General features: G+C 46.4%; 1 protein-coding gene across 1 annotated transcript; it reads left to right on the top strand.

Annotated features, from left to right (window-relative positions):
* Positions 1 to 44,197: 44,197 nt before the first annotated feature.
* LOC145406745 (uncharacterized) lies at positions 44,198 to 70,829 on the top strand. The gene is made up of 2 exons (XM_080277843.1): positions 44,198 to 44,268; positions 70,505 to 70,829. Exons 1-2 carry the CDS (start codon positions 44,198 to 44,200, stop codon positions 70,827 to 70,829), a joined length of 396 nt encoding a protein of 131 aa, XP_080133969.1.
* Positions 70,830 to 72,089: the final 1,260 nt, after the last annotated feature.

Raw genomic sequence — 72,089 nt, 5'->3', positions numbered from 1 at the left:
AAGCTATATCAGATTACCATGAGGCAGGTGCACTTGTAAACATTTACCCTATCCTTACCTAAAGACCCTAACCTAACACTTCACAGCCCATACTGGTCATAATAAAATTGTTAGCTAATGAAAGTCCCTAAAAAAAAAAAAAAAAAAAAAAAAAAAAAAAAAAAGGAAATTAAGTTTAGGACACCGGAATTCAATATGCATACTCCAGAGAATGGAGGTTAAAATGTGAAATTTCAGTAGTGTCCTAAACTGTAATATACTGGAAAAAATACCAAATCTGCCCACATCTAACTTAGAACGAGGGTTTGTAGAAGAAAAGCAGTTCACATGCCATACCTAATGAAAATATATGAGTAGCCTACATTTTAGAGCAAGTATGTGTCATCATAGGGAGGCTTTCACAGTCTCATGAGATAAAATTATGCTGCACATCTACAATTCATAAGAGGCCTCAATAGCGAGTCACTTAAAACTCGATAACCAAGCACAAATCATGCATGACAGAGTTCCCTGGGATCCTTGCCATAATAAAATACCGCTATATGCTTGTATGTATTACCAACACTTGCCTTAACTAATGTTTTGAGGGGCAGATAACGCTGATGAGAGGCTCAAAGCTTCCTTACGACCGTGCTGAATGGGCTTTAGGACTGCTCGGTACCAGTCGTAAATTTTGATGGAGTTCCGACCAGAGATAGTCCCGCTGACGTCACAACATGGCGCCCAAACTGTTTTGAACATCGCAGACGGCAGCCATTGTGAACACAGGTGATGACTTAGTCCCGCGCTGGCGAGCAACGACCGGGACTAAAGTTTTGAGCATCCGCACCCTGTGTAATTTCTCAGTAGATTTTTGGGTTCTAATATCGTTTCAACCCCCAACGGAATTCATTATTTTTCTGTTCTCCAATGGAGAGTTCTCCCAATGACGGATTCTGAGTACCAGCCTATTTCTCCCATCTTTCCTGTCACTTCTTATTACTTTTCTTTCCTTTACAGGTGGCTTTACATTGAGTGACAAGCCAAATGGTTTCCTGTACGCCAAGAAACCATTTATAACGCTGGGTGGTAACCATATAACCAAGCCATACGTGCTCCCTACGTGTCAACAAGTGGGTTGGTGGAGGGTTGGTGCTCCTCCCTGTAAAACGAAGTGTCAAATGGCCACCCTTTGCGGGGTTATGGTGTCTGGCAATAGATAGATAGATAGATAGTTACTGTACTTCATATTAATACAGCAGCCTCATATAGGTTAAGTTGGATTGGTTTGGTTAGGGTAGGTTATAAAAATGATGTTATGGGCTTAAACGATAATTTTACTGATTTTTTAAAACGGTAACAGTATCAAGTTTTGTGTGTTAGCCAGGTCAGGGCTGCAGTTTTCATATTTGAGGGAAGCTGCCAAGTTTCTGCCTCTAGTCGAATAATATTCGTGTGTGACAATCTTGGCATGAGAAAAACATTAAATCAGTGCTTTTATTATTATTATTACTGTTATCATTATTATTATTCCTATAGTTTCAGCCAAAAACAATTTTGAGATTTTGATCCATTTTTTTGGTATTTTAGAGAGTTATAAGACACTTGTGGCATTTTCATCACAAATTTTGAAGCTTAGGTTATCTTCAGGAGTAAAATAATAATAATCTGCGACAAAAATGGCATAGAAGAAAAGTGTTAAAATTGTACCAAAAAGATGGATCAAAATCCCATACAGTAAATCTGTTTGTGGCTGAAACTAATTTTTTTTTATTTTTTTATGGGGTACTTCTTAAAGTATATCACATGCCATTCGAGTGTATACAGTAGTGATTCATGCAGCAGCTGCAGTAGTTGCTAACATATTGAAAGTCACAGTACTTTGCTTTTTACAGCACTACTTTTCCCGTATATTTGAGGCTGAGTAAGTTTATAACATGTAAGAAGAGTGAATATACAATATTACATGGCAGGAGTTACACATTTCAGAGTTTGGTCAGTGTTGGTAAATGGTTAGTTAGATTTGCATTTTCACTAGCTATTTATTTTTAACAAGAACACCACAGGAAGGAGAAACAAACAAACAATAAAATCCATACACCAGATTACAGGTGTCCTTCATTCATATAAAATCTGTAACAGGTGAACTTTAACAGGCACAGGTTGAAGCTTGGCAAGAAACCACTCTTGGGAAGCGAGTTTCAAAGAGATGCAGCTCAGAGGGAGTAAAGGAATTCTGATAGGCTGAAGTTCTGCAATATGGCTGTGTGACAGTCCAGTCATGAGCACTACCAGATGGCCATGTAGTGTGGTGGAAGGCAGAAATTGGTAAAAAAAAAGTATAAAGTTTTCATCAGTACCAACGAATATGTGCAGTCATTTAAGTTCTCAGATGTGTGCTGTCACTGAAGGACTGTATTGAAGTATGTAATTTGTTTTTGCACAAAAATAAATTAAGCTGATTTAGTTCAGATAAAGTTAGGTAATGAAGTCAGTTGATTGGTTAGGATGCTGGCCTAAATATTTACCTGTTTCAATCAAGCACTCAGATTTGAGCGTTGATGTGTTGGCTTTAAGGCATAATTAGTTAGTAAAACAATTCAGATTATTTCATGAGATTAAAAAAAAAAAAAAAAATTCAACCCTTAACAGAATTATGAGTTTTTAATCCATTTTTTCGGTATTTTAGACAATTCTAAGACACTTCTATGACATTTTTGTTGCAAATTATTATTTTTTATCGAAGATAACCTAACATAACCCAACCTAACCTAACCTTCAGGAGTAAAATAAGAATAATTTGTGACAAAAATGTCATTGAAGAAAAGTGTCTTAGAATTTTCTAAAATACTGAAAAAATTGATCAAAACTCGTATCTCTGTTAGGGATTGAAATGATAATTGAACCAAAAAAAAAAAAAAAAAAAAAAAAATCTGATGTATCTTTTTATCCCAAGAGCATTTCTTAGCTGCAGGCCAATGGAAATGGCCTGTACCATGCTGTATAATATAAAAAAATAGTTAATTAGATGGAAATGACAGTTATTGTAATGTAGTACTGTACCATAGATGTGTGTAGGAAAGGCAAGGAATATTGGTTAGGGTGGAAGGGTTATACAGAAGCATGAAAGGAGCCCTGCCTTGCACCTCTAATGAATGAGGGTGAGGTGTGGAAGATTCTGGTGTTCCTGTTTGCTGATGATACAGTATTGTTGAGTGAAGATGAATGGGAGTTGCAAGGTTTGGTGAATGAATTTGGGACTATGTGTAAGAAAGAAGAGGAATCTGAAAGTTAATGTAAACAAGAGTAAAATTATGGTGTTTGAGAGGAATGAAGTCAGAATGCAGAGTGAGTTTGGATGGTGAGGATATGGAGAATGTGAGTACATTCAAGTATGTGGGTAATGTGATAAGTAAGGAGGGAAGTTTTGGGGATGAAGTGCTTGAAAGGGTACGGCAGGGAAGGAAGGCTGTTGGTTCACTGAAAGGAGAAATAGTGAGGTGAAGATGGAAGTTAAGAAGTCACTGCATGATAGTATTGTGATCCCTACCCTGACATATGGAAGCGAGGCATGGACCTTGCTAGAGGGGAACAAGTCGAGTGAGATCAGTGGAAATGAGTTCCCTGAGAGTAGCATGTGGAGTGACATGGAGGGACAGGTTGACGAATGAAGAAGTGAAAGAACGCTGTGGGGTGGATGTGGATGTGACAGAAATTTAGGAGAAACACACTGAGGTGGTTGGACATGTGGAGAGAATGGAGAATGAAAGGCTAAGAAGGTGTATGTAGGTGAAGTGGTGGGAGGGAGAGGGAGGGATAGAATGAGGATGAGGCGGAGGGATGGAGTTGAGAGATATATGAGGGAGGGGGGAGTGAGATGGGGGGAAGGCAATCTAATGATGGGTGACAGAGTGACTTGGAGGCATTTTGTCTGTGGCCTCCCTTTGCGGGATTAGTGCGTCGGGCTATCAATAGATAGACAGATGAAAGGAGCAGTTAAGCAGTGATTGTGACAAACAGGAAATAATGAGATCAGTATTTGGTGAAGGAGACATACATCAGGCATATGACCAGTTTAGGAGAAAGCTAGGAAAACAGAACAGTAAGCTGTGTGAAAATGTATAAAACAGAACTGGATGAAAGCACAGGCATACCCCGGTTTAACACTCTAATTGGCTAGGTAAAACCTCATTGTTAGGCGGAGTATAGTATATCGGGGTACGTTTAACATGTATTTCAATGTGGACCATTTACCAGTCTTGGGTTTCCCCCCAAACCAAGCCCAAAACCCACAAAAATGAGCCCAAAAACAAGTTTTAAGCCAATCTAAATGGCCTAACAGCCGTTAAGGAAGCTAACCAAAGCCTAATACCTGTAAATAACTCACTAAAACCAATAAATAAAATCTGAAAATCGTCAAATATTAGTCTGGAAAAAATCAAGCTTAGTAAACCGTACCCCAAAATGATAATGTTCACCCCACCTGTGGCTAAATAGCATTACTCTAAGTCTAAGAACAGTTTATAAATCAACCTAAACACTCAATAGTCTAAGAACAGTTTATAAATCAACCTAAACACTCAATTTTAGTCTAAGATATTATCAAAATCAGAAAAAAAAAATCAAAACCCATCGTTAAACTGGGGTTTGGCCATCGTTAGGCAGGGTATAGTGGTATTTCTACCCCCATTGTTAAGCTGAGGTATCACATCTAGGGATATCATATATCGAGGTATTACTGTACTTTAGAGGTGGAATTATTTTGGGGAAAAGAGGTAAGACTTACCAAGCAGACTGGGACAGAAAGAGAAATACTGTACCAAGTAACTTAAGAATTCATTGCATACTGCTTGAAAGATAATACAGTAATACAGAATGTGAATACCAGAAGAGTATAATTACTGAGCTGATCTGGAAATTTACTAGTAATAACTGAGACAGGGAAGGTGAATATAGTATGGGAAAAAACTATAGTCAGATATACAGCAACTGAACGAACAACTGTGACAGTACACACCTTTGATATCCTGTGTTTTCCAGTGTGGTCTGCAGTCATGGCTGGATGATGGGTGTGGAAAGAAATTGCAGAAAAAGAATGCAGGAATGTTACTGCATCCCTCTTGTTTTGGTGCTGCAATGAATGTCACCATTCAGCCAACTTTTTAAAGAAGTAAAGCAGTCTCCATGCTAAAAATAATTCTGTAATAACTCTGTATTTACATCTTGCAATATAAATTTAGGAACATAGGATGTTCTGATACATGATTAGAGGTACGCATAATCTGGATGTAGCTCTGCTGTATACTTCCTGACTGGTGGGCTGGAAGGAAACATCCCATGGAAGTCTGTGAAGTACAGTCAATCCTCGTAAATCGCGTGTTCATAAAGCACGGTTTTGTAAATCACAGTTAAGTGGCCGTCAGACTGCCAGCCACCTTAAATCACTGTTAAGTCACGAAAATAGCGGACCTAGGCAACCAAGCGGGCCTTTTCCGAGGAGAACCATAAATTGCGGCATTCAAACTGAAAATCGCAACCCAACAACCAATCACTGCGCGCCCCTGGTGGCAAGTGTGCATACTAATGCTGCCATGTTTTTGTTGTTCTTGTCCCGTCAGTCCGCACACTACAGACCATCGCCGTGGAGTACGAGAGCTACCTGCCTTTTTTGTTCAACTTCCCCTTGCCTCCTACCTGCCATGGCCCCTTCTGACCGCCCGATGATGCACTCTAAGCAGTATGGCGTCAAGAAGCTGCCGCCGTTGTCGTAGTGTCAACGTTTGGAGCTCATTCGTCTTGTTGAGAAGGGCCTTCCATGAAGGAGCTCAGTGATTTGCTTGTTTACGTAGACTTGGCCAAGGAGATTGTCAAATCCATTGAACGTGATGAGGAAAGGTGTAGTGAGAGTATTGGTTACCTAGAAAAAGCTGTGCATTTTTACAAAGACTTGCATAATCGAAGAGTTAATGAGAGACATCAGGAACTCATCACCCACTACAGTATTTTGCTCGGGTAAGGGCAGAAGCTGAGCCTGAACCACAGCCTGGCCCTTCACACACTGAGGACATGGATGATGTAGCATCAGTCATCTCAGGCAGACTTTGAGGGCTTCCTGAGGGAGGCAGAGGAACTGGAAATGGGAGAACAGCAAGAGGGAGCACCCCCACCTCATGCTGAGAGGTTCTAAGTTCTTCCCAACACCAGCCCACTCCATTCATTTAAGCAGTTTTGTTCTAGGATTAAGGTGAGATCCCTTAACATTGCTTATTTCTGTTTAATAAATGCCCTGAATATTCCTAAATTTGTATGTTTGTGTTTGATGGTGCTTAGATAGGTGTAGGTAGGGTGCTGTGGGGGCAGGTTGGCCAAACTCCAGACCCATATTAATTTTTCACATAAGAGTTATTATTCATAAATCACGGAATTCGTAAATCATGGTAGTGGTCCAGACCCAAATTGCCGCAATTTACGAGGATTGACTGTATATGTGCAATAATATATTGACTTTGCTCATATAAATTTGTTTTATCTGTCTGTTGCCAGATGCTTTAATCCTGTAAGGGGTGGCCACAAGCAAGTCGCCTCCATGTTGCTGTCACGTCATTTTACTCCCCTCCCCTCAGCTCACAGCCCCTACTCTCATATACCTCTCCACTCCATCCTTCCATCTCATCCTTGGCCTCCCCCTTTCTCTCCTGCCCTCCACCTCACTCACACATTCCTCATTAGTCCTGTCACGCTCCATCCTCTCCACATGGCCAAACACCTCAGTGTATTTCTCCTGATGCTTTCTGTCACATCCACACCACAACGCTCCTTCACTTCCTCATTTAAAAGTCTGTTTTTCTATGTAACTCCACGTGCACTGCTAAAATAACTTGTTTTCACTGCACTCACTCTTGACTTTCGCAATCCGTAGAGAGGTGGCCTGCAGTCCTGATGGACCCAGGTTTGAATCCTGACTGGGGCAGGGGACAGTTTAAGGATTTGAATTTCCTAAAAAGCAGACTTTCCTGATCTACCAGATGACCAGCCGACATGTCAGAAAAATACCCCCGCTACCGGTAATACCTGTACACCAGTCCTGTATGAGACAGCCCTAGGATGTATTCAATATGGACGGTGAGTGTTAGCACCGAAGTGGTGACATGTGGAGGTGTAGGAGGACTACTGGGCCTTGGGATAGGCTACTGCCCCCGAGATATAGGCCCTGAAGCCTTTGCCCAGAGTCGAACATTTAAAAAAAAAAAACTTCCAACAAGATCCAAGCTTCACTTCCATATGTTAGAGTTGATATCACAATACAGTACTACAGGTATCATAAAATGACTTGTTTTACTTCCATGCTCATTCCTTATTATATATCACCGCTTTCAAAGAACCAGCAACCTTTCTTCCTTGTTGTACCCTTTTAAGCACTTCATGGTAGTTGGTGGCAACCATCATCCACTCACTAGATGTAGTGCTGCCTACTTCTTCCTTAGCCTTTATCATTCCTTATCTGTGCCTGCCATCCTCACTTCCTATTTCTCTCATCTTTGCTGTCACTTCTTATTGCTTTTCTTTCCTTTACAGGTGGCTTTACATTGAGTGACAAGCCAATTGGTTTCCTGTAAGCCAAGAAACCATTTTACAGCGCTGGGTGGTAACCACATAACCAAACCATACGTGCTCCCCACGTGTCAAGAAGTGGGTTGGTGGAGGGTTAGTGCCCCTCCCCTTAAAACAAATAACTCAAAAGTCAAATGGCCACCCTTTACGGGATTATGGCGTCTGGCAATAGATAGATAGATAGGTATATCTTTCAGACTTCCATCCTTACTTATCACACCACCAAAGTATTTAACCCGTTAACTGCGCATGGCGGTTTTTGGGAGGTGTCCGTGGTGTGCAGACATAGGGGTAAAAATGAAATTTCCCAAAGGCCAAATTTTGTCTTAGGAATTGAGAGAACACATGCCAAAGTATATAGTAACGAAATATTAGCTCAATACAGTATTTACCTTGGTAAAGCCATGGATGAACATCGAAGTGTCTGATTCCCTATTGGAATGTATGGTTTTTGTTTTCTTTTTCGGTTTCAGTTTCGGTTTTGAAGGCTCAAACATGCTTGCATGGGTCGGCCTTGGTCACCATGGCACTATATTCAGAATTCAGCTGCGCAGCCAGGGATGTATTGAGCAGTCGCACTCGGAACAGCCCAGGCTGTATAGAGCAGTTAACAGGTTAAATACACTCACAATTTCCATTTCCTCATCACCCAAACTCACTGTACATTCAGTGTCTTCATTTCCCTCGAAGACCATAACATTACTTTTCCCTACATTCACCTTTAGATTCTGTTTCTTATGCACTCCCAGACCCATTCACCAAGCCTTGCAATTTCCCTTCGTCTTCACTTAACAATACAGTTTCGTCTGCAAACAACAGTACAGGAAGTTTCCAAATGCTGCCCTCTCATTAGGGCCATGTCATCATCCACTGCCTTACTCTGTTATCTCTTTTATTACCCCATCCATATACAGATTAACAACCATGGAGATGTGACAGATGCCTGTTTCAATCCAACAGCCAGATAGAAAAATTTACTCAGTTCACTATCCACACACACTGCAGCCTTACAGTACCACCCTCATACATACTCTTCACAGCATTCAACAACTTCCCATTTACTCCAAACATTTTTAATATTTTCCACATTCCCTGTCCAGCCACTCGGTCATATGCTTTCTCCACATCCATGAAGGCCACGTACAACTTCTCTCATTTCTCCAGAAACCTTTCCACTGAAGACCTAAGAATGAATATTTGATCTACACAACCTCTTCCCTTCCATAAACCTCTTGTTCTTCTCCAACTAATTCCTCTGTTATTTCCCAAACTCTGTCAGTATCCTACCATATACTTTGCCTATTACACTAAGAAGACTAATGCCCCTATGATTACCATACACTTCTTTTTCCCCTTTTCTTGTGTGCAGGGGAACAATTTTACTTGACTTCCAATTCTCCGGGACTCTACCTTCCTCCCGGGCCAATCTTTACATCTTCCATATCCATTCTACTACTATCTCTCCCCCATGCTTCATCATTTCACCACACACTCCATCAATTCCAGGGGCTTTCCCCATTTTGACTTTCTTCATTGCCTCCAATACTTCCATCCTAGTGATCTCTTCCACCCTTCTCACCTCCCTCCTCCCAGCCATTATTTCATGCAAATAACTGCAAAAGGAAGGTAAATCATAATTCATGCTTAGCCTATACAGTGTAATGTATCTTGCTCGTAAATGCATCCTCTTTATGTGTTCTACTGTCATTTTTTACCAATTTTAGTGCATATATACAGATTTCCTACAAAAAAGTGAGTGTAAAATGAGTTAGCAAAGTGTCTGGTTTATTAAACAGAAGAAACATTCAAATTTCGTATAGTTAGCCCTCATGCAGTGATTTCTTGCCCTGTCCAGCAACTGTCGTGGCATTCAAATGCCTGAACTGGGTATCATCAAGACTGACGATCCAGAATTTTTATAGTAAGGATGATTGATGCCACGGTTGTTTAATTTAGGTTGATATAAATTGGTGATTAAAATCAAAGGAGTTTTTATCAAAGTCAGTGATTTAACCCATAGGTGGATTAGTATGTACAACTGTACAAAAAAGTATCATTACGACGTTGTGCTAAACGTGACAAACGACAATATTAGGAAAAACAGACAGGGGGCTAGGAAACTGTTGGTTCCCCTGCACATTCAACAATGTTGGCTATGCATGGGATACAAGAGGCATTTCCTAAGTTTGAGGTAATAAATGCATCAACATGAGTGTATCAACCCTTCGGAAACAGCAGCCATCGTAGTGTTCGTTACGTATCTATCGGACCCCTGGGTAACAATACTTTTTTGTACAACTGTACATATACTGTACTCAATTTGAAACATAGCACTCAAGGTTTAGTATGTATACTGTATATACCCATGGGTACTAGGGGGGGCACTTGTCCCCTGGGGGGGGGCAGACAACTTGGTGCATCAGAAACGTGATAATGGTGTATTTAACTCCATGATTTTTTTTTTAATTGGGGAAAAAAAAAAAAAAAAAATACTGTAACTATTTTCTATACAGTATCCTTAATTGAACAATTTATGGGTTAAATTATGATCTCATGTTTTTGGTAGATTCAAAAGGAAGGACTGAAAACTAAAAGCAAATGTATAGTGTATATTTATATCATGTTCTCACTATAGCTTGTAATAAAACATACAAAAAGTACACTTTTGCAGAATACTGTTTGTTCGTTTATATTTGTTTCCATTTATAAAGGCTTCAGTATGCTTGCATGCATTGGCCTTTGTCACCTAATGGTGGCTGTCCATGCTGCTCAGTCTCTAGCAGCCTCCCTGTTCAGTCCCTTATCCTTGAGGTCATGTTCAGTGACTTCAACCCAAGTCTTTTTTGGTCTACCCCTTGCAACCCTACCCCTAATGTTAACACTTCTCACTTTATGCACCCAATTTCATCCCCTATCCCCTCCATATGCCCAAACTACCTCAATCTACCCCTCCTCATCACAACATCAATACACTCCAGTCCCATCCTACCTCTTAACTCTTCCATTAGCCCTCCCAGGCCTCACACTTAGGGACGCACTGCACATTCACCTATTCATTGTCATTGCTGTAGGTTTGAGCCTGCAAATATCCTCTTCCTTTACTGCCCAGGTCTCACTACCATACAGCATTACACTCCTAATACATGCTGCATACAAAAATCTTTTAGCACGGATGGAGAGCTCTCTCAGTGTCAGGAGAGGCAACTGTTCCCTGAACTTTTTCCGACCTCTCCACACTTTAGCCACAGAGCTAGCTCCAGCCCCACCTCCTGCACTCGTTTCCCAGATAAAAAAAGTCTTGCACACACTCGGGGAAACTCATCAGCAAGATCAGTCCTTTTGAGTCTTACAATCTCCACATGCTGTCCCAGACACACTGCACACATGAAGTCAGCATTATCTTGCAGTCTACCTCTAATAGCTACATCTCTTGTGCACCCACTTATCACAAACACTGCACAGGATGGAATTACTTCCCATGCCCTAGTGGCTAAACACACATGGCCACTGTCCTTCTTTGACAGTACCACCATCAGCCCTAGATATCATCACCTTTGTTTTATCTGCATTTTCAAGTACCATGATAAACAACAAGGGGCTCAAGACTGATCCCAATGCACACCAGCATTCACAGAAAATTCATCATTCAAATCTCCACTCTTACCTGGGTGCGAGCATCCACATACATAGCCATAACCACCCTGACCAACCACTCCTCAATCTTAAACTTTCTCATTGCCCACTTCACCACCTCCCTAGGGACTCTGTCAAAGGCCTTCTTCAAGTCAGCAAAAAGTACACATCCCTTTCCTATGTATATATTTTCCTGAAGCTGTCGAACAATGAGTATGGCATCACTTGTCCTTTACGTGGCATAAACCCAAATATCTCATCATTGTTTGCCCATTCTCTAATCATACCTTCTAGGACTCTCTCCATTACCTTTATTATCTGGTCCAGCTTTATGCCACTATAATTTCCTCTTTCCAGGGCATCACCCTTCCTCTTGTACATATTTACAATCACACTCTTTAGTCAATCATGTGGGACATCACACTCATATATAATCATATTTATCAAGTCAGTAACTAACCCCACTCGATATCCCTTGAGGCTTTCAGTATTTCAGCAGTCATCCTAGATGCACCTGCTGCCTTCCCCACCTGCATCTTGCCTGTTGCCCTGCTCACAGTAGCAGCATCAATCAAAGACTAAGGGTCAAACACTGGATTTGCTGGCTCCAGACCTTCTCTGTTCCAGTCAAACTCTTCATTCAACAACCAGTTGTAATGCTTTCTCCAGGCATCTTTTCTCCTCACTGTTCACCACTATCTTTCCTTCATCATTCTCCACACACTGCTCACTTATGATATCTCTGTTTTCCTACTTCATCTGATTTGCCACAAATATCATATTCTTATATTCTTCCTTTCAACACTATTTAGGTTGTCCAGTAATATTCTTCTATTCCTCCTTTCAACACTGTTTAGGTTGTCCAGTAAAAGTCCCTGAGACTCAGATTTTGCCCAGTTAACCTCTTTTCTAGCTGTATGCATGGCAGCTAAGTATTCCTCTTTGTTACTATGTCTTTCCCATTCCCAGAAAAGCCTTCTTTTCCCCTTAACTGCAGTATCTACACCCTCATCCCACCACCAAGTTACTTTATGTCTTGGGGGGAGTTCTTTGTCCATCCACACACTGAAATTCTGAACCAGTAACTCTCAGGAGATTGTTCTTGAGAACTTTGTATTGTTCATTAACACTTCTGTCAACAGCTCCCTGTTCAGCCACCACTCTTTTCATCTCATAATAGAAGGCATCCATTACTGCATGGTTTTCAACTTCAGTATTTTCCTCCTAGGTGCATATGTCCTCTTTTTCATCACTTACTCTTTAAGTAGCAAGTCACACATCAATAACGTGGGTTGCTGCTCAAACTCCTCGCTCGCTATAGCTTTAACATCCCTCACTAACCTCCTATCAGCCCTCCTGACCAGGAAATAGTCTGTCTGGGTGCTGTTTCCCCCAGACTCGTGTGTAATCAACTTCCTAAAGTGTGTGTTGCATAGAGTCATGTTCATTGCCTCCCCAGAGTCAAGTATCCTTTCCCCTTTCTCATATGCGGTAACAAAAATAATATTGTTAACTTGAATAAAGAAAAATGTTAAAAGTTAGACAGTATTTTGTACACAACAAAATGGCTTACTTAGCTAGCTTTAATGCTACCAACAACAAACAAATCCAAACATACTGTACTCTCATTACGGCTTATGTGGTTAATGGAGGCAAATTCCATTATTGTATTGTTTAATTTTGTTGTTTGCACAACAAATTTGCAAAGCCTTGTAACTGGAAATAATACAGTATTAAAAATGCACATGAATTAACTGAACACAATAAAACATAAAATCCACTTGAGGTTGTCTTGCAGTGTTACAATACAGAGTTGCTGTTGTACTGAAGCTGTTAACTGCATTCTTATTATTATAATCAGCAGTTGTATATACATTCATACACTTGAAAAACAAGTTCTGCAGCATTTTTTGTACCAGGGCAATTCCATAGTTTTTAATGTACAAGTCCATAGGAAGAGAAGACTTGTTCTACTCCTAAGGATAAGGGTCACTGCTTTAGATGAATTAATTTTGATTTCAATTTGATTTAAATAAAATTAATTTTATTTTTTAATTTAAAAAATCAACAACCATGATTGATGCTCAGGAAGTTTTGACGGCTGAATGTTGCCATTGGACCACCTGAACTCATGGTTTTTATAGCACGGCCCAAAGAGACAATATTTGGCTTTTTCCAGTACCAAGCTCAGCATGGTTGCATTGGGGCTGCCTTCGTTCGTGAAAGTTTCTTCAATTCTGTTCATGTTAGTTTTGTACGTTTCTTCTTGTTCATAGTTTTCTATAGTTTGGCTGCTACATTGTGATCGCTCCTTGTTCTTGCAATCATGTTCCTTCTTCTCTCTCGAAGTTTCTCTGTACTCTCTGAGAACTTGTTGTTTTATGGTTTCCTGCCTCCTATTTCTAGAGTTTTTTCATTTACTATTCTCGTGAATTTTCGTTCATGTGTTCTGTATCCGTATTTTATATCATCCATAAACTGCAAGTATTTAGTTTATATGGTTATGTCCACATCCCACACTGCCACAGGCATCAACAGCAATAGTTCAGTATAGGAAGGATATTACTATCTATCTATCTATCTATCTATCTATCTATAGCCCGACGCCCTAATCCCGCAAAGGGTGGCCGCAGACAAAACGCCTCCAAGTCACTCTGTCACCCACCATTTGACTCCCCTCCCCCCAACTCACCCCCCCCTCCCTCATATACCTCTCAACTCCATCCCTCCACCTCATCCTCGGTCTACCCCTCCCTCTCCCTCCCTCCACCTCACCGACATACACCCTCTTAGTCAGTCTTTCATTCTCCATTCTCTCCATATGTCCAAACCACCTCAGTGTATTTCTCCTAATCTTTTCAACCACATCCACATCTACCCCACAACGTTCCTTCACTTCTTCATTCGACAATCTGTCCCTCCACGTCACTCCACATGCTCCTCTCAAGTAACTCATTTCCACTGCTCTCACTCTTGACTTGTTCCCTTCTTGCAAGGTCCACGCCTCGCTTCCATACGTCAGTGACTTCTTAACTTCCATACTCACCAGTGAATAATTCTTTGTAGAGTCAGCCGTTCAGTGTACAATAGATCAACTCAGGCATCATAATAACACAAGCTGCTCGTGTTCACTGTATTTATTTACCAGGTAATTACACTTAAAGCTTGCCAACTACACTTCACAGATTTCTTAAGTACCAGAGCTACACAAACTTCTGAAGTCCACAAGTAAAACTAAACTGACTCCTCTTATCTCTCCCCCATCTATTTATAACCATGCTTGATTCTCAGTGTTCTGGTTCGTGCTCCTAGCAACGACAGTTCTCTATTCCAGAGCTTTCTTACATTATGTAGCACTCTAAATGCTTTAGCATACAAACTGAAATTCTGTCTGTCTATCTATCTATCTATCTATTGCCAGATGCCTGAATCCTGTAAGGAGTGGCCACAGACAAACTACTGTACTTCCATGTCTCACTGTCCCCTGCCATTTCACTGCCCCGCTTCCAGCTCACACCCCCCTCTCTCATATCTCTCCACTCCATCCCTCCATCTCATCCTTGACCTCCCTCTTCCTCTCTCCCCCCTCCACCTCACTCACATACACTTTTCTTGTTAGTCTCTTTCTCTCCATCCTCTCCACGTGGCCAAACCACCTCGACATATTCCTCCTAATGCTCTCTGTCACATCTGCATCCACACCACAATGCTCCATTACTTTTTCATTTATCAGTCTGCCTCTCCATGTGACTCCACATGCTCCTTTAAAATAACTCATTTCTACTGCTCTCACTCTTGATTTATGTGCTTCCAACAAGGTCAAAGCTTCACTTTCATATGTTAGAGCTGGTATCACAATACTATCATGCAGCAACTTTTTTTTTACTTCCATGTTCACTTTCCAGTTTCTTATCTATCTATTTATTGCCAGACGCCTTAATCCCATGCGGGGTGGCCACAAACAAATTGCCTCCATTTCGCCCTGTCCCCCGCCATTTCACTGCCCTGGTCCCAACTCACCCCCACCCCTCTCTCATATGCCTCTCCACTCCAACCCTTCATCTCATCCTTGACCTCCCCCTTCCTCTCTCCCCCTCCACTTCACTCACATACACTCTCCTTGTCAGTCTCTAACTCTCCATCGTCTTCACATGGCCAAACCACCTCAATGTGTTTCTCCTAACACATCCTATTACATCTACATCCACACCACAATGCTCCTTTACATCCTCATTTGTTAGTCTGTCTCTCCATATGACTCCACAGGCTTCTCTCAAATAACTCATTTCCACTGCTCTTACTCTTGACTTGTGTCCCTTCAACAACGTCCAAGCTTCACATCCATACATTAGAGTTGGTATCACAATACTGTCATATAGTAACTTTTTCGCCTCCATCATCACTTCACTGTTTCTCATCACTGCTTTCAAGGAACCAGCAACCTTTCTTCCTTGTTGTACCCTTTCAAGCATTTCACCCTCCACACTTCCATCCTTACTCATCACAGTACACAAGTACTTAAATGTACTCACATTTTCATTTCCTTATCATCCAGCCTCACTGTATATTCACTGGCTTCACTTCTCTCGAAGACCATAACTTTACTCTCCCCTACATTCACCTTTAAATTCCGTTTCTTACACACACTCCCAAACCAATCCACCAAGCCTTGCAGCTCCCCTTCATCTTCACTTAACAACACAGTATCATCTGCAAACAACAGTACAGGGAGTTTCCAAACGCTGCCCTCCCTCACTAGGGCCACTCCAACATCCACTGCCCTGCCTTGTATCTCTTTTATAACCTCATCCAAGTACAGATTGAACAACCCTGGAGACATGACACATCCCTGTTTCAACCCAACCTTGAAATAGAACAAATCACTCAGTTCACCATCCACACACTCTGCAGCCTTAGCACCCTCATACATACTCTTCACAGCATTCAACAACTTCCCATCTACTCCATATATTCTTAATACTTTCCTCAGTCCTTGTCTATCCACCCTGTCATATGCTTTTTTCAAATCCATGAAGGCTGCATACAACATCTTTCCCCTCTCTAGAAACTTTTCCACTAAAGATCTAAGAATGAATATCTGATCTACACAACCTCTTCCCTTCCTAAAGCCTCCCTGTTCTTCTCCAACTAATTCTTCTGTTATTTCCCTAACTCTGTCAGTACAATTTTCTCTAACTGTCAGCACCAAACTATATGCACAGTACACACTACACTTCTTTTTCCAAAATTTAAAAACAAATCATGGATTCAGATAACACAGCCTCGGAGTCCCCAGGGGGGGGACCATAATTGCCCCCACCATCCTCCCCTCTCCCGGTGACGACTCGAGGTGCCTAGAACCACTGTCTGACTCACTTCTTCTTCATTTCTGCACAATTTGCAGCCTTTACTCTAACTTTCACTCTGTTGAGCACCACCTCTCCTCCTCTAAACCTCACCTTCTTTTCCTAACCGAGACTCAGCTGTCTGAGGCAGCTGACAGCAAACCCTTTTCTGTATCCTCCTACCTTCTCTATACTCATTTCAAAGCCAAAGGTGGCTGTTGTGTTTATATATGCAATGACTTATCTTGCTTTCATGTTCCCAAACTTGATTCTTCTGAATTCTCTACACTCTGGCTTCGGCTTTCCTTTCATTCTTTGACTAAATATATCTGTGCTGTTTACTTATCCCCTAATTCTACTGACTATCAAAAATTCTTCGACTATCATACTTCTACGATGGAACACATTCTATCCATTTCTCCATTCTGTGAAATCTCCATTATAGATTTCAATGTTCACCATCACCTCTGGCTCTACTCTCCTTTCACTGATCCACCTGGTGAACAAGCCTACATCTTTTCTATCCTTAACCCCTTAAACGCGGATCGTCGCGTTTGCGACGCTCGGCGAAAAGGACATAACGGCGGATCGTCGCGTTTGCGAGTCTAGTAAATTTTGAATAACCGCGGGCAAGCAGGCTCCAGCTGGTATTGTCTATCAGTACCGCCACCCTTTAGCTACTTTTAGCACACTTGACCTTTGTACCACTGACCTCGGTTGTTGCCAAGTATCATTTTTTTTTACCCACCCAACCACCACTGCCCAGTCCCCCCTCGTTGTGTGATATGGCAGCACGCGGACAGCTCAGACGTGTCAATCTGTGCCTTCCTCTCGCAAGCACTTTATGCTAATTGGAAACGCTTGTTTCCCCAGTTGTCACACTAGCATTTTTTCCTGCGGTTTGCCCTTGTTTAGCGTCAGCTTACCGCAATCTTTGAAGGTGACACCATGTCTCACTCAAGCTCTTCCGAGTCTGTGCCTTCCAGCCCTCCAAAAAAGGGCTTTGTGACCTCTACCCCGTCCAAACCCTTACTAGGAACTGCTAAGGGCCTTAGTGACTCGGCTATAGGCATTGAATTGTTGAAAGCGTCAATGGATTATGGTAGTGACGTCGGAGTGTTATCGAGCCTTGCCGAGTCAGACACTCTATCGAGTGCTGAGTCTGAGGTCCCTGAAGTGACAATTCCTGTGCCCAGCACCTTAACAGGCAAGGCTCCAGTGAAAAGGGGAATAGTGTATGGAAAGGGGGCCAAGAGGAAGCGAAGTGGTGACCCCGGTTCCCAGCCATTGTCTTCCTCAGACCGGCCATTGTCCCCTACACCAGGTCACGCCGCCGCCATACCGCCACGCACTCCCAGCCCCATTCTCTCGTCGTCATCTTCTGCTCTGCTTTCTCCAGAGTCTTCAGAGTCTCCTTCACCACCTCGGAAGGGAAGTAAGCAGTCTGGTTTGCGTAGAGGTTTCCGTAGGCCCCGTGTTCGTGCTGGTAGGAGTAGGAAAGTGTCGCCTAGTGTTAGAGTTAGTGGTAAGGTTACTTGCACTAGGCAACCCACCACTCAGGCCACTGCGAGTAACCTCGAACCTTCTCCTTATCTCCCCACCACCACCACCACCACACAGACACGACCTAGCACAGCCTCTGCCACACGGCCTGCCTCACCCACTGCCTCACTGCCTACCACACAGCCTGCCTCATGCCCCGCCACCCCCACCCCCTCCCAGCCTAGGCAGGGCACTCTGGATGCCTTCGTGTGGTCTGAGGGCTCAGATTTTGTGCCAGAGGATCTGCCCTTTGATGCCAGTGGGTGTGGGATACAGGCTGACTTCCCTGTCCCCGAGGATGGTGAATGTCTGGACTACCTGTTTGCCTTCCTGGATAACGAAGTCATGGAGCAGATTTGTACTGAGACGAACAGGTACGAAGGGCAATCTGCTGCAGTTCTTGAAGGTGAAGGTGAAGCTGCAACGCCATCCACGTCGCGGATGGCAGCAAGGGTTCCTGTTACGATCCGGGAACTATTTGTATTCATCGGCTTGATGCTTCTCATGCCACATAACTGGAAGCACAAGCTCGAGGAGTACTGGAATGCTGACGATCTTTGCCCCACACCCATCTTCAACAAGTACATGAGTCGTGATCGTTTCAGGCAACTCATGACGTACCTTCACTTTGCCAACAACGATGAGCCTTCCCAAACTGACCCACTATGGAAAGTGAGGGGAATCCTGAACCTGATCAAGGACAAGTTTATGACGTTCCTTCGGCCCTTCAAGAAAGTTGTGATTGACGAGTCCTTGGCTTTGTTCAGGGGCCGTCTTCGGTTGGTGCAGTATATTCCTAGCAAATGCCACCGCTTTGGAATAAAGTTTTTCGTGCTGTGCGACTGCAAGCTGGGTTCATCCTAGACTTCGTTATCTACACCGCCAGCAATGTGGACTTGGACAAGACTGACCCCCTTGGATTCTCTGGTTCTGTGGTGAAAGTGCTTTTGGAAAAGTACTTTGGCAGGAATCATGTCCTGTATACGGACAATTATTATACAGCTCCCAAACTCGCCAAGTACTTTTCAGAACACGGTGTCGGATCCTGTGGCACTGTCCGGAGCAATAGGGCACACTACCCTGCCTTCCCCGAAGCTGAAGGATCAAAGCGGGGAGAAGTGCACCTGAAAAAATCGGACAAAGTGCTGGCGATCAGGTGGCACGACAAGAGGATTGTCAATGTGCTCACCACAGTTCACAAGGGGGAAATGCAAGCCACAGGGAAGGTCGACAGAAGGACTGGCAATCCTGTGATGAAGCCTGATGCTGTCATTGACTACAACGTCAATATGCAGCTGGTGGACAAGTCTGATATGATGATCGGAGAGATAGACTGCCTGAGGAGGAACCGTCGCTGGTACAGGAAGGTGTTCTTGCACTTGCTTGATATGTGCATGCTGAATGCCTTCATCCTGTATAAGATCAAGAACAGGAAGCCAGCAAACTACTCTCTCCGGCATTTTTCTAAGACTTGAGTGTACCAGCTGCTTCAGCGTTTTGGGCAGGTACTGCCATCAGGTCCCAGGCGCCACTCACACACACCTCCAGACCGCCTACAGTGCCAGGACTACCTTCAGCGACACCGCCTGGAGCCACTGCCTGCCACCGCCAAGAGGGGAAAAGCACTCAGGAGGTGTCATGTGTGCAGCCACACCACCAGGCAAGACAGAACATTTAGGCGCACCTCCTTGCAGTGCAAAGAGTGCAAAATTCCCCTCTGTGCTTACCCGTGTTTCTTTGACTACCACGGCCTGACTAGATATTGAAAATAAGGGTAAGAATCTTGTAAATAATACTGAGAGTGACACTGATACTAGTGTTTAGTTTTCTTGTACGTACTGACAGTGACAGTGTGATGAGTGTAAATTAGTGTATGTAGTTGTAAAAGCACTGACAGTGACAGTGATTTCAGTGTAAATAACTGTACATAGTAATAATATAAGTATTGAGGGTGACAGTCACTCCAGTGTAAGAAGTTGAAAGCATATTTTTCTATACTCTGTTCTGACAGTGACAGTTTGGTGTGTAGAAAATATTATTTTTATAACAAATGACAGTGACTGATGAATAAGGGACTAAACAGACAGCGAGAGTGAAAGTGAGCAATAGAAATGAAGTGCGAGTGGCCAACCGGAGCGAGAATAAAGTGCCTGCCGTAAGGCAGAATAAAATCGCGCCGCGGTGGTCTTTCTCATTCCCGCTTCACAATACTGGCAGTGACGGTGATTTTTATGGCCGTAATAGTGCCAAGCGAGCCTTTGCGAAGTACTATGAAGGAAAATAATGTAGTATACGTGTTTTTAGCTGTGAAAAGGGAAATGTGTGTTCGGTGATGGGAAGACTGCCGCCGCGCTGCATGTTGGCCGAACGCTTCGTTGATTGTAGCCTTATTTTCAGTGCTTATTGTACAAATACGGATTCCAAACTACCTGTACGTTGTTGTATAAAGTGTGCTGTGACAGATTGAGGCTGTGGTAGAGGGGAAACCGGGTTGCTGGAGGTGTGAAAGTGAAGACTTTGTTACCCAACTTTGCAAGTCTCCACAAGTCCTTTGGTAGTCCACAAAGGCTCAACACCTGTCTCAGGAGAAAGCTGAATGTAAGTACTATATGCCATAAAAATTTTAATGTTCTAGGGTTAATCTCTGATTTTTGGCAAATATTTTCCCACAGGTACTCAGACCCCGCTACAACCCCGCCACACGGGGGGGATCGGCTGTACACGGCCGCGTTTAAAGGGTTAATGACCTAGAGCAGCTTGTACAGCACCTTACCTGTATCCCTGACTGCCTTGGAGAGAGCTCCAACATACTTGACCTCTTTCTCACAACTAATCCCTCTGCTTGCACTGTGAATCTTTTCTCTCCGTTGGGCTCCTCCGGTCACAACCTTATTACCTTAACCTGTCCTATCGCTCCGGTACAGCCTGTGGACCCTCCAAAGAAACGTCGTCTGTGGCACTTTGGAGCTGCAGATTGGGAGACCCTCAGGCAGTACTTCATTGATTTTCCCTGGAATGATTATTGCTTCCATGGTCGGGAGCCATCTGAGTGTGCCTTGCACATTTCGGAGGTTATTCTTTCAGGCATGGAAGCATACATTCCTTTTTCATATCCTTTGACTAATGCAAGAAAGCCTTGGTTTAATCACGCCTGTTCTAATGCTGTCCACAACAAGGAGAGGGCCTATAAAAGGTACCGGAACCATCCCACCCCTGAATCACATTTTTTATATGTTTCTGCCCGGAATCGTGCTAAATCTGTTCTTCGCTCTGCTAAAAATAATTTCATCCGTACTAAATGTTCTCAACTCTCCAACTCGAATTCTTCCCGCTCCTTCTGGCACCTTGCCAAAAACCTTTCTAACAACTTTACCTCATCATCCTTCCCTCCGCTTTTCTACTCTGTGTTGTTGAGTGAAGATGAAGGAGAGCTGCAAGGCTTGGTGGATGAGTTTGGGAGAGTGTGTAAGAAACAGAATCTAAAAGGGAATGTAGGGAAGAGTAAAGTGATGGTCTTTGAGAGAGGTGAAGTCAGTGTATGTACAGTGAGGTTGGACGGTGAGGAATTGGAGAATGTGAGTACGTTTAAGTACTTGGGTAATGTGATGAGTAAGGATGGAGGTTTGGAGGGTGAAGTGCATGAAAGGGTACAGCAGGGAAGAAAGGTTGCTGGTTCCTTGAAAGCAGTGATAAGAAGCAGGGAAGTGAGCATGGAAGTGAAAAAGTTACTACATGACAGTATTGTGATACCAACTCTTAACGTATGGAAGTGAAGCTTGGACGTTGCTTGAAGGACACAAGTCAAGAGTGAGAGCAGTGGAAATGAGTTACTTAAGAGGAGCCTGTGGAGTCACATGGAGAGACAGGCTGACAAATGAGAATATAAAGGAGCGTTGTGGTGTGTATGTGGATGTGACAGGAAACGTTAGGAGGAATACACTGAGGTGGTTTGGCCATGTGGAGAGGATGGAGGGTGAAAGACTGACGAAGAGAGTGTATGTGAGTTAGGTGGAAGGGGGAAGAGGGAAGGGGAGGCTGAGGATGAGATGGAGGGATGGGGTGGAGAGGTATACGAGAGAGGGGGGGTGTGAGTTGGGAGCAGGGCAGTGAAATGGCGGGGGACAGGGCAACGTGGAGGCGATTTGTTTGTGGCCACCCCAAATGGGATTGAGGCGTCTGGCAATAAATAGATAGATAGATAAAGCAGATCTCTTCGCTCAGACTTTCTCCTCCAGCTCCACCTTAGACAATTCTGGTGCTGTTCCTCCATCACTTCCCCTCTCTGACTTCCTCATGGCTGATATTAAAGGTTCTTCAGCTGATGTATTCTCTGCCATCACAGGCCTCAATACTAACAAGGCATATGGTCCTGATGGGGTCCCTCCTTTTGTCCTCAAGAACTGTGCTTCTGTGCTTACACCCTGCCTAGGTAAACTCTTTTGCTTGTGCCTATAAACTTGTACCTTTCCTTCTTGCTGGAAATTTGCCATCATTCAGCCAGTCCCAAAGAAGGGTGACTATTCCCAACCCTCTAACTATCATCCAATTGCTTTAACATCCTGTATCTCAAAAGTTTTTGAGTCAAATCTTAATAGAAAAATTTTAAAACATCTTTCCTGTCACAGCCTTCTTTCTGATCATCAGTATGGGTTCCATCAGGGTCGCTCCACTGGCAATCTTCTCACCTACCTTTAAGACTCCTGGTCGTCCTCCTTTCGGGACTTTGGCGAAAGCTTTGCCATTGCACTGGATATCTCAAAGACTTGCGATCAAGTCTGGCATAAATCTTTAATTTCCAAACTGCCTTCTTACGGTTTCTACCTTCTACCTGTGCCTTTATCTCTAGCTTCCTTTCTGGTCGTTCGATAGCCGCTGTTGTAGATGGTCATCATTCTCCACCTAGATCTATCAACAGTGGTGTTCCTCAGGGCTCTGTCCTATCACCAACTCTCTTCCTTTTATTCGTCAATGACCTTCTAAGCTGTACTTCTAACCCTATCCACTCGTAAGCTGATGATTCCACCCATCACCTTTCTGTTCGGTTCCCCCAGTGTCCATCTCAGCAGTTACTTCAACAGACAAGGGATGAGGCTATGGCACACCTAATGTCTGACTGGGGTAAAAATAATCTTGTTGTTTTTAATCTATCAAAGACTCAGTTCTTACACCTATCAACCCGACAAAATGTTCCACAGGTGTACCCACTAATGTTTAATAATATTCAGTTTAATCCTGCATCGTCTTTAAATGTGCTTGGGGTTTCATTTACTCAGGACTTATCTTGGAAAGATCTCATTACATCTCTTGTAAAATCTGCTTCCAAGAGATTAGGTGTCCTAAGCCGACTCCGTTCCTTCTTTACCACTGCACAGTTGTTGACTTTATACACAGGTTTTATCTGCGCCTGTATGGAGTACAACTTTCATGTGTGGAGAGGCTTCCCACATACAGCTCTTCTCAATAGGGTGGAGTCAAAGGCTGTTCGTCTCATCAACTCTCCTCCTCTTACTGGCTCCCTTCAACCTCTGTCTCTTCGCCGCACTGTTGCATCTTTATCTCTTTTCTATCGCTACTTCAATGGTCACTGCTCCTCTGAACTGTCTGCTTGCATTCCTCCACCTCTACGATGTGCGCATAGCACCCGTCTAGCAACAAACTCTCATCCTTTTTCTGCCCAACTCTCTAATGCAAGAGTTAACTGTTATTCCCAGTCCGTCATTTATGCAACAGATCAACTCTGGAACGGTCTCCCTTTGTCTGTATTTCCTGCTTCCTATGATCTCCAGTCTTTCAAACGCAGCGTGTCCAGGCATCTCGAAATGATCGGATCTTGAATTTGGCTCTCTTGTATCTTGTTTTTCTCTTGGAAGGAACAGTTTGCGGGCTCGGGGCCTTTGGTTCCTTCTTTCTAGCATAAAAAAATAAATAAGTATCCTGCCAAATACTTTTCCTGTTACACTAAGAAGACAAATGCCCCTATGATTACCCACACATTTCTTTTTCCCCTTTCCCATTGTACAAGGGAATAATTATATCTAACTTCCAATCCTCCAGGACTCTACCTTCCTCCCAGGCCAATCTGCACATCTTCCACATCCATTCTGCAACTATCTCTCCCCTGTGCTTCAGCATTTCACCACACACACCATCAATTCCTGAGGATTTCCCCATTTTGACTTCCTACATTGCTTCCACAACTTCCATCCTACTGATTTCTTCCACTCTTCTCACATCCCTCCTTCTCCCAGCCATTCCTCAGCCACTTATACTCGCATTACTTCATTCTCTGTGTTCAACAATTCTTTAAAGTGTTCTCTCCATCTGCTCACTTTTTCTCCCTTCTCCACTAGTAAATTACCATTTTTATCTTTTACTCAGCTACTAACTTCACTGCCACCCTGTCTAACTCTCTTTACCTCTTTCCAGAACATTTTCTTACAGTCCCTCCACTTTACACTCAAATTCCTTCCAAATTCCTCATCCACTCTCTTCTTACTCTCTCTTACTAATCTTTTCACCTCTCTCTTTCTTTCTGCATATAACTCTCTGTTCCGTCTCTTAACTTCTTCCATGCTCCAATTTCTCATCCATTCAGTATATACTTTACTCTCTCTTACTAATCTTTTCACCTCTTTCTTTCTACATGTAACACTCTCTTCCATCTCTCAACTTCTTCCATGCCCTTATTTCTCATTCATTCAGGATATGCTTTCTTCTTTTGTGCCACAGCCTGTCTCACCTCTTCATTCCACCATGCTGTTCCTTGTACCCCTTTTTGTCTTCTCTCCCCACACACCACCTCACATGCTGCACGTATTTCTTCTGTGAATATCTTGCACACACCTTCCACATGCCCCATCTGCTCCAATTCATATTTACCCAGTTGTTCCTCCACTTCTCTCTTCTGCCTTTTTCTCATCCTCTTGTAATCTTTCCACTCTCCTTGCATCTACTCCTTCCTCCCCTCCTTCCCTTCTTCTGTTTCTCCATTTTACTTGGACCTTGATTCTGACCACCACTTGGTGGTGGTCAGAAAGTCCACTTCCCCAATCTCTATATGCTCTTGCATCCATTACACATCTTCGCATTCTTTCATCCACACACACACAATCAATCATTGCCTTCCTTTCATTCAGTTCACCACCCATGCTTCTCATCACTCGCCATGTATACCCGTGGGTCATTTTGTGCCTGAAGAGGGTATTGGCTATCACCAACCCCCTCCTGGCACAAATGTCCACTAAAGCACTGCCATTCTCATCTGTCTCAGCAGGCACATCCCACTCACCAACTATTCCATGCACCTTCACATTCCCAACTTTACCATTCATATCATCAATCAGAAACACTCTCTCATTCCTTTCAGACTTTTCCTTGCACACTTCCACATTTGTCCAGAACTCTTCTCTCACTCTGCTTGCACAATCTTGCGTTGACTCACGCACACAATCGCCCACATTTGTAGTCCAACTTTCAATCTTACCCACACAATCCTTGAGCCAACTGATCCATACTCTTATATTCTCCTTCCATTTGTTACTCACAACAATATGCACTCCTTCTTTTGCCCTCTCATTCTCACCTACTCCTGCACATATACCCCATCCATACTCCCATTCTCTCACACTCTCTCCTCTCCATTTAGTTTCACTTAATCCACTTACATCCACTTTCGCACCCTGAAGCACCAAGACAATCTCTCTCTCTATTTCACCTCATCATTTGCACCCCTTACATTCCATGTCGCTATCCTTATCATGTCCTTTGTTCGGTCCTTAGTCATCTTTTGGTCAGTCCTGGTCTGAGGCTTTTTGTTCGTATTTTTAGTTAGCTGTTTTCCGGGGAGGGGCACTAACCCTCCGCCAACCCACTTGCTGTCACCTAGGGAACACATGTCGTTTGGTTATAAGGTTACCACCCAGCGTTGTAAATGCTTTCCTGGTTTACAGGAAATCATTTGGCTTGCCACTCGATGTACAGCACCCTAAAAACAGAGTACAGTACCACTACACTAAGTGGGTGGATGATGGGTGTCCCCACCTACCACTGCCTTCAAGTACCAGCAACCTTTCTTCCTTTGTTGTATTCTTTCAAGCACTTCACCCTCCGAAATTCCATCCTTACCCATCATATTACCCAAGTACTTAAATGCTCTCACATTTTCCATTTCCTCATTATCCAACTTCACTGTACATTCAGTGACTTCATTTCTGTCAAAGACCATAACTTTACTCTCCCTTCATTCACCTTTAGATTCCACTTCTTATACACTCCCAAACTTGTTCACGAAGCCTTGCATTTCCCCTTCTTCTTCACTTAACCTGTACCGCATCGGGGGGGGGGAAAAAAATACCGATATCCTTCTACGCTGGCCGATTTTGGATTTTTTTTTTTCTCTCTGGCTAAATTGGCTTAATACATCAGTAGAAACTCCCTGTCACTATTAAAAGTAATCACTAAAGCCAGATAGTTTGTTGAATCGAGTCAGGTTGGTGCCACTCTACCTCTGAAATCTTCAAGGTTACTGAAACAGCAGAGAAAGTGAGAGCTTGTGAACCGATTTTTGTGTGTGTGTGTGTGTGTGTGTGTGTGTGTGTGTGTGTGTGTGTGTGTGTGGGTAAATGGACTTAATCCATCAATATAAGATCTCTGGCAAAAGTAATCACCAAAGCCAGAAAGTAGGTTGAATTGAGTCAGGTTGGTGCCACCTGACCTCTGAAATCTTCCAGGTTACTGAGAGAGCAGAGCGGCTGTGAACCTGTGAAGACTCACATGCCTTCAGCACTCCTGAGTAAACGTAGCTGAGAAATGTCTGAAGTTAGCAAAATACGTTATTACCTTTCATTTTACTTCGGTTGCTTGCAGTGACTTCTCAGTGCTGCAGGACGTAGTTCTATGTTGCTGGCGTTTCTGAAGGGGCCATAGATCTACGTCGCTAGCGTGGTTCAGGTTAACAATACAGTATCATCTGCAAACAGCAGTACAGGAAGTTACCAAACACAGCCCTCTCTCATTAGTGCTGCTGCAGCATCCACCGCCCTACCATGTATCTCATTCCTAACCCCATTCTTATACAGATTGAACAACCATGGACAAATAACACAGCCCCGGTTCAATCCAACATTCAGATAGAAAAATTCACTTTAACCCGCCCCGTCCCGTCGACGTATGGGTACGTTGCAACGATTTGCATTTGCCAGTCCCGGCGACGTACCAGTACGTTGTGCAATTGCAAGGTCCCTAATTTGCACAATTTTCAATTTTCGTGCGTCATTTTTCGTATGTATACACGGGACACCTTCCTCTATTCCTCTACAAGATGCCAAGCAGGGACAATGCCTTACACCACATAACCTCCCCCCTCCCCCCCTCACGCCATTGTCTTGGCAAAGGACCTGTTACCAGTGACCTGGCTAGTAAAGAAATTCAGGGCCAGAGTGATTCCCCAATCGATGACAATGTGGAGGACAATGTTTACATAGCATTAGAAGAAGAAACAGCCAGAAATAATGATCAGGTAATGTGGCATAAAAAGGTCAGGTATGGTGATTAGTTAAAGAAACAGTGCTTATAATGCCTTTATTACTGCTTGAAAACCAATATACTCTCATACTACATATACATTCGTACCAAGTAAATAAATAAATACCATTTATGAGTGGATAAAATAGTTACCCTCCCATAGAACTCGTTTTCTTTGGTGCCAGCATGTTAGAAAACCCAGTCAGGTAAGGAGGAACTCCTACCTGGATTGGGTACTTTAAACCTCAGGTGAGCGATTTCTCCATGAATTTTCGATGTTTCTCACCAAAAGCGAAGGTTTTAGCCAAAAAAAAAAAAAAATCGAAAATACCTCGGGACTGGGGGATGTCGGAGGTGCGGAAAACCTCGGGACGTGACGGGTTAATTCATTATCCTTATGCACTGCAGCCTTAGCACCCTAACATACTTTTCACAGCACTTAGCAACTTCCCATTTACACCAGATATTCTCATTATTTTCCACATTCCTTGTGTATCCACCTTGTCATATTCACTCTCCACATCTATGAAGGCTGCATACATCTTTCCCTTCTCTAGAGACTTTTCCACAAAAGACCTAAGAATGAATATCTGATCTACTTAACCTCTTCCCTTCCTAAAAAAATCCCTGTTCTTCCCCAACAAATTCCTCTGTTATTTCCCTGTCAATAAGTATCCTACCATATCCTTGTCCTGTTACATTCAGAAGACAAATGCCCTTATGATTACTACACAATTCTTTTCTTCCCTTTCCTTTGTAAAGGGGAATGATTATACCTGACTTCCAATCCTCCAGGACTCTACCTTCCTCCCAGGCCATTCTGCACGTCTTCCTTATCCATTCTACTACTATCTCTCCCCCATGCTTCAGCATTTCACCACACATTCCATCAATTCCAGGGGCTTTCCCCATTTTGACTTCTTTTATTTGTTTCCATTACAGTAAAGCCTTGATATTACAGACTTTAGTAGACCGCAATTCACTTTATCGGAATCAAGGCGCTACCAGACTAAATGCTTATATCTCAGAAAGAGTCCCATAATGCCAGAAGTAGTCCTGACTGCCTGTCCTCTTCAGCTATGTTCACCACAATAAGGTAAATAAAAGACATGTTTATCAGTGTACAATACAATATTAGTTTATATATTGTATCATTTGATTATTGTAATTAATGTATAGTACAGTACAGTACTGCAGTGATTGTGAAAACAGTTTAAAAACCATTGGTGCGATCTGGACTAATGTCTGGTATATTGGAAAAAATCCAGGTTAGCAGGGGGAAGTCCAGATGTCACTTTTATTGGAATTTCGCTTTTTTCGGAATGGCTTGGCCCCCAATTAGTCTGATATAGTGAGGTTTTACCATACTTCCATCTTGCTGATCTCTTCCTCCCTTCTCGCTTCCCTCCTCCCAGCCATTCCATAGCCACGTATACTCGCATTACTTTCATTCTCTGTTTAATAGTTCCTTAACTCGCCGCATCCCGTTGACGTATATATACGTCCACACGTTTTGTCACTGTCAGTCCCGTTGACGTATATATACGCGCATCAATTGCAAGGTCCATAATTTGCACAATTTTCAATTCGCGCATGATTTTTGGTACGTATACATGGGACACCTTCCTCTATAAGATGCCAGGCAGGGACAATGCCATACCCTGCATGACTTCCCCCCACCCCACCTGCACGCCATTGTCTCAGCAATTCACCTGTTACCAGTGACCAGGCCAGTAAAGACATGTCGTGCCACAGTATGAAATTTGGGGCCAGAGTGATTCCCCAATTGATGACAATGTGGAAGACAATTTACATAGCATTAGAGGAAGAAACAGTCAGAAATAATGATCAGGTAATGTTGCCAAAAAAGGTCAGGTATGCTGATGTGTTTGGTGAGTGAAACAGTGCTTATAATGCCTATATTACTGTGTGAAAACCAATATACTCTTGTACTACATATAAATTCGTACCAAATAAATAAATAAATACCGTTTATGAGTGGTATGGAATAGTTACCCTCCCATAAAACTTGTTTTCTTTGGAGCCAGCCTGATAGAAAACTCAGTAAGGTAAGGGGTACTGATACCTGTATCGAGTATTTTAAACCTCAGGTGAGCAATTTCTCTATGAATTTTCGATGTTTCTCACCAAAAATGGAGATTTGAGCCAAAAAAAAATTTTTTCCCAAAATTGGTCGGGATTGGGGGGGATCAGTGGTGGAAAATCGGTTGGGGCGAGGCGGGTTAAAGTGTTCTCTCCATCTGCTCACTTTTTCTCCCATTTCCACTAGTATTTTACCATTTTTATCTCTGACTCCCCAACTAACATCTTATACCCTGTCCAACTCTGCCTCTTTCCAGAATATTTTCGTACATTCCCTTCAGTTTATATTCAAATTCCTTCTAAATTCCTCATCCACTCTTATTACTGTCTCATCTTCTCACCTCTCTCTCCCTCTCTACATATAGGTTATCCCTCTCTTCCGTCTCAACTTCCTTCATACCCCTTTAACTCTCTTTACCTCTATCCAGAATATTTTCTTACATTCTCTCCACTTTATACTCAAATTCCTTCCAGATTCCTTACTCACTGTCTTCTTACTCTCTCATCTTTTCACCTTTCTCTCCCTCCCTACATATAGGTTAACTCTCTCTTCCACCTCACAACTTCCTTCATACCCTTGCTTTCCATCCACTCACTGTATGCTTTCTTCTTTTGCACCACAGCTTGTCTCACCTTCTCATTATACCATACTGTTCCTTGTTCCCTCTTTTGTCTTCTCTTCACCCCGCACACCACCTCACACGCAGCACAGAATTTCTTCTGTGATTATCTTCCACACACCTTCCACCTCCTCCATCTGCTCCAAATCATATTTACCTAACTGCTCCTCTGCTTCTCTCTTATATTCTGCCTTTTTTTTTTTTTTTTTTTTTTGTATGGACTATTACCTCCTGTCTTTCCCTCCTGTTCCTCCATTGAATTTGAACTTGACTTTCACCACCACCGAGTGATGTTCAGAAATTCCACCCCCCCAACCTCTGTATGTTCTTGCATCCATTACATGCCATCTTATTCTATCATCCATACACACATAATCAGTCATTGCCTTCCATTCATATCACCTACTCTTCTCATCACTTGGCACATACACCTGTGGATCATTTTGTGCCCTAAGAGGGTACTGACCATCACCAACCCCCCTCCCCACACAAATGTCCACTAGAGCACTGCCATTCTCTTCCACTTCTGCAAGCACACCCCTCACCAACCACTCCATCCACCTTCACATTCCCCACTTTTCCATTCATATCTTCAATCAAATTAAACTGAAATTATATTACATAATTTAACAGTCACATAAATAAAACATTATAGAGAGAAAGAGAATAAAAATTAATGCATAACTTTACAAAATACCTCCCCTTACAACAGCTGTCTTTCTGGTAACTGACTAGTAACTGAAAATACGAAAATTATTGGGAAGCTTCCAGTATCACGCAGCTAACACTTCTGCTTCTTAACACTATCCCCTTCCTAATCATTTTGTCATCCTGAGAAAACCACACAGTATTTACAAACATACTGTAAGATGGGGCTGTTCAACTCACCTGGGGCAATTAGACTCAATAGGGGGTAATGAGACTCAGGTGGTCCAGACAGTGTAAACAGAGGTATATTTGACATTTTTGTATGGTACTGTATTCTAAAATCACTATTTATATTGTTAATGAAGGGATAGCTTGATGAAGGTAAGTAAACTGTGGTCAGTTTTTCATTCTTGTTTTCATTTTTTTTTTTTACCCATGATGTACAATATTATAGATAAGATTAATTGTATTTTCCTCCACTGTCCCTTGGATTTATGATAACAAGCTACTGTTTATCTGCCTACCGAAGTAAGTTAGCTGCTTTTTTTTTTTTTTATAAAATATCATAATTTTAGCCTAATGGGGCAACTGGACTTGGCCCTCAGGGGCAATTTGACTTGGCACTTTGGGGCAGTTTATATGCTGCAACTTTATCAAGTACTGTCTGGACAGTTGTAGACACTACATTGTGGATTTCAAGTATAATCTCCTAGGTACAGACAGGGACATGGCTTCCTGAGGAGACATAAAATCCTGCTATCCTCTAGGATATGCCAAAATGCTTCGAGGAAGCGGGATGCTGTCTCTGAAGAGGTCGTAGTGGCCTAGTTTAAAAAGCTAGAAGACAGCCTTAGGAGTACCTCCTGCAAATATAATTTAACTGTGACAAAACCAACATCACGGATGATCCTAAGGGAAAGCTCCAGGTATTCTGACATGGTAGAAAACTTGCGGAGCGTATCACGAATACAACGAAGAGTTCAACATCCATCATGGTCTCCATTTACTGCCAGTGGAAAGCACCTTGTGTAAAAGGGTGAGTGCTTGCAGCAGTCATGTATTGAAGAAGGACCAATCGACATACAGTAGAACCTTTCTCATTCGGACTATATGGGGGGAAGGGTTGTCCGAATTAGCAGATTGTCCGGACCATCAGGGTAATCTCCAGTTCATACCAAACTCTATCTACATATGGTATGTTTGTTAATTATTAACATATGTGGCATATGTCAACCCTACGTAACTGCAAAAGGTGAAAGGATACTAAAATAACCAAACTAATCATGTGCGATAGTTTTGTATTGCATAATTTACAGGTAAGGCCATGACAAGAAACTAGCCTACATTTTAAATTGTAGGAAGTGACTAAGGCCCGTGTAGGCAAAAAAAATTAATTAATTAACTAATATTTGGAATAAAAATAAAACTTATGTAGGCCAAAAATACATTGTCATCTTTGGCATATTGATAACACCCATATGGGCAAGAAGCTAATGTTTGATGTACAAGTAAAGCACATTTAAGTACAAAAAATAACCTACAGTAATCATTAAACACGGCAGAATATGCTGACCCATTTTTGTGTAAGCAAACTCCTCCTTTTAACACCTTTATTCAATGCAGAAGCTACACTTGCATTAAGGGGCATGGTAAGGAGGATTAACTTTCAAAATACAGCGTAAAAATATAAATGGTTGGTGAACTAGTTGATGGAACGAATGCTAGCGTGTGTTTAAACAGGCGCCCATGTTGCGACCTAGCGTGATCGAAGACTAAACGAATGACGATCGCTTTCCGCGCTGATACTGAAAATTACTTTAGAATTACTTTCAACATATTTTTGGAGCTTATTATTTTTAAATTTTGTCCGAATTAACAGAAATCTGGATTAAAGGGGTCCGGACCAAAGAGGTTCTACTGTATATACAAACTTCTTCTGACCTGTTCAATCCGAATTGAAGCAGGGGGAGCAGAGAGGCAGATCTCCTGAAGGCACACAACCAAAGGGCAATGCTGGGCAAGAAGGCATCGAAGATTGGAGCAATTTGAATGAAAACTTCGAATGTTTCACTGAAGGTCCACCGAGTCCCATTGCCCCACATCAGGTTTGATAACTTTTTTTTTAAAAATGTGTTCAACAGTTTTTCCATATTAAAATCCATTTTCGCATATGAAGTTGGATTGTTTGCATTTCTTTACCCATACAGTAAAGCTTTTTAACCCTCTGGCACACAAAAAAAGACGCAATTCACATTCTTTGGGTTTGTCTTGGTCAAAACACCAAGACACAAATTGCGTTCTAAAGCAGAAAAATATTTGCCAAAAAATAAGTTTTCGGCTGATTCGCGTCAAATTTTAATGCGTCCTAGCAGGCCAATCTAGCGTCCAAAGTAAGCACTTAGCGCCCTGGTGGTCCTGGCATGGGGCAGAACAAGTCGGTATTCCACAGTCTCTCACCACCAGCCAGGTGGAAGGGTAGCACTCCGTCCCTCATCTCTTTAAACTTCCTCCATTTTCCCCGTCCCACCCGAGGCGGAAGCTATGACTGAAATATCTTTATTGTATAATGCTCGTGAATATATTGTGAAGTGATTGTGTCTGTGGATCATACAGCAGAGTCTTCATACAATACAAGATAGGATATACAGAACCTCATGCAAGATCAATTTCACGCTAAAACGTGACATGTATTTACATGTAAAATAGGGGTTAGGTTCTAGGAGCCCTATACTTTTTGTTGAAAATATTTTTAATGATAGGTTATTACAAATATGTCTGTCGCAAGACATCAAAGACAGTGTGTTTACATTACTATCTCGCCAACTTGACATATCAGTGCATTCTGACCAAACTTAATCAACTAGTTTTGCCTCCTAATACTCCCCATAAAAATTTTAACCACCAAGGATTGCCATGAAGCCTTTTGAAGGTCCTCATTACCATAAAAGCAAAAACTTCTGACCTAATCAATATGTGAATAATGGCCACCCAGAATCATGCATATTTCCCCAAGAATCACTTTCCACGCACTCATTTAAAAAAAAAAAAAAAGTGTGAAACTATTTTTGAAACTCATTAGTCATCAACAATAAGGGAAAAAAACTATACTGAAGTCGTCAGCATGGAGTGATTGCGTACTTCTCACTTCTCAGATACACACAAATGCAGTAATCGTGAATAATAAACAAGTCAGCCAAGCAGTAGAATTTGTATGACAGTACAGTATGCAGTAATTCACAAGAACTGAACTCACATAATGATCTTACCTAACTATTTGCATCAACATGTAGTATCTTCACATGCCGTAAGAGCCGAATTTTCTCTACCAAAAAAGGTCAGTTTGTAACAAAGGTCAGGCACAAAGGTTCCCCCCCCCCCACTCGTTGCACTCAAGGCGAAAACATGAATTTTATTGCTCCTTCATCATTAACTTTTTTTTTCCAACAAAGAAACTATCCACATTGTAAACACTATCTATCTATATACCTAGGCTGCTTCCCCCAAGGAAAGGGAGGTAGCCAAGACAGGACGACACACTCCCCATTTACTCATCCATTCAAACACATTCTTTCGCATCTTAGCCCCAAAGGGGAGAACGGACAGATCCTCACCGCACCACACTGCACAAGGGTCAACTGCGCAATGCAATCAGTGACATCTGCAGCAGGGCCCGACAGCAGAGCTGGTTTACCCCTGCCACATCATAACAGACTTATCCCCTTACCCGCACCGGACCTGAAATAGCTGATCAGACCAAATGCGGGAGAATATCCCCTCAGGGCTGCATCATCACTTATTCATTCACAATTTCTCTCCACCCATATCTGTCACGCACAGCCACTCTTCCTTGCTCAACAGACATCCCTCTTGCATACAGCGCTCTCTTCACACTGTCCATCCATCCTATTCATGGTCTTCCTCTCAGCCTTACACCTCTCACATCAGATCTAGTTATTTTTTTCACCAATCGCTCATTATCCATTCTTTCCATATGCCCAAACCATCGCAACACCCTCTGCTCAACTCTACCAGCCATCTCCCGAACAACTCCAGTTCTCCTTCGCACTTCATCATTCCGCACTCGATCCATACGCGTCACTCCACACTACTCCTCAGACACCTCATCTCCATTACATTCAAACTTTTCCTCTCTGCTACACCCATATTCCATGTTTCAGCCCCATACAATGCAGTCGTTACCACAACACCCTCATACAGCCTTCTCTTTACATCCATTCTAAGCGAACGACATCTAAACACTTTTTTCATTCCTCCCAGCACCTTTCCTACTTCATTTATTCTAAACTTCACTTCTGCATCTATTCTTCCATCCACAGCAACACGTGACCCTAGATATTTAAAACACTCTGCCTCCTCAAGCAACTCGCCATTCAGAACTATATTCATCCTACCATCTACCAACCTCATACACTTCATCACTTGACTCTTATTCTCATTACACTGTACTTTCAATTTCCTCCTTTCACACACCCTTCCAAACTCCTCTGCCAACTGTCTCAATCTCTCCTCTGAATCAGCCACCAGTGCAGTATCATCTGCAAACAGCAGCTGCTTCAGATTCCACTCTCCACCATCAACATTCACCAGACTCAGACCTCCACCTAAAACTCTTGCATTCACCTCCCTTACAACACCATCCATGTAAATATTAAACAACCAAGGCGACATCACACATCCCTGTCACAGCCCCACTCTCACAGGAAACCAATCACTCACAGCATTTCCCACTCTTACACACGCTCTACTATTTACATAAAAACTTTTCACCCCTTTTAGTAACCTGCCATCAAGTCCATACAATCTTAAAACAGTCCACAAAGCCTCCCTATCAATTCTATCATACGCTTTCTCTAAATCCATTAATTCCCAAAACACATCCTTGCCTTTCGCTAAATACTTTTCACACACTTGTCTCACCGCAAACACCTGATCCACGCATCCCCTCCCTCTCCTAAAGCCACACTGCTCATCACCAATCACTCCCTCTGTACCCTCTCTAACTCTCATAATTAACACTCTACCATACACCTTACCTACAACACTCAACAGACTTATACCCCTAAAGCTAGTACATTCATACTTATCACCCTTGCCTTTATACAACGGGACCACACAAGCACTTGCCCAGTCAACTGGCACCATACCTTTCACAAAGCACACATTCAACAATCTTACTAACCAATCAACAATAGTCACTCCACCACCCTTCAGGCATTCCACAGCACACCCATCCATACCTGCAGCTTTCCCTGTTTTCATCTCCTTTACTGCCTTCTCCACTTCCTCTTTCATGATCAAAGAATCATTCAACTCTCCCAACACATTTATTCCTTGCACCCTTCCATCTGCCACAAGCTTGGCCACCCTTTCCTCCTCATAGGCATCCTTGTTCTCCACCTCAGACCTACAATCAGGATATTGGCAAATCCCCGTACACCCAAAAGACAGGAAAAACGGCTTTCTCAACCAGTAATGGGAAACTGTGAGTTCAGCATCCTCCCATTCAGACTCTGCAATGCCCCCGCCATGTTTTCTCAGCTAATGGAGTCAGTCCTTATTGGCCTCACCTAGGAAATCTGCCGGGCATACCTGGATGATGTAATCATTTTCAGCCGGACATGGGCCGACCACCTCCAATGCATCAAGCAAGTCTTCCTGCACATCCGCCGGATGGGACTTAAGCTTAAACCATCAAATTGCATTCTGGCTGAATGGTCCGTCTCCTTCCTCAGCCACACCATCTCCAAGGAAGACATATCACCCGACCCTGACAAGCTGTGGGCTATCGCAGACCTCCCCTTACCACGAGATGTCCACGAACTGCGCACCTTTCTTGGGCTCACATCTTACTACTGGCACGTCATAAAAGGATTCGCCAACATTGAGAAACCCCTCCACGACATGACTAAAAAGGGTGAGCCCTTCGTCTGGACCGACGATCGAGGCACAGCATTCCACACCCTCAAAACCAAACTCATCACCCCCCTGATCATCACATTCCCTGACTACACCTAACCCTTTTGCCTATACACCAACGTGTCTCTAGTGGTGATCGGCGCCGTCCTAGCCCAGGCCCAAGAAGGGCGAGAGCACATAATCACCTGCACCAACCGCACCCTCAACCAAGCTGAGAAGAACTACGCCGCCTCCAAACGAGAATGCCTGGGCATTATATGGGCATTGGAGCACTTCCGAGCTTACCTCTCTGGCACACATGTCACCATCATAACAGACCATCAGTCCCTCCAATGGCTATGACAGTCCCACACCCACAACACCCAATTACTCAGGTGGAGGGAAACTCTCAAGGAATTTGACTTCGCGGTCTCCTATTGACCCTGCAAATTACACACCAATGCTTACGCCTTGTCCTGCCTGCCAATCAAATCCATCATCGCTGCCACCTCCAGCCTCCTACACCGGGGGCAAAACAAAGATCACCCCCACTGGATGCCACCCCAGGTATTCTCTAAGCTCCACAGGTACAGCAATCACTTGTTCACCCAGGCCAGACACACGGTGCTCGACCAGGACACCGCCCTCGACCCAATGACCCACCTACATTCAGACAATGGCATCCATCTCTGCACGAAGAAGCTACTACAAGTATTCAACGGTATTTATTGGACGCCCGGCCTCTCCAACCTGGACAAACAAGTCATCTGGGCCTGCTGGGCCTGGGCACTAGGCAAGAACATCACCTGAACACCTGGCCTGTCGGGGAACATCACTGACCACAAACCATGGCAACTATTATCCGTGGACGTAGTCGGCCACCTACCACCCAAAGCTGGTTACAAGTACATCACTACCTTCATGGACACTTACTCGAAATTTCTCATCGCCTGCCCAGCCAAGGAACACCACGCCATGGCCATGGCCAACGTACTCATCTGCCACGTCTTCCCCTACTTTGGCATTCCCCAAAGCCCTTCACTCAGACAACACCCCGGAAAATACCAGCAATATCTGGAAAGAACTCACCACCATCTTCGGCTACCAGATCTCCCACTCCTCTACCTACTGGCCCTAATTGAATGGAATATGCGAGAAGCCACCACACCCTTCTCAACCAGGTGTGGGCTCAAATAGAAGAAACAAGAAGTGAAGAATGGCTGGCTTATGTAAAAATTATACAGTGGGGGATGAACACCTGCCCCTGAGAAGACTATCACCCCCCACAAATGGGTGTATGGAGAAACCCCCTCCTCCTACCCCTATGACACAACCTCCAGCCTCCACATCTCCTTCGTCTGACCCCCTTCACCACCTCAAGAACTGACTGCACCACTTACAAAAACACCAGGACTTACAACCCAACATCACCCCATCCAACACCTACAAGCCAGAAGACTCGGTAGTGGTAGTGCAATTACCGATCCCAAACAAGATCTCACCACAGTTTGAGGGACCCTACACTATCACCAGCGTCCCCAGCCCCTACCAAGTTACCATCCAGTATCATAACACCAAGCGCACATACTGCAACCGCCACGTGCGACTATTTCGCCCCCCACCCAACACCTCCCATGTCGCACTCACTCCACCACCCACCACGCCACCCCACCACCACCCGCCACTCCAGATCACACATCTGACTCTTAGCCCTGCTATTTCATGCCATCCCCCTCCTCGTCACCCTCACCCACTCCCCCTTCCACAGCCATCTCCCCCACGCCACTGTCCATCCGCTTCACACAATTCCCACGGGCCCACGACACACCTCCGGCGACCTCACCTGACACTTCACCTCCTGCCACCACGTCATCACCACAGGACACAAAGGCCCAACCACCCAGCCAGGAGACTCCCCATCCATCCCCAGTCACCCCACAATGTCACCAACACCACACACCACCCATCGCCATCCCTACACACACACAGTTTTCTTCCCCACACACACCCCACTCCACAACAACAACCTACGCCAGACCACGCACCAGCCCCTTATCCACCATCACTGCCACAACTCCATGTACTCCACCACCAAAACAACCACGTACCCAAACCCAGCTGCCGCACCACGTGGCCCCAGCAACTCATCGCCCACATCTGTTCTCACCACCACCACAACCAAATCCAGTCACCTCTCTTGCCTACCAGGGGGGGCGCGGTAGGACAGTGGTAGCGCGCTGGACTTGTAATCGGGGGATTGCAAGTTCGAGCCTCGCCCGGGCTGCCGTGCCGGGAGGGGTAGCTCCCTCCTGTAACCCTAGCGGGGCTATATAGTCCAATACAGGGCTTAGTTCGGGGGAACTCCATTTCTCCCATTTTTTTTCTCTTGCCTACCAGCCAGGTACACAACCACACTCCCACCCACACCCCAAACATCACCAAAACCACCTCACCCACTCCCATCACACCCAACACAACTCCAATATCACTAAGAATACACCAAGCACAATGGAAACTTCCACTGACCCAATTCTCCAGGGAGAGGATTTGCATCTGCCCTTGGAACTCCCATAAAACCCAGGTCACCTCACCCGTCGCCAGCATTCAGCCAGGAGACGTTGGTCGCTCACCACCACCAGAGATGAAAATACGCCGCGTGACCTGAACCTCTGCCCTGGGGAAACACCAGCGTGTCTGAGGGATACCTAACCTCCTCTGCCTCCTCCTGAAGACACCGCAGACCTCCACCCTGCATGTCACCTACACCTGCACCAGGAACCAAACCCACACACCCACCACTGGACCACCCTCCTCGGTCACCTCACACTGACCTATCAGGACTAGCAACTTGACACCTACCACCTCCAGCCACGGGGACGTGACTTTTTCCCCACTGACAGTGGTGAAATACCCACCCCAGTGGAAGACCACAGAAGGGGTGGCGCAACACCCATCCCATGGAGGTGCCACGGACAGGGTGTCACAACACCCACCCCAGGGAGAGACCACAGAAGGGGTGGCGCAACACCCATCCCATGGAGGTGCCACGGACAGGGTGTCACAACACCCACCCCAGGGAGAGACCACAGGGAGGCTCATAGGGCATGTGAAGGTCCCACTCAAGGCAGGCCTGTGTCCCTCACTAGCTTGCGCCCCTTTTCTCCTCAACGGAGCCAGACACAAGAACGCCACCCCAGCAGACTACTCTCCAACGGGGCCAGCACTCGCCAGGATCGGGGTGAGACTTGTAGCAATACAGTCCCAGGTAGCACCGTGACAACGGCCACCATCTGAATTGGGGAAAGGGACAGCCACCATACGCCCTTCACCTGCAGCCACTCCTGGGAACAGCACTGTGGTGACAGCCACTGTCCACAGCGGGGGGAGATCGGCTACTGTACGTCTCCCTGCTGTGACCCCAGACAAGGGCAGAACCGCGGCGATGGCCACCATCCATGCTGGGGAAGGATCGGCCATGGTAGGTCCTTCATCTGCCACCTCCTCAGGGAGCAAGACCGCAGTGACGGCCACCGTCCGCGCTGGGGAAGAGTCGGTCACCGTACATCCTTCACCAGCTGTCCCAGGGGCATGTAGAACTACAGCGATGGCCACCGTCTGCATTGGGGAGGGATCAGCCACCGTACATCCCTCATCTGCTGCCCCTGTGACTACCCTCACAGAGTATGTCCCTTGCTTACCTAACCACCCACCCACCCAGAGGCCGAGCAGGACACCCTTCTCTCTCTCCCCACAGTGGCAGTTCCCAGGCAGAGTTGCAGCTGGAGATCTGGTGAGGCCCTGTGGTGAGTCTGGGGATTCCTGCCCTGCAGCCAGTGCCCCGGTGATGCCCCTCACTGTTGGACTCCAGTAGGAAGGGACACTGCAGGCAGCCCCTGACAACAACTCGACCCGAGTGAGACTGCAGCCCCCAGTCACCCACAGACTCCAGGGCATGACCTCCCCAGCCCCATTGGCAAGCAATCCTCCTCCAGGAGCGGGCATAGACAAGTGCATCTGCTTGCTCTGTTTGGCCCCAGTCCCGAGGGCCGCCTTCCCCACCGAGGCCCCACTAGGGAAGGGCCTCTCTCCACGCCGCCCAGCAGCCCACTCTAGACGCCCCAGCCCCTGGCAGTGGTCCCGTGCCTCCTGCGGGAGGGCACACCTGACAAGATTCCTCCCACACCCGGATGACACCTGTGAGCAGCCCAAGTCCACAGCAGCCTGAAGCAGAGTCCACCTGTCTCATTGTGACTCTTACCTGTACAGTGTGTAATATTAATATTGTATTCAGTCTTGTAACTAAGGCGATATACATGTAAGGTTGGTTGGCCTGAGTTTTTATGCCCTGTTCCTCTACTTGTATGCTCTAGACCCGGTCTTGAAGGGAACCCCAGCTCAGTAGCTTGTGTGCAGAGAATAAGAAGTTGACACAAGAACACGTGGCATAACATCATATTTAACAGGTTACATCTCTGTAGCTCGAGAATTCTCCTCGAAGCTTGAGAAGCAATAATGGAATAATGCAAGAACAATGAATGGCTGAAATGGTTACCAAATACTAAGCCTCCTTCATAACGGCAAAAAACAACACAGTGAACAGTTTGAAACCCAATGATGCAATTTTCGGACTCCAACCATCTTTTTGGAATGTTAGGCCAATGTGAAAGTTTCTTAACTGTCTTACAAATTCAGTGATATCACTTACCACAACTAAGTACATATACCGTAACACAAGTGCAGCTGTGAGGGTGAATATATGCACAGGTGTAGTGGGGAAGACATGGCTGTTGGGGGAGGTGCAGCAACACACCTGTTTCCACTGTGAGCCAGTATGGGATATGGTGGTGGACTTACACCTTATCTACACCAGTGTCTTGGCCCTCAGATCATCCACTCAGAGGCATTTTATTTTTTTTGAGTAGTAAGTCTGTCATCTGTTTCTTAATTTTCTTTGTGTAGTAAACCTGTCAGCCATAGACACTTCTCGCACACCTCATCTAAACCACTAATTTACCACTATAGCTATTACTGTAACAAGTGTGTTTGCTGACAGCGCGACCTGTGTTGCAGCATGAAACATTAGAGGGAGCAAAGAAATGGGCGTGTTGGGCGAAGGAGTTGGTGGGATAGGCTGGAAATAATGTTGGGGATGGAACTGGGAAAGGAAAGCATACCATGGGGAAGTCGGTGCTGTAGAAGTTGTGATTTCAGTGCTTTTAAGACGTATTTTACAATATCGTCCAAGAATGAAAGTGTCTGGGTAAATAAATGGGCATAGTGAAGAAAAGACACCTGTGAGCAGGGAGCGTTGTGGTGTGGATGTGGATGTGATAGGAAGCGTTATGAGGATCACACTGAGGTGGTTTGGCCATGTGGAGAGGATGGAGGGTGAAAGACTGACGAAGAGAGTGTATGTGAGTGAGGTGGAGGGGGGAAGAGGGAGGGGGAGGCCGAGGATGAGATGGAGGGATGGGGTGGAGAGGTATATGAGAGAGGGGGGTGTGAGTTGGGAGCAGGGCAGTGAAATGGCGGGGGACGGCGACTTGGAGGCGATTTGTTTGTGGCCACCCCAAACGGGATTGAGGCGTCTGGCAATAGATAGATAGATAGAAGAAAAGAATGGGTGGGATGGGGCATTAAAGTATACCCTGTGGTAGTGAGTTTTGTAAGATTAGTAGTCTGAGTATGGTAAAGATTATTTCCATGAAGGGACGAGGGCGTGGGGACAAAAAAATGGATCATATGAATTGGAATTATGATGGAGGTGGGAAGAAGCTATGAGGGTATACCCAGAGAAAAAGGGTATTGCAGGATTAATAATTTAAGTGTTGTGAAAGATGATTTCAAGTTATCCTCCATCATTGCAGGTACTGGAGGGAAGGTGGGAGTAAAATAATGGGCTTGGGGACAACGAAATGGGTGAGATGAAGTGAAATTATGGTGAGGGTGGGAAAGGGTCATAAGAGTAGCCTACAGTTACACCTTGGAAGGAGGTGCTGCTGGATTAATAGTGCATTTCAAAGTTTTCTCTATTAACAAGAAAAAGAACAAGATAGATTTGTGAGGCTCTCGTTTACCAAACGTCTTGAGACGCAGGTAACCTAGTGTTTCGGCTGTCAGATCGAGCAGCCACAGGAGTCTGAATTTTACTTTGTGTTGTAAGTCTGTCACAGATATACTTTCCTCACAAATTTCGTCTGTACCCAGTTGTCAGAATGTGTTGACTACTAACAAAGTACTGTACCTCATTTGGTAGCCTATCCACCCACAAGCATTTGAATTTTACTTTCTGTTTTAGATCTATCAACTGTATACTGTACATATTTCCTTTGTGTAGTACTGTACACTAAACCTGTTCATCATACACTGTGCTGAACTGTACATATTTTCAGTGTTGTAAATCTGTTTGTCCCTAGTTTTTCACAGTATTTTCCAAGGTATATATATGACAAAAATATGTCTGGCCTTTGATATCACTGCTGATTACACTGCTTGATATGGGAAGGAAACTGATTAAAATAATTATTAATGTTTCACAAATGTCAGTAAAAAAGTTAGTCTCGCCTTCCACATCACGACCAAGATATGAGGGAAACAAACTAGTAAATTACTGTATCAGCATACTACTTACACAACCATAAGGTCACACCCAGACAATTAAAAACTACACCAGCAAGTTGCTGCAGCAACACAACCACCAGCACATCCAAGGGGGGTTCAAAGTAATAATAATATTAACAATAATCATCCAATTTTATATCGCTGCTCAGAGCAAACTTTCCACTGATAACATCTCAGCTTGAAGGTCAGCCAGGGATAATTTAGGTAGACTACACTATGGACAGCACCCTTCCCTCCCCCTTACTATCATACAAACACAAACAGTACTGTAGGTGATACGTATACTCACTGTATAAAGTTGCATCCCACAAAATATGATACATAATGTTGAATTGCCTGGTATTGACACAACTGGGACATCACAGTATCTCAGGTACTCATGATGTTGAACTTGTGGTAAGCTTCAATGGAGTCTGTTGACCTTGTCCACACTACAACTCTGGTCAGTCAGAAAACAAAATGTGATTTTCCAGCAAAAGCAAGAACACTGTCACAGCTCCTAGCCCACTGATTTGTTGTAGGCCACTAACAGTAGTTTATCTAGTGCAACACTGTTCAAATGAGAGAAAATCTCCTATCACTTATGGGTCTGCAGTCTGAACCAACACTAAATCTGGTATCTCGATGCAGAATTGGAATTACACACGGCTGAGAGATATGGGGGAGTCACCTGTCCAAGGTTGCGTCAGATTTGATGAGAGCCATGTGAACATCAAGCTGCCCAACAGGTAAGAATGGCCCTTCAGTCAGCCACACTACATGCCAAATGAGTATCTTGGGACAAATTATAGCCTACAGCCATAATAAGACCTAATAAGTTATTTTTTAACATACACTATTTCATATCACTTATACTAAGCATTTTTCTAAAGCACAGTACTAGTGATTTGAAATGAAAGTTTGTGTACAAACAGTTTAGATTTGGATAGTCATCATCGCTGGTAAAGTGAAGAAGTCATCATTATGTGAGGGTGCTGCGTGAAGTCACTATTCTGTATCATACTGTGGGCTTATCGTAAATCTAAACCAGTGGTTCTTAACATTTTTCACTCATTCCTCCTAGCATAAGTCTTAGATGTCTCACGACACTAACGTTTTCCCCCCAACCCTCATGAATTATAAAAAATGCAACAAATTCTAATCTGTTAAATACTTCTCTTAATTTATCTTATTTCACTGTTGTTTGTGAGTTTATGGTTTTAGTCTACAAACCCACTCTCTAAAGGTTTTGATAAATTTTTGCTTCCAGTATGTAGCCTAGTATTCATCAGGGTAAATGTTGAAATACCCACCCCAAGGGGAGGCCACGGAAAGGGTGACGATACATCCAACCCATGGAGGAGCCATGGACAGGGTGTCGCAACACTTACCCCAAGGAGAGACCATGGGGAGGCGCGCAGAGTGCATAGAGGGCCCGGGCCAGACAGTCCTCTGTCCCCCGCCACCATGCGCCCCTCTTCCTCTCAAGCAGACCCAACAGGAGATACATAGTGGTGGTACACCACTCTCCAGCCAGACCAGCATTCGCCAGGATCGGGGTGGGACTTGTAGAGATACAGTCCCAGGCAGCACCGTGACGACGGCCTCCATCCGCGTCGGGGAAGAGTTGGCCACCATACGCTCTTCAGCTGCTACCCCCTGCAGGACTGCGATGATGGCCACCGTCATCACCGGGGAAGGGACAGCCACCGTACACCCTTCATCTGTAGCCACCCTTGGGAAAAGCACACCGTCCACACCAGGGGGGAGATCATCCACCATACCTCTCCCTGCTGTGGCCCCAGAGAAGGGCAGAACCGCGGTGACGGCCACCGTCTGCACCGGGGAAGGATTGGCCATTGTCCATCCTTCATCTGCCACTTCCTCAGGGAGCAGGACTATGGTGACAGCCACCATCTGCACCGGGAAGGGGACAGCCACTGTACGCATTGCACCTGCTGTCTCAGGGGCACCTGGAACCATGACGACGGCCACCGTCCACATTGGGGAGGGATTGGCCACCGTACGTCCCTTGTCCACTGCCCTTGTGACTACCCTCATGGAGGACGTCCATAGCTTGCCTCACCACCCACCCAGAGGCCGAGTGGGACACCCTTCTCTCTCTCCCCACAGAAGTTCCCAGGCAGAGTTGCAGCTGGAGGAGATCTGCAAGACCCTGTCGTGAGTCTGTGCCTCGCAGCCAGCACCCCGGCGACGCCTCTCACTGTCAAACTCCATGTGGAAGGGATGCCGCTGGCAGCTCCAGACAACGACTTGACCCCAGTGAGACCGCAGCCCCCAGGACTCCAGGGCGCAACCTCCCCAGCCCCAACGGCAAGCAGTCCTCCAGGCGCGGGCAAAGGCAAGCCCGCCTGCTCGCCCTGTTCGGCCCCAGTCCCAAGGGCCGCCCTCCCCACCAAGGCCCCACTAGGGAAGGACCTTCCTCCACACCACCCAGCATCCCACTCCAGATGCCCCAGCCCCTGGCAATGGTCCCATGCCTCCTGCAAGAGGGCACACCTGACGAGATTTCTCCCACACCCGGACAACACCTGGGAGCAGCCCAAGACCACAGCAGCCCAGACCAGAGTCCACCAGTCCTATTGTGTCCCCTTACCTGTTCAGTATATAACATTAATATTGTATTCTGTTCTAAGTTGTAATTGAGGTAATATATGTTTAAGGTTGTTTAACCTGAGTTTTTATGCCCTGTTCCTCTTGTTGTATACTCTAGACCCGGTCTCGAAAGGGAACCCCAGCTCAGTAGCTCATGTTCAGAGGACGAGAAGTCGACCATTGAACACATAGCATAACACTGGTGTTTAGCGGTGGTTCTTGATCCGGTCAGAGACCAACGAGGAACATAAGGGAAAGTTTAACAAAATGGCAGCCAAACCACACATGCAATTACCAAAGTCCGACCCCGAACAATATGATATTAATACCTGCCTGTCCATGGTTAAGCCACTATTGGACATGGGATTTGATCATGACAGGGAGAAGATAGCAATTACCCCGCTGCACCTGGGCAAGGCAGTGTCAAGTACTGCCACCAAGATCATCCCGGAGCTGACATGGGCACAATTTACCCATATTGTCACTCAGGCAGTCACACCATCCTTAGGTAAAGTCATGGCTCTGTCATAGCTTGACGCCCTCACCTACATTGGCAACCAGGACAACACACTCATCCATGCCAGGCGACTCGTCACCGCCACTTATCCAGGGACCAACACAGCCACCCAGGAACAACTTATCTTCGATACCCTGTTAAGGATCCTTCCCAGCACCATAAGGGAACACTTCATAATCTTTGACCGAATGGGAGACCTTGACAGGGATGTTCAACTTATCAGGCGTCTTCTCGCCCATCGCACCACCTCACCACAAATCGGCGCAGTGAGCAGAGTCCCGATGAATCTGGCACAACCCCCAAAATCACGGATGCCCCCCAGATGCACAGTTTAACCAACACCACCCAGTATGGCCAGGGCACGGCCCACCAAAGGGCACCCCCCTTCTAAGGAGATTACCAACCAGATTTCCACAGATCCATGGGAATTTTCAGCATGTAGTCACCAGTGCCCTATTCATGACATGCAGGAACAACTCATAGCTGCCCGACGGAGACCAGCTACCCAAGGCCGCTAGACGGTCTCCTCCATCCAACATCACAACACTCCCAGCATATATCACAATTGCCATGTGCGTCTCTTCCGCCCCCTCCCGCCACCTCTCAACCATGCCACACTTGCTTACTTGCTTCCCCACCCAGCACCCCACACCACCACCTGCTTCCCCTGACCACACAACTGACTCGTATACCTGCTATCTCACACCATCACACTCCTCACCCTGACTCACTCTCCCCTCCACAGTCACACCTCCCACCATACCCTACACCAACTCCATCCCCTGTGACCTCACCTCCCACCCCAGCACTCGCCACCACCACCGGACACAAAGGCCCCACCACCCAACCGAGAAACCCAGCACCCACCCTTGGCCACCTCACCCCGTGACCAGCACTCCACGCCACCTACATCTGCCCTCACCCCCGCCACCCTTAGGACAAGCCACCCTACACCCACACCCCTGCAACCACCACATGCGGTTTATCTGCCCCCCCACCTGCCACTCCCAACCACACACTTGACTCATACGCCTGCTACTCCTTGCCCTCACGCACCCCCCCTCTTTCACAATTACGTCCCCCACCTTACCCTCCACCAATTCCACACCATCCCCACAGACCCCTGCTGCACCCCAAGCAACCTCACCACCACAGGACACCAAAGTCCAGCCACCCAACCGGGAGACCCCCCACCCACCTCTGGCCACCTTGCCACATGACCGACGCTCCACGCCACCTACTGTACACCTGCCCTGACCACCACCACCACCGCTACACCCACACTTCTCTCCTCCACTGATGTCCTACACCAGACCCCACGCTAGCTTCCCCTCCTTGACCGCTGTCACACCCCCACCTCCTAACACAAAAACTCCACCACACAAACCAAGAACCCCCCATCCCCATCCGGCTGCCTCACCATGAGGCCCAAGCTCCTCACCACCCACACCCGTCCTCACCATCGCCACTACCAGATCCAGCCAGCTCTCCTTCCCACCAGCTAGATACACATCCACACCCTCACCTTCACCCCCAGTGCCCCCAACACCCACCGAACCAACAACCTCCACCAGCCCCCAGCGACTCCCTAAAACTAAGGTCACCTCACCTGTCTCCAGGATTCAGCAGGGAGACATCGGCCTGTAACTTGCAATACTTTGGTGATAGAAGCTCCGTGTACAAACAGCTAGTTAAGGAGTTAATTACGAGTTCTGACAAAAATAGTCTGCCCTTCTTGAGTGTCTGCTCAGAACTGACGCAGTAATGCCTTCTGCCCAGGCTTGGGCCCTGGGAAAGCGTGCTAGGTCAGCAAGATTATTGGGGGCATGTATGCATTGGGGAGGGGCATATATACATCGGGGGTAGACATATTGTAGGGGGGGTACACTACTCCCCCGGGTAGCTGATGGTGTCTCCTAACACCAGGAGGTATATGGTGTTTGATTATATTACTAAGGCAGGGTCGGGGAGGTTTGTACAAGGGATAAGTATGATACAGGGGCAGTAGGGGAGACATGGCCATGTTTAGGGGAGGGAATTAGAAGGATATATACATATAAGATATACAAGGATTAATTGATAGGTATGTGTCCAGTAAGGGTCGAAGTTATACATAGACATAATGGGGATTATACAATAATATCTTGATACATGACAAACAAGGAGTAGATATGAGGATTTTTTTTTTTTTGTTAGTTTCTGTAGGATACACTGCCACTCAATAATGCATGAAATACCATCATTTTCTAGTACTAAGAGTTCTGTTCACAGTTTGGGTAATTGTCAGATGGCATTGGTAGTCACTGAATGTGAGGGCACTAAGTACGGGGAGTTTCTACGTCATGTGTAGGGCGTACTATGCCTGTAGCGACTCTGATTTCTTGGAGTCAGCGTTCCATTTTCCTGACACAACAATGCACTGCACATATGATGGGTAGAAAACCTATGAAAGTGATAACCACGGGGAAACACAACTGTTGGATGAACCCATGAACGGCTGAAGGCCAGAGAAAATTGATCCATAATGAAGTCACTGTCATTGAGGAATGTTAGCATGCGCAAGTTAGGGGAGGTGACGGTAATGTTGGCAGATGGTAGGGATGAAGGCACGTCGATTGGCTGAAAGATGTCATAGGAGTGTTTACGGACAGCTTGGTGATAGCGAGTGGCGTAAGTGATGACGGACTCCGATTTGACGGTACAATAGTCTGGTGCTGTGTAGAGACCACTAGCGGGGATGGATCGAACTGAAGAACCAGGACACATGATTGTGACAGTGATGGGAACAACAAAGAAGAAGTACTGGACATGGTTGAGGTGAGCATGGTGGACCGGGAGTTCAGGAGTTGGAGCAAAGGAACAGGCCGAGTAGATGGAATGGTTGCGAACTAAAGCAGACTCACTGGGTGTAGCGCTGCTAGGGAAGATAGCAAAAAGGTGGGCAGCACAGAGACGAGAGGTCGGAGTAAGGGAGGAACATTTCTGGAGGTCTGTGGAAGAAAGGAAGGCAACTGAAAGATGATCATGGGAGAGGAGGAAATATTCTGAAGGAACAGATGCTTGTAACAAGGAGTTGTAGAGGCAGAAAGGGAAGGGAATGATGTGGAAAAGGTTAAAGGTTATGGCAGAACGGAGAGAAATATGGACGACGACGTATTTGGTGAGAAGAGTGGCTTCGAGAACAGGATAATAATATTCGAGGGAGGAGTAGGGGAGGACTGGGGATAGATCAAAGGTGAAGTGAGCCCATTCCAGGACAGAACGGAGAGCTGAGACAGGTACTAAGTCGGCAGCGACTTGTCCATTTATGGCATCGACCAGGATACGAACCAAGGTAGAGACTTGAGACAGGAGAGAGTCGATGGCCAGTTGGAGATTATCCATGTTGAGTTTGAGGTAGAAGAACTGATAGATAACGTTGAGATCTGAAAGGTGTTGTCGTAAGATATCGATGAAGTTGTTTAGAGTGGACGTTACTTCATTTAGGTGGGCCGTAATCTTCTGTAACATAGTGTGTTGGATTTTGATGACTCGACGTTGGGATTCTAGGGCTGAAGCTAAATGAGCAAGATCAGATTTGAAGCCAGAAATGTCACAGGCTGTAGCAACGCCAAACAAGCCACTCAGAGTCTCACCTCTGAAGTCGAAGAGACCTCGTTTCACACGAGAACGACCAACGGGTGTCTGAATGGAAAATGTGTCATTGAGCTCAGTGAATTTGTTACTTATGTATTGCAATTGCCAGAAGAGTGGTGGGAAAAGGTTATAGAGATACTGATTTGGGTTGTGTGTCCCCATGATGGCCGTGAGATGGGTCTTGATTCCGTGGAGCTGGTGCACGTAGGCAGGTAGGGCAATGGCTACGTCGGCCAGTGGCGCAAGATTGTAGTGCAGGGAGACTACATCTTCGATAAGCATTACCTCGCCTCCTGAGCTGACCAAGGCCCTGGGACATACTCCACCATCATCCTGACCCGACCCAGACCCCAGGAGGGTCAGCACTGCCAGCAGGTAGACCGCTAACATTGTACCTAGAAAATCAGGGTAGAGTTAATGGGAGAGGTCCTGAAGAGGTTGATGGGCAGAGCGCAGTTTGGACCGATATTGATTGGTTGATGAATGAGTAGGTGTAGGTGGAGATGAAGGAGACTGAGGGATAGGTGGAGATGGAGTAGACTGAGGGATGTGCGGAGGGGAAGGGGGGTCAGGAGGTTGTGTAAGTGATTCTTCCAACACGAGGCCACAGGGTGCTCGCTTTAAGTCATCGACGTGGACCCATCTGGTGTCCTTAGTGGACAGGTCCTGGAGGTGAAATCTGTTGCCTTGTTGAGTGAGGACGTGGTGGGGCCCTGTAAATTTGTCATCCAACTTAGAGGAACGCGTATGGGAATGAGCAAAGACAAGATCGCCTACATTGATAGTGATAGGAGAGGCAGATTTATGTTGGCGCTGCAGCATGTCCTCCTGAGAGGAAGCCAAAGTGGATTGGACATACTGGTGGATTGTTTGGAAGTTGGCCAATTTTAGTTTAACATAATCATCCATGTTGTAGATGGGTTCTGGCTTTGAGGATAAGAGAGAGTATGGGAGGTCCTTGTCAAAACCAAAGAGGACGAAGAAGGGAGATTCGGCAATGGATGCATTGATGGAGCTATTGATTGAGGATGCCACTTGGGGAATCCAGTCATCCCAGGAGGAACTATGGGAGCCTAGATGTCTAAGGCACTCTAAGATTTTTCGGTTGTGGCGTTCTACAAGGCCATTGGAAGCCGGATGGTTAGGCACGACATTGCACTTATTGATATGAAAGCAGTGACAGATCTCATCTAGAAGGCTATTGTTGAACTCTGTACCGTTGTCAGTAAGAATGGTATGAGGGGTACTGAACGGGCAAATTACGTGATCTACAAAGGCACGTGCAACACTCTTCGCGGTCTTGTCAGAGAGGGGTATGAGGACACAGTAGCGGGAGAAGTGGTCGACGGCTACGAACAAGTACTCAGCGCCGGATTCCATGAGAGGTAGTTTTAAGAGATCGATTGAGACAGTTTCCCATGGTCGTGACGGGATTGGGTATTGTAAGAGCGGTGCAGGTAAGCCGGTTGATCCTTTGTGGCGGTGGCAGAAGAGGCAAGAGTCGCAGTGGGCATTGATATCACAGCGCATGGTTGGCCAATAGTATTTGAGACGTGCTTGGCACAAGCATTGGTCTTTACCTGGATGGGAAGCTTGAGGGGTATTATGAACTATGTGAAGAACCGTTGGTATCAGGGCAGTGGGGACAAGTTGGCGTACTTTGCGATTGGGCATGTCTTTGCCTGTTAGTAATGTTTTCCTGTACAAGAGATCACCATCTAGCATGAACTCATCTAGTGATACTGGCAGAGTAGGTAAGGTCGAGGCATCGCCAGATTCTAGGAAATAAATGACTTTGGACCATATGGGGTCTTGGCGCTGAAAGTTTCGAAAAACTTCTGACGTTAGTGTAGTGTTTTCAGTTACTTCGGGCTGCAGTGATGTTATAGCTGCTGCTACGTGACGTGAGAGTGCGTCTGCGACTACATTCAACTTTCCTGGTACATATTGAAAAGTGGGATTGAAGTCCTGGATGATGACGGACCATCTAGCTAGCCTACCTGTTAGGTTGCGGTTCTTGAACAAATCACATAGTGGAAGGTGGTCTGTTTCGATATGCACTGGATAACCATAGATTATATCTCAGAAATGTTTCGAAGACCAGACTACTGCTAACACTTCGAGATCTGTGACACTGTAGTTACGTTCAGCGGTTGTAAGAGTGCGGCTAGCATACGCTATTACGCGCTTCCTTGATGCTTCATCGAGTTGCATCAAAACGGCACCAAGTCCAGTGCCTGAGGCGTCTGTGCAGAGAAGAAAGGGTTTGGTATAATCAGGGAATGCTAGAACAGGGGCATTTACAAGAGCTGTCTTTAGCTTTTGGAAAGCCTGTGACTGGTCGTTAGTCCAAACAAAGGGCACATTCTGCTTGAGTAAGTTTTTTTTTTCTTTTATGCGAGGAAGAAGGAACCAAAGGCCATGAGCCCGCAGTAACAGTTCCCTCCAAGAGAAAAACAAAATACAATAGAGAGCCAAATTCAAGATCCAACCATTTTGAGATGCCTGTACACACTGCATTTGAAAGACTGGAGATCATAGGCAGCAGGAAATACAGACAGAGGGAGACAGTTCCAGAGTTGACCTGTTGCATAAATGAAAGACTGGGAGTAACAGTTAACTCTTGCATTAGAGAGTTGGACAGAAAAGGGATGAGAGTTTGCTGCCAGACAGGTGCTACGTGCCCGTTGTAGAGGTGGAGGAATGCAAGCAGACAGTTCAGAGGAGCAGTGACCATTAAAGTAGCGATAGAAAAGAGATAAAGATGCAACAGTGCGGCGAAGAGACAGAGGTTGAAGGGGGTCAGTATGAGGAGGAGAGTTAATGAGACAAAAAGCCTTTGACTCCACCCTATTGAGAAGAGCTGTATGTGGGGAGCCTCCCCACACATGAGAGTTGTACTCCACACAGGGGCGGATAAAACCAATGTATAGAGTCAACAATTGTGCAGGGGTAAAGAAAGAACGGAGTCGACTTAGCACACTCAATCTCTTGGAAGCAGATTTAACAAGAGATGTAATATGATCTTTCCAAGATAAGTCCCGAGTAAATGAAATCCCAAGCATGTTCAGGGATGATGCAGGACTAAGCTGAATATTATTAAACATTAATGGGTGTACCTGTGGAAGATTTTGTTGGGTTGATAGGTGTAAGAACTGAGTCTTAGATGCATTAAAAACAACCATATTATTTTTACCCCAGTCAGAGATACGAGCCAAGTCAGACATTAGGTGTGCCATAGCCTCATCCCTTGTTTGTTGAAGTAACTGTTGAGATGGGCGTTGCGGGAACCGAATGGAAAGGTGAAGGGTGGAGTCATCAGCGTATGAGTGGATAGGGTTAGATGTACAGCTTAGATAATTATTGATGAATAAAAGGAAGAGAGTTGGTGATAGGACAGAGCCCTGAGGAACACCACTGTTGATAGATCTAGGAGAAGAACGATGGCCGTCTACAACAGCGGCTATAGAACGACCAGAAAGGAAGCTAGCGATTAAGGCACAGATAGAAGGATAGAAACCTTAGGAGGGCAGTTTGGAAATTAAAGATTTATGCCATACTCGATCGAAAGCCTTTGAGATGTCAAGTGCAATGGCAAAGCTTTCGCCAAAGTCCCGGAAGGAGGATGACCAGGAGTCTGAAAGGTAGGTGAGAAGATCGCCAGTGGAGCGTCCCTGACGGAACCCGTACTGACGATCAGAAAGAAGGTTGTGATAGGAAAGATGCCTTAAAATTTTTCTATTGCGAATTGACTCGAAAACTTTTGAAATACAGGACGTTAAAGCAATTGGATGATAGTTGGAGGGTTGGGAGTGGTCACCCTTCTTTGGGACTGACTGAATGAGAGCAAACTTCCAGCAAGAAGGAAAGGTACAAGTTGACAGACAAAGGCGAAAGAGTTTGCCTAGGCAGGGTGTAAGCACAGAAGCACAGTTCTTGAGAACAACAGGAGGGACCCCATCAGGCCCATATGCCTTGTTAGTACTGAGGCCAGTCATGGCAGAAAATACATCAGCTGAAGAAATTTTAATGTCAGCCATGAGGAAGTCAGAGGGGGGAAGTGATGGAGGAACAGCACCGGAATCGTCTAAGATGGAATTGGAGGAGAAAGTTTGTGCGAAGAGATCTGCTTTATCAGTAGAAGAAATAGCTACAGAACCATCAGAGTAGAAAAGAGGAGGGAAGGATGATGAGGTAAAGTTGTTAGAAAGGTTTTTGGCAAGGTGCCAGAAGGAGCGGGAAGAATTCGAGTTGGAGAGTTGAGAGCATTTAGTATGGATGAAATTATTTTTAGCAGAGCGAAGAACAGACTTAGCACGATTCCGGGCAGAAACGTAAAGATGATGTGATTCAGGGGTGGTTTGGCTTCGGTACCTTTTGTAGGCCCTCTCCTTGTTGCGGACAGCATTAGAACAAGCGTGATTAAACCAAGGCTTTCTTGCTTTAGTCAAAGGATATGAGAAAGGAATGTATGCTTCCATGCCCGAGAGAATAACCTCCCTAATGCGCAAGGCACACTCAGATGGCTCACGGCCATGGAAACAATAATCATTCCAGGGAAAATCAAAGAAGTACTGCCTGAGGGCCTCCCAGTCCGCGGCTCCAAAATGCCACAGACGACGTTTCCCTGGAGGGTCCACAGGCCGTACCGGAGTGATAGGACAGGTTAAGGTGATAAGGTTGTGATCGGAGGAGCCCAACGGAGAGAAAAGATTAACAGAGTAAGCAGAAGGATTAGTTGTGAGGAAGAGGTCAAGTATGTTGGAGCTCTCTCCAAGGCGGTCAGAGATATGGGTAGGGTGCTGTACAAGCTGCTCTAGGTCATTAAGGATAGAAAAGATGTAGGCTTGTTCACCAGGTGGATCAGTGAAAGAAGAGGAGACCCAAAGGTGGTGGTGAACATTGAAATCTCCTATAATGGAGATTTCAGAGAAAGGAGAAATGGATAGAATGTGTTCCATCGTAGAAGTAAGATAGTCGAAGAATTTTTGATAGTAGAATTAGGGGATAAGTAAACAGCACAGATATATTTAGTCAGAGAATGACAAGAAAGCCAAAGCTAGAGTGTAGAGAATTCAGAAGAATCGAGTTCAGGAACACGAGAGCAAGATAAGTCATTGCGTATATATACACAACAGCCACCTTTGGCTTTGAAATGAGTATAGAGAAATTAGGAGGATACAGAAAAGGGTTTGCTGTCAGTTGCCTCAGACAGCTGAGTCTCAGTTAGAAAAAGAAGGTGAGGTTTAGAGGAGGAGAGGTGGTGCTCAACAGAGCGAAAGTTAGAGGAAAGGCCGCGAATGTTGCAGAAATGAAGAAGAAGAGAGTCAGACAGTGGTTCCAGGCACCTCGAGTCGTCACCGGGAGAGGGGCGGATGGTGGGGGCATTTATGGTCCCCCCCCCTGGGGACTCCGAGGCTTGGTAATGAGACGCCATTTTTTGAATTTTGGAAAAGGAAGTGTAGTGTGTACTGTGCATGAAGTTTATTGTAGATAGAGAAATTTGAACTGGAGAGCATGCTGGCCTACTCTCTGTGTAACTGAGACACTGAAAAAGTTCAGCAAAGGGGGATGGTCAGGAACTAGTCCTGAGGGCTGATGAAACAGGAGCTCCAGCACTCCCTGTCATCAGCTTTCCATCCACCTCGGGAGTACTGCCCTGCTCGACTGGTGCAATCTTTGCATACTCTTTAAACCCCGGACGAACAGCCTCTTCCCAGAAGGAGACTACGGAAGGGTTGGTATGCTGCAGGGGTGCTCTCTGGGAGAGAAATCGTGAGATTGGTACACTGGTGGAGCGCATGTTTGCCGTCATCTGTTTTATGTTTCCTCTCTTGTGTGATATATTGCGAAAATAATATGCTAAATCTGATAAACAACGTCTCCGAATCAGTCCAATGGTAGGAAATAGTTTTAATACTTGATACTTCAATACTTGAGAGGGGGTTCAATGGTGGTTAGGATTACGGGAACTAGAATTTAGCGGTTTTGTTTGGTGGTTCATTTGGGTTAGAAATAGGTTAATTTAGATCAGGTCAGGCTATCTAACAGACTTGTACACCATTCCACTTCATATTACTGTCTTCAGAAAGATAAGCACGTGGTATAATTTAAGGCAGTGATTAGGATTACGGCAGTTAGAATTTAGCGGGGACATTCGTAATCCTAACCACAGTTAGCATTACGGCAGCTAGAATTAATTTGTTTGGTTTGGTTGTTTAGTTAAGTTAGAAATAGGTTAGGTTAGGTCAGGTCAGGTCAGTTTTAGTTAGGTTAGGTTATTACTGCTACAGTTCAGCTTCAACCGCTAGAATTTAGCGGTCATGTTTGGTTTTTCTGCTGTTAGAAATGTTAAGTTAGGTTAAGTTATGGCTACCGTAAAAAGGAAGTGATTAGGATTACGGCAGCTAGAATTTAGCGGCGATGGCAGTAATCTAACCACGGCCTACCACGTGCTTGCCTTTCTGAAGACAGTAGTGAAAAGTGGAATGGTTTACAAGTCTGTTACCGTACATAAAGTGCTCTCGGAAATAAGCTGTGAAGTCGCCTGGATCACCACTGTATGAGACACAGGTAACTTGGGAATGATAGAAGTCAAGGATTGGGCTGTGTGCATGTAGCGGTCACTGAGCTCTATAGTGGTAGCAGTAGTTTGATCATAAACGGGTAGCACCAGTCTCCTAAAAATCCATAAATACAGTATCACACACAAAATAAATGATAAACATTTTAAAAAATTGCAAATGCATTTCGTGAATGTAAAGGTACTAACTAGTTACATGAATATGATATCAGTATAAAAAAAGATACGAAGATATTTGGGAAGAGGCGGGTGATGCTCCTGCTTCATATTCCAGTACTTTCAACCCCGAGAGACCTCTTCACGTGCCGTACAAGGAACCTCTTCACTTTAAAACTACGGCTGGCGCGACGAAGAGCTTGCTCGTGCGAAGAGGTAAGTGAGAGGAGAGGAAAAGGAAACATGGCGTTTCCACCTGTCATAGACTGGGGGAGATGTGGGGTGGCCCCTGTCATTATGGTGGGGTGCAGGGGCGGTGGGGGACGCCTTCTGTGCCTTCTCCATAGTATTTTCTTTCCCTGAGGCTTGGAGAAATCAGCATATGGTGGGGAGGCTTGAAGGCGTCCTTGTGTTGTTTTGCTGTGCCGGGCAGCTTTTAGCTGCTCATGGATATCGTGGATTGGGTAGTCGTGGCAGCAGGGAGAAAATTCCCATGGGCTAATTCTCTTGACCTAGCCCATGGGTTGACGACGATGAGATGCGTGGGGAATTGATTGATCTCGCCAATGTGTTGAGGAGTGGAGTGGATGGCTAGAAAGCGCCTCATTAAATTGATATTTTTATCCAGGTCTCCCGTTGGTTCATGTATTATTAAATGTTCTTTAATGAAACTGGGGAGGATACTGAGTGTGTTAAATATAAGCTGTTCCCGGGTTTTTGCGTCTGTTTCCGGGTACGCGGCAGTGATGAGCCGCCTAGCCTGGATGAATGTGTCATCGAGGCTTCCGTTGTATGTGAGGGCATCGAGTTAAGATAAGGCTATAAATGTGCCCAGGGATGGCATAACTGCCTGTAATGCTAGGTATTTTTGGCTCAGCTTCCCATTCCTTAAGCACCTAACGTGTAGCGGGGTTCTCTTTTGAGACCGGGGCTTAAACAAATAAAAGAGAGGCAGGACAAAAAAAACTCCAGGCAATAACCTTACACGTGTATTACTCAGTCAGACAGGAGAATCAGCAGATGTTACAGATGCAATATTCTGAGTGATCATAAACTCTTATAGCTAGATAGGGTTAATAGTATCTCGCAGGATACTGTTTGGGAATGTAGTGAAAATAACACTCGAGGTGGAAATATTCTAAATTAGTGCAGTCTGGGGTCTCTACATGAGTGGAGTGGCTAGAACTATTTCTCACAAAAAAGGAGGGGGGGATGTAAGGCACTGGGGTCTAATTATGATTATAGTAGTATGAGCTGGAGTTCAATGGTAGCATGTACACTTTAATATGTTCCACTCGTAGAATGCTTTTACTCAATTAATATTACTTCTCCACTGGTTTGGGACTTATCTTATTACGGTGGGGTAGTTCACTGTATCTACTCGTCCTTTCTAACACTTGGGTCTATCACTGTTAATACACTACTCCACCTCGTCACTGCTCGGTCACTATCATTTCACAGTCACAGTCACTATGATTCATCTGGCGCCCAGAGTGCAGCTGAGGGGCAGCACGGCGTCACTACTGATGGGGCTGGGCACCACCAGAGGTCTCCATGCTCAGGGGGCACGGAATCACGCGCAGGGGTGACTACTCTCGTCCGGAGCGCAAATGGGCCCGTACTCTCAGGGCTGGGGACAGGAGTGCGGCCCTCAGGACTGGGGCCGAACAATTGCCTGAATCGGTCATTCAGGCTCCTGACGGAGAGGGAGGTCCTCCGCCATCGTGGTGTAGGGAGTTCCCGCCAGGGCGTTCTGGGGAGGGTCTGGGGTTCCCGAGGACTGTGGTCCCCAGGGCTGGGTGGCGCCAACAGGAGGGGGCTGCGGCACCGATCTGCATCAGGGCCCATCAAGTGGGTCTCCTCCAGAGCCAGTCGTAGGGAGCAGAGGCCGGGGGAGACTACAGGGCCTCTCCAATACTCCTCTACGCCCTCTGCTGGGGGTCAGGGAACAGGCGTTAAGCTTAGGCGGCTCTCAGCCACTTCCTGCAGTAGGGCCTGGCTACTGGCCATGGCTTCCTAGGGGCACGGCTACAAGCCGCCAAGGTCCGGCTACTGGCCATGGCTTCCTAGGGGCACAGCGACAAGCCGCCAAGGCCCAGCTACTGGCCGTGGCCTGAGAGGGTGAGTAACTGCCAGCAAACCCAGGGACACCTTCGGAGCGGCTACAGGCCATCTGACGAAGGTGGGAGCGGCTACAGGCCGACTCAGGGGGAACACCTTCGGAACGGCTACTGGCCATCTGACGAAAGCAGGAGCAGCTACCGGCCATCTCCTCGTTACCCTCAGAGTGGCTACCAGCCGTCTCCTTAGCGAGGGGGGAGCAGCTACCGGCCGTCTCTGGAGGAATGCCTTCGAAGCGGCTACAGGCCGTCTGATGAAGGTGGGAGCAGCTACAGGCCGACTCCTTCAGGAGGGGTTTGGAGCGGCTACCGGCCGTCTCAAGTGGAACACCTTCGGAGCAGCTACAGGCTGTCTGACAAAGGTGGGAGCAGCTACAGGCCATCTTCTCATTACCCTCAGAGCGGCTACTGGCTGTCTCCTTAGCGAGGGGCGAGCGGCTACAGGCTGTCTCTTGGGGAATGCCTTTGGAGTGGTTACAGGCCATCTGACGAACGTGGGGGCGGCTACAGGCCGACTCCTACAGGAGGGGTTTGGAGCAGCTACCAGCCATCTCTGGAAGGACGCCTTCTTGACGAAGGCGGGAGCAGCTACCGGCCATCTCCTGGTTACCCTCAGGTCGGCTACTTGCTGATTCCTTAGTGAGGGGCAAGCGGCTACTGGCCGTCTCAAGAAAGAAGACACCTTCTTGGCGAAGGTGGGAGCGGCTACTGGCCGTCTCCTTGGGGGTGCTGGCAGGAGCTGGACAGACAGCTCCACCCCTTAGCTGGTTGGTGAAGGCTCGCCCAGAAGGTAGTGCAGTATTCCTGCTATGGCGACAGTGGTTGGGCTCTGGGTCATAGGGGCGCGCGGCCCGGGCTGACTTGGGCCGTTGTCGCACCGAGTCCTGGTGCGCTGCTGCTTCTCCTCCTTAGGCTACTTGTGTGGGTGTCTGGGAGTTCGTGGGGGCACTATGCTGTATTCCTTGTGGGGGTGGCTGGGTGTTCCAGGGGGCACTATATTGCATTTTACTGCCTGCTTCACAATTTGTGTGAATTGGTCCCATTTTAGTCTTGGGACGATTCTCGGAGCTATGCTTGCCACTACTTTGCCCAGGTGTGGCAGTGTGACGGAAGTTTTCTCCCTGTCGTTTTCAAACCCTATGTCAAATAAGGGTTTTACCATATTCAAGTACACATCAATGTTGTATTGTTTGAGGTTGAACTTTGGCAATTGAATGTGTGGTTTGTCCGCCATTGTATAAGATTTCCCTCTTTGTTCCTCTGTGTTCTAATCGGATCCAGAACCACTGCTTTCCACCAGTGTTATGCTGGGTGTTTTTAGTCCAACCTCTCGTCCTAAAGACACCAGCGACTGAGCAGGGTCCTCTTTCTAGACTGGAAGTAGAACACTCACAAAGGAACAGGGCATAAAAACTCGGCAGTATACCTTAACACATCTATTGTCTTAATTTAATCTCCTTACAATACACATTCAAAGATATATTGAATATGGAAGAGGTAAAGTGACAGAGTGACTAATACTGGTACAACGTAGTATTGATGTCAGAGTCAGTGTACAATTTCACTTCAGTACACATATATAACAGGTCACAAGGGCACGGTATGGATGTCTGAGCCAGTGCACAATTTCCATTCAATATACACATCGAGATACACAACATATGAATAGAGTGAAGTGACAAGTTGATTAATATTAGCATACATATCACATGGGCACGATGTCTATACCTGAGTCAATATACGAAGGGATGTCACTTAGCCAGGCGACACAGATCACTCGTTCGGTCTTTTTAGACTGTCCTTAGTAGGTTAGTCTCGGGCCGCACACTAGTACATCACCCTGGTTCTGAAGGACTTAAGCACAAATACAGTACCTTGGATAAGGTAGAATAGGAACCTTAGTGTATTGTTTTTGTCTCACTGTTCACATCACTGATTGTCACTTGCACTAAGTCTTTAACACGACTCTGGGAGTTAGAGGTGTCATCACCGGATTCCTGAAGCCTGGGGTTAACTGAGGTGGCGCCCGGGAGTGGGAGGGGGCCCTTCAGGAGAGCTTTCCTGTAGGAGGCATGGTACAGCTCTCAGGGGCATCACGACCTGGCGTGTGTCTGGTCTGGGGTGCAGGGAGTCTCTTCCATCTGGGGGCCTCGACCTGGTAGGTGGCCCTCGGGACTGGGGCCAAACAGTGTCAGGAGTCGGGCCTGCCGCTTCTTACTCCTGGCGGAGGGCTGACGGAAAGCAGGGCCGGAACGGTCCCGCCTTGGGGTCCGCTGGCTGGCCCTGGGAGGCCTGGTCAACCCCAGGTATCCGTCATAATTTCGGCAGGAAGAGTCGAATAATATAAACTGGTGTTGGGTTGACACCGGTTAGTGGGTGCTGACTCATAGGGCCCATGTCTCCCTATGGATGGGCAGGGGACCATCCCCCGCATCCACAAGGTGAGTAGATGTGGGGCGGAATGGGCCGAAGGTCGATTTGTGATGGGAAAAGTAATGGCTATAAAGGCAGGATCTGGCCGCTCCCGTATCGACCAGAAGTCTGGCTTTCACCCCGTTCAGCTCCATCTTGTGGTAAACTGGGGGGTGATATTTGGGGGAAATGGCCCCCACCACCATGGGAGGGTGTGGGGACGGGCCTATAAATCCAACTGTCTGGGGCCTCCATCTTCTTGCTCCAGCTCCTGTTCCCCAGGGTCGGTCTCCTCCACAGGTGCAGGTTCGTTGTCTGTTGCCTCGTCCTCTAGAGAGGAGACTTTGTGTTGGCCTGGGGTGGTAGCTTTCCGAAGTGCAGCCTTTAACTGGTCTCGGATATCATGCAGTGGGCACCTGGAGCTGCACGCCGAGTATTCCCAGGGATTCACTAAGATGAGGTTGGGGTTCTTCCTGTGGGCAGGGCACCAGTGTGTGGGGTGTGCCCTAGGTGGGCTAAGTGCTGGGGTGGGGCTGGTACGGTGCATAGGCGGACGTGGCTTGACTGGGGGAGCTGGAATTTAGGTGGGAAACATCCTTACCACGTTGATCTGCTGGGGTGCAGGGCGGGAGGTCAGGAGTCGCTGTATCAGCTGGACGTCTCCATTCATGTCTCCAGTCGGGTCATGGATCATAAAGTGCTCTTTTACTACACTGGGGAGCACTCTCAGGAGAGTATTAAAGGTACGCTGTTCCCGGGTTTCATCATTTGTCTCCGGGTAGGTAGCGGTGACCAGGCGTCTTGCCCGGATTAGGGTATCATCTAAGTTCCCATCAAAAGTCAAACTATCCAGTTGGGATAGTGCCACCACTTTCCCTAGTGATGGGGTGATGGCTTGGATCATGAGTCTCGTATTATTGTCAGGTGAGATCCGGAACGATTTTGGGTGCTATATTAGCCGCTGCTTTGCCCAGCATTGGGAGTGTAACTGCAATTTTTTGTTGGTCGTTTTCAAAACCGATATCTAGCAAGAGTTTAATAATCGCCAGATATGTGTGAACATCGTACTGTTCGGGGTTGAACTTAGGCAATTGCACGTGTGGTTTGGTTGCCATTTTTCCCGGTATTTCCTGATTACCTCTTTCGTATGCCTGGTTCAAGAACCACCACTGTCCACCAGTGTAATGCTAGGTGTTTTCAGTTCAGCTTCCCGTTCCGTGAACGCCTAGTGTATAGTGGGGGTCTCTTTCGAGACTGGGGCTTAGACAAATAAGAGAGAGGCAGGACACAAAAACTCCAGGTAACAACCTTACACGTATATTGCTTAGTTGGACAGGGGAATAAGTAGATGTTACAGGCACAAGTATACTGGGCAATTATAAACTCTTATTTCTAGATATGGTTAGTAGTATCTCACAGGATACTGTTTTGAGTCACAGTGAATAGCACTTGAGGCACAGCGTTCTTAATCAGGGAAGTCTAGGGTCTCTATGCGTGTCGAGTTGTTAAGGTTATTTCTCAATGGGGAGGGTTGTATAAGGCACTGGGATCTGATTATGATTTTAGTATTACGAGATAATTTCTGATGGTAGCGTATTTACTTTGTTACTCTCAACTCGTATTTTGCTTTTAAGCAGTTATTATCACTTACTCCACCACTTTGATGTTTATATTATTACTGAATTATCCCGTACACTGCTCACTGTATCTATTCTTCTGTCCAACACTTTGATATTGTCACTGACTTCCACTAGAAGTTCAATTCACTGTTCTTCCCAGGCACTGCTTGATCACTGATGTTGCACAATTTTGGTCACTATGGTTGTATCTGGCGGCAGGGGAGCGGGCGGAGGGGCTGCACAGCTCCACTACTGATGGGGCTGGGCACCACCAGGGGCCTCCATACTCAGAGGGCACAGGATCACACGCAGGGGCATCCGTTCTCATCCAGGCTGTGGGTGGCGAAGGGCCCCGCGCTCTCAGGGCTGGGGACAGGAGTGCAGCCCTCAGGGCTGGGGACAGGAGTGTGGCCCTCAGGCCTGGGGCCAAATAATTGCCTGAACCAGTCGTTCAGGCTCCTGACGGAGGATGAGGACCTCCGCCGTTGAGGTGTGGGGAGTTCCTGCCCGGGAGTTATGTGGGGGGTCTGGGGTTCACGAGGGCTGCGGTCCCCAGGGCTTGATAGCACCGACAGGAAGGGGCTGCGGCACCGGTCTGTGTCAGGGTCTGTCAGGTGGGTCTTCTCCAGAGCCAGTTGTAGGGAGCAGAGGCTGGATGAGACTACAGGGCCTCTCCAATACTCCTCTAAGCCCAAGACTCCCTCTGTGTCAGGGGTCGGGGAACAGGCGTCAGTTCCAGGTGGCAAAGCGGCTACAGGCCGTCTCCTGCCGTAGGGCCCGGCTACTGGCCCTGGCTTCCTGGGGGCGCAGTTACAGGCCGTCACCATGGCCCGGCTACTGGCCATGGCCTGAGAGAGTGGGTGGCTGCCAGCAAACCCAGGGGCACCTTCGGAGCGGCTACGGGCCGTCTCCTGCAGGAGAGGTGTTGAGCGGCTACAAGCCGTCTCAGGGGGAACACCTTCAGAGCGGCTACATGCCGTCTGATGAAGGCAGGAGCTGCTACAGGCCGTCTCCTTCAGGAGGGGCGAGCAGCTACAGGCTGCCTCATGGGGAACACCTATGGAGCGGCTACAGGCTGTCTCCTGACAAAGGCGGGAGTGACTACAGGCCGTCTTCTGATTACCCTCAGAGCAGCTACAGGCCGTCTCCTTAGCGAGGGGCGAGCGGCTACAGGCCATCTCAAGGAAGACACCTTCAGAGCGGCTACAGGTCGTCTCCTGACGAAGGTGGGAGCGGCTACAGGCCGTCTCCTTGGAACCCTAAGAGTAGCTACAGGCCGTCTCGTTAAAGAAGGGTGAGTGGCTACAGGCCATCTCTGGGGTGCTGGCAGGAGCTGGATAGGCAGCTCCACCCCTTAGCTGGTTGGGGAAGGCTCGCCCAGAAGGTTGTGTGGTATTCCTGCTATGGTGACGGTGGGCGAGCTCCGGGTCATAGGGGCGCGTGACCTGGGGTGACTTGGGCCGTTGTCGCACCAAGTCCTGGCGCGCTGTCGCTGCTCCTCTGTGGGCTCCTTGTGGGGGTGTCTTGGTGCTCTCTGGGGCATTATACTGCATTTTAGATAGGATGGAGAGTGAGAGACTAACGAGGAGAGTGTATGTGACTGAGGTGGAGGGAGGAGAGGGAGGGGGGGGCCAAGGATGGGACGGAGGGATGGAATGGAGAAGTATATGAGAGAGAGGAGTGTGAGCTGGGAGCAGGGCAGTAAAATGGCATGGGGACAGGGTGACATGGAGGCGATTTGTTGCTTGTTTGTGGCCAGTGGCCACCCCTTACGGGATTAAGGCGTCTGGCAATGGATAGATAGATAGAATAATAATAAATAAAAGTCAGTATGTTAATTTATTTAAATATCTCAATATTTTACAGTAATTCCCACAAATATATGCAAATGGTTTGCGCAAGCGCTTAGCGAAATTGCACAAGCTAAATATTATACTGCACACTTGCACATATTACAGATAATAGAAAATAATAATAATAAATAAAAGTAAGTAAGTATGCTATTTTATTTAAATATCACAATATTTTACAGTAATTCCCACAAATATATACGTAATGCTACGTGTTTTAGGTTCGGCTTCCTGTCCTGTAAACACCTAGCGTATACTGGGGCTCTCTTTCTAGACTGGGGCTTAGACAAATAAGAGAGAGGCAGGACACAAAAACTCCAGGCAACAACCTTACACGTGTTGGACAGGGGAAACTCGATGACACAAGTACACTGGGCAGTTACAAACTCTTATGTCTAGATATGGTTATCAGTATCACACAGGATACTGCTTGGGTCACTGTGAATAGCACTTGAGGCAGAGTGTTCTTTATTAGGGGGAGTCCGGGTTTTCTATACTCGTGGAGTTACCAAGGTTATTTCCTACTGGTGAGTGTTGCTTTGGCACTGGGGTCTGATTATGGTCTTAGTATCAGGAGTTATTTTCTGATGGTAGCGTATTTACCCCGTCAGACTCGACTCCCACTGGGTGGCCATATTTGTGTTTATGCTGTCACTGTCACTCACTCCATCACTTTGGTATTATCACTAACTCCTATCAGAGGGGTAGCTCACTGTTCCGTCTTTATATTCCCTGGTCACATACATTGATCACTGTAGTTGTTATTCACTCCACCTCTTTGGTATTACTGTATTACTGACTTCCATTAGAGGGTTAGTTCAATATTCTGACTTTACATCACTTGATCACAAACACTGCACTATTACTGTCACTGTTGTCGGGTCTGGGCATCGTGGCATTCAGGTGCAAGGGCGGAGGGGCGTCACAGCTCCGGTACTGACGGGGCTGGGCACCACCGGGAGCCTCTGTATCAAGAGGCCACGGGATCACGCGTAGGGGCGTCCATTCTCGTCCAGGGCTGTGGGTGGCGAAGGGTCCCGCGCTCTCAGGGCTGGGGACAGGAGTGCGGCCCTCAGGGCTGGGGCCGAACAATTGCCTGAACCTGTCGTTCAGGCTCCTGACGGAGGACGAAGATCTCTGACATCGAGGTGTGGGGAGTTCCCGCCCGGGAGTCCTGGGGACGGTCTGGGGTTCCCAAGGGCTGCGGTCCCCAGGGCTTGGCAGCACCGACAGGAAGGAGCTGTGGCACCGGTCTGCGTCGGGGTCCGTCAGGTGGGTCTCCTCCAGATCCGGTTGTAGGAAGCAGAGGCCAGGGGAGACTAAGGGGCCTCTCCAATACTCCTCTAGGCCTGAGACTCCCTCTGGGTCGTGGGTCAGGGAACAGGCATCAGCTTCAGGCGGAGGAGTGGCTACAGACCGTCTCCTGCTGTAGGGCCCAGCTACTGGCCGTGGCTTCCTGGGGGCATAGCTACAGGCTGTCGCCATGGCCCGGCTACTGGCCGTGGCCTGGGGTAGTGGGCAGCTGCCAGCAGACCCAGGGGCACCTTCAGAGTGGCAACAGGCCGTCTTCTGACAAAGGTGGGAGCGGCTACAGGCCGTCTCCTTCAGGAGGGTTGAGCAGCTACAGGCCGTCTCAGGGAAGGCACCTTCAGAGCTGCTACCGGCCATCTCCTGACGAAGGCGGGAGCGGCTACGGGCTGTCTCCTTCAGGAGGGTTGAGCGGCTACAGGCCGTCTCAGGGGGAACACCTTCAGGGTGGCTACGGGCTGTCTCCTGACGAAGGCGGGAGTGGCTACAGGCCATCTCCTTATTATCCTCAGAGCGGCTAGTGGCCGTCTCTTTCAGGAGGGGCGAGCGGCTACAGGCTGTCTCAGGGGAGGCACCTTCGGAGCAGCTACAGGCCATCTCCTGACGAAGGCAGGAGCAGCTACAGGCTGTCTCAGGAAGGACACCTTCGGAGTGTCTACAGGCTGTCTCCTGATGAAGGCGGGAGCGGCTACAGGCCGTCTCCTTATTACCCTCAGAGCGGCTACAGGCTGTCTCCTTAACGAGGGGTGAGCAGCTACAAGCCATCTCCTTAGCGAGGGGTGAGTGGTTACAGGCCGTCTCTGGGGTGCTGGCAAGAGCTGGATAAGCAGCTCCACCCCTTAGCTGGTTGGGGAAGGCTCGCCTGGAAGGTTGTGTGGTATTCCTGCTATGGGGCGAGCTCCGGGTCATAGGGGCGCATGGCCCGGGCTGACTTATGCTGTTGTCGCTCTGAGTCCCGGCGCGCTGTTGTTGCTCCTCTGTGGGCTCCTTGTGGGGGTGTCTGGGCGTTTTGGGGGGCAGTATACTGCATTTTAATATGCAAATGGTTTGGACTTTGCGACATTGCACAGGCTAAATATTTGTCAGATTGTGCACTTGCACTTGCGGAAGGTAGTGAACTGTGGATTGTGCATTGCGTTTGCGCAATGTCCTTCTTTGTTTGGTCTGACCACCACTGGTAATAGTGCCTTTGCCCTCTCAACCCAGACTTAGACTCCTATGTATACTGTATCCTGCATGATACTAGACCCATTAATGCCAGAATATGTATTGATTGTTGTCTATGAAATTGTATCAGATTGTCTATTCGTTCCACATCAGTTGAATTCATCAGTATATGCGTAAGGTTGTTGCCCTGTGTTCTTATGCCCTGGCCCTTTCTTGTTTGTCTAAGCTCCGGTCTAGAAAGAGAACCCAGCTGTACTCTAGGTGTTCCAGGGACAGGAAGCCACCCCTTAAACACTTGGCATAACACTGGTGGTAGGCAGCGGTGACCACCATTCACTCATCTGATGTAGTGCTGCCAATTCCTTCCTTCACCTTTATCATTCTTTTTCTGTGTCTGCCCTCCTTTTGTCCCATTTCTATCATCTTTCCGTCACTTTTATTTTTATCAATCATGTTTCCATTTCAGGTGGCTTTACACTGAGTGACAAGCTTAATGGTTTCCTTTAAGCCGGGAAACCATTTACAACACTGGGTGGTCACTATATAACCAACCCAGGTGTTCCCTTCGTGTCAACAAGTGGGTTGGTGGAGGGTTAGTGTCCCTTCTCATAAAAAGCTAACAGACTCAAACGGCTACCCTTTGTGGGATCATGACATCTGACTATAGATGGACAGAAAAGATGGTTTTGTTTCTAGATCCTACCTACCTCATTATCATGACTGAAATACCCACCCAATGAGAAGACCTCGGGGAGGGCATGACACCCACCCCAAGAGGAGGCCATGGGGAGGCGCACAGGGGTCCCAAGCCACACCGCCCCACATCCCCCGCTACCATATGCCCCTCTTCCACCCAGCCAGACCAGCGGGAAGTGCATTGCCCCAAGTGCATTACCCTCCGACCAGGACAGCACTCACCAGACTCAGGGTGGGACTTGTTTGTACACAGTCCCAAGTAGGTCTTCGGTAACGTCCACCAGACTTGCCATTAGAGGAGGAACGATCACCAGTCTTCCCAGTCCTACATACCCCAAGGGGAGCAGCGGAACAGTAACATCCACCAGACTTGCTGTAGAGGAAGCGTCCACCGATTCTCTCTTCTGTCACCCATCTGTGGCAGCAAGGACATGGTAACGTCCACTGGACTTACTGTCAGAGGAACGTCCATCGGACTTCCCCCACCTGCTGTCCCAGGGAAGAGAGCAGAGCCTTGGTAGCATCCATTGGACCTGCCATAGAGGGGGCATCCACCGGATACCCCTCGACTGTGACTTTCCCCCAGCAGTGAGACCTCAGTAACGTCCACTGGACTTACCGCAGGCGTAGGAATGTCTATTGGACTTCCTCTCCCTGCTGACCCCGTGACAAGTGGTGTCCCAGTAACATCCACCGGACTTGCCGGGTGGGAGGAATGTCCACCAGACTTCCTTTCTTCATTACCCCAGGAGGGAGCCTTGGTAACATCCACCGGATTGGCCAAGCAGAGGAAGCATCCACCGGATCTCCTTCCACTGCCCCGGAGTGGAGTTCCAGCAACATCCACCAGACTTGCCAAGCTGAGGGAACGACCACCAGTCTTCCCTCCTCCACTACCCCAGAGGCTCCTGCCGAGGACAGCATCACTGGCTCAGCCTGCCCCTCCAGAGGCAAAGCGAGATGCCCCTCACACTCCCCCTGTACCACTAGGGGTGTAGATCGCTACCCTACAGAGTTCCAGTTGGAGGATGTCTGGAGTGGACCCGTTGTGAGCCTGGGCATCTTGTCCCTGCAGCCGAGCCCTCGACGCCCCCAGCAGCTGTTGGACTTCCCAGGAGTGAGCGACCGCAGGCAGTTCCTGACGGTCTCCCCCTCCCGATAAGACAGCACCCCACGACCCTCAGGTGTTCCTCGACGACCCCAGGCCAGGACCAGCCAGGACCCTCCACCAGGACTCCCACCACAGCCAAGGGCAGGCGCCAGGCAGTGCACCTACTGGCCCTATTTGGCCCCAGTTGCAAGGGCCATCACACTCCTAAGGCCCCACCAGGAGAGGGCCACCCACGACGCTACCCTTCAGCCTACACCCGATGCCTGACGATGCAGCCCGAGACGAGCGCCTCTCCCGAGAGCGCACCCTGGACGTTCCCCCTCCCACACCTGCCCGCCAGCTGCACCTACCCATGATTCAGACTGTGTTCCACTTGTGTACCAATTAGTGTTGTATTGTGTTACATGTATTGTGCAGTCCATTGTATTTTTTAAGGTAATATACGTGTAAGACTGGTTAGCCTGTGTTTGAGCCCTATTCCTTTGTTTCATGCTCTTGCCCGGTCCTGAACAGAAGAACCTACGTCCGTGCGCGTGTCCTATGTTCAAGAAATTGTACTCAGAACACGCAGCATAACGATAAATAAAATTATCATCATCCTAACTTTCCCCACCCAAGTACTGTTTCTTCACTTAAACCCTGTTTGAGCGTTTCTCAGAGTGATATACTGTACTAGGATTATTTTCAGGGGAATGGAAGTAAAGAAGCCATTGCACAGCAGTAATGTGATCACCACTCCAGTGTATGAAAGTTAAGCTTTGACTTTCCAGGAAGGACCCAAGTCACAAGTGAGAGGGGTGGAAATGAGTTATCTGGGAGGAATGTATCGAGTTACTTTGAAAGAAAGATAAACAAATGTGGAAATTTGGGTGCACTGAGACAGTGCACCCAAATTTCCATGTGGAGAGATTGGAAAATGAAAGATTGACTAGGGAAGTGTATGTGAGTGGAGGGGGAGACAGCATGAGGTGGAGGGTAGACACAGAGAGGTACATAAATGAGCGGGGTGTGAGTTGCCAGGAAAGCAATGTGACTGCGAAGTTCAGGCTGATATGAGGGCAGTTTAATCACAACCACCCCTTCTGAGACTAAGGCATTTGACTGTAGATAGATAGATATAGCTTTTAGCTACAGCTTTTGAGTGCATGCAGTGCCCTACTCATAGAATGAGTTTTATTGTCCATTTCTGTGCAGGTGCCGCCGTTGCCACACCTACAACGAGGACCCCGATGCCCCTACAGTGCGTGAGAGTTGTGTTATTCTGCTCAGCCAGATGACTCGCAGCCCCAGAGATGCCTGCTTCCTGGCCACCATGCTGCTGCTTCCCGTGGTCGTGACAGGCGTGTCACTGCTACTGCTGATGCTGGCTAGCCACCCCAACCCGGCCCTTGCACTTTTCATCATTGTTATCCTCCTCTTCCTAGTCTTGTTCTCTGTTATCAGGCACTTTGGCCGTCGCTATGCCCAGATGTACTCCACTGAGCAGGATCTCCTCTCTCTCAATGTTCATGTTGCATGAGCTATATTTTGTGAACTGCTCCTTATGTTACTACAGCACATATGGTGAAGATGCAGTCAAAGAATGGCTGTTGCAGTGTTTTTTATGAGTTCTTGTTGTATGCACAATACTGAACACTTCTGCTTGCTTGCAACTGATGAAAGTTGAATCAGGCAGTTGGCAATGGAGTGGTATTAATCAATGGTCTTATTTTATGATCCATTTTGCTCCCCATTCTTTTTAAGAGATATTTCCTTTTTATATCCTATGCAGAGGAAAACTGCAAGACATAACTCTATATTTTTAGATACACGAGCATGTTTAGGAATAACTTGGTCAGTCAGTCAAACCCTAGGAATTTTCACATGCAAGTTGCTTCACTCTAGCAAAACCCCAAAGGACTTTCACTTTTCACTTTAGCTCCTTCATGATTTTCACTTGCAAGGTGTTGCGTTTTTGTGAAGTCCCATATAGTTCCATATGTGTCTAGGACTTCAAGTACATTATATTGTATAGCATATCAGGTATTCTGCAACCAGCTTCATGAGTGGCCAGTAGCCTACTTAGCCTTGTATGATGTAGGTGCATATTACTTAAACATACTGCAAAGAATTCTATTTTCTTAATTATAGTACTGTAATCCTATAAGGGATGCAAAACATGCCAAAATAACTTGTTCTTAAAACTTAGTGGGTCAGCTTTTTTTTTTTTTTTTTTCATGATCCTTAGTTACTGATTGCAAGATAATTTATTGGGAGATAAATTATCCCCACCTGAGAGGAATGCATGATATACTTCACCTGTGTGCAGTGGAGCCCTGTCAGGATAGGTGTACAGTATATCCTTTTTTCTTTACAAATGATGAATTAAAACTAAGACTATAGGCATTATATTAAACGATGGTTTCCTGCTCTGGCTCACAAGCTGTTGACTGTTATTTAGGCTTGTGCTTTAGGCGTCATCAAAAGCAGGGGCGTAAGTGCAGAACTTGTGATTCTTTGATATATATTTCTGTGCCAGTAATGGAAGACTAAGAAACAGGGTTGAAAAAACATCATTCCTAAGAACTATCCAGTCAGAAGTGCATACTAACAAGCTCGTGCCACACATAAATGAGCCAGATCTCAAGTCCCTTCCAAACCGGATGCCATGCACACGATGTCTGTGGAAGTTTACAATCTCATAAAAAAAAAAAAAAAAAAAAGTTGGCACAACCCTGTGATAAAGGCAGGTGATTTTTTATTTTAAATACCTGATGGTTTAATGATCAAAGAGAACCAA

This window comes from Coenobita brevimanus, chromosome 71, assembly GCF_032717465.1.
Source record: "Coenobita brevimanus isolate Jiangsu-jjx chromosome 71, ASM3271746v2, whole genome shotgun sequence".
Taxonomy (NCBI): Eukaryota; Metazoa; Arthropoda; class Malacostraca; order Decapoda; family Coenobitidae; genus Coenobita; species Coenobita brevimanus.
The sequence above is the reverse complement of the archived record's forward strand: the minus strand, read 5'-3'. Positions and strand labels throughout refer to the sequence as shown.

Bases quoted from the DNA above. Each gene is read 5' to 3' on its own strand.
- LOC145406745 (XM_080277843.1), top strand. From the start codon at position 44,198: ATGGGGGAGTCACCTGTCCAAGGTTGCGTCAGATTTGATGAGAGCCAT. The intron at 44,269-70,504 runs GTAAGAATGGCC...ATTTCTGTGCAG, and splicing joins AACATCAAGCTGCCCAACAG to GTGCCGCCGTTGCCACACCT.